We start from the raw sequence: 72089 nt of genomic DNA, 5'->3' as shown, positions 1-72089 counted from the left end.
TCATTGCCTTTTCGTTGTCTCCCTGTCCTCTTACATCTCTGAACAGTGATTCTGATGGGACCTGGATTTATTTGAGCTTTTGATAAAACGCATACCACTACCCTTTCCCCAACCCAGGACCCAAGGAGTTTTGAGAAATATCTATAAATTTTCCTAATTGCCAGACAGTTTTTCCACTTCTGGGCAACTGGCTTCCCTTAGCCATAATGTCAGGCTCTGACCTATGACATCAGGGGCTCCTATTTGATGGCTACCAAATGCTAAAGGGGGCTTTGGTTTTACTAACTTTTCTTCATCTAACTCCCAGCCTTGGAGCTGGTTGGCATTTTAGTCCTGGTCCAAGTATGCAGAAACCTGCCAATTGAGAAGGGAACCTGGGGAGATGATAAGAGTGTGCACCTGCTGTGTACCAGGCAGTGTGCTTAGTTTTGCCTCACTTTATGGTCACAAACACTTGCAAGGTCAATTTTGTCTGTCTTGTTTAGACAAATAAGGAAGTCAGAGAAATTAAATAGGTTGATCATCTTAAGCCAGTAAGTGGAAAAGCTGGCAAACCAAACCAAATCTGCCTGCCTCTGAAGCTTTACTTACCTACACAGCCTTGATAAGTGCAAGATCTCTCCTCATTCTTACTCCCCCTAGAAACTTCTCAAAAGATACTTTGATGCTTGCTCTTCAGAACTTTTTATCACTTATATTAGCCCTAGTAACAGAGAATTCCCACACAGAGAATTGCATATGGCAGTAAGAACTTTGCAGAGGTCATTTTTAATATGCCGCAGCTCAAAATTAATTTCCACTTTCAAACCCAGGTGATATCTCAGAGGGAGACTGTCAGGTGAGAAGATGAGGGATGCCATATAATGTAAGTGATCTGAGTTATTCTACCAGTTCCCACACATCCCACAGCGACCAAGTTGTTCACGTGGCTGTAAATGTATACTCCTTTTAAATAAGTAAGAATTTGGATCCTGACAGTTTATGGGAAATTGTCAGAAGCAGAGCTGAGTGTGAGGGACCAATCAATGGGCAGCAAGACAATCAATGCAATCTGAAAACATAAGACCAGGCAATTAGAGGAATGAAGGGCTTCTTGGGCAACCCACCTACTCTCTATCTCCATTCCCCCAGCAAACCTTTGCTTGATTTCAGACTTTCCAGCTCCTGTTGCACATTTTTATTCCAGACATCTCATTGTGTGTGTTTATACAAAAGGACAGGGCAGTAACATGCAAAGGTCATGGGCTGTGGAATTAGAAAACCTGTTTTCAAATTACTGTACCACACTGAAATACTGTGTGATCTTGGGCTAATTACCTAACCTCTCTGGGCCCTTCTCTGAAAAACCAATTGCTCTGAATCTTATTGAGATAAAGTAAATAACACAGTTCCTGGCTTATAGTAGGTATCTAAAAAAATACTTTTTCTCTTCTCTCTTCTCCTTATTTGCTTTTTTCAGGAATGCCTTGATCCTAAGGAGCTTCCCTCTTTTTTTGCAAATCTCAGATATTCTTAATTTGATGGTGGTGTTGAAGACTGAAATATTCTATTCCACTTGGGATCGGTATAAACAAGACCTAGATTTTGGGTTCAGATAACTGGCAGAGATCTCTCAAACTCAGGGAAGATCCAGGCCCAGTGGACAAATTCTGACTGAAGACAGCAATAAAAATCCCATTCTCCTTCACCAATGAGTGCTTCTAGGATGAGCATAAATAATCTACACTTCTGCCCAAAGAAGTGGAAAGGGAATTCTTAAGTTAGGGCCTCAAGAGGAAAGAGGCATTTGTCTCTTGTTTCTCACTTGGGCTGCTGCTGGTGGATGTGACACCTCGAGAACAGGCAGCCATCTTGAATTCATGAGGTGTCAGTCACAAGGATGAAACCAATGTGCTAAAGATGGTGGGAGGAATGGCTGGAAAGAGCTTGAAGGGCCCTTGGTAACATTGTGGAGTTGCTGAATGAGTCCTTGGCTGTCCATCTTCATATTTGTTGTCATATGAGATAATTAATGTATAAGCTATTTAAGTCAAATATTTTCTTACCTGCAACTAAAAGTGTTACTGATTCTCTGATGTCTCCTTCTCAGAACTGCTCTGAGGATTATGAACAACATATGTAAAACATCTAGAAAGTGCCTGTCATTTAGTAGACACCTGGCAATCATACAGCTTACATTTGTTATAGTTGTTAATATACACGTTCTCTAGGGGAGCAGTGGAGTCCTCATCGAATGGAAGCTTCCTTTAAGCATGTGTTGATGTTGTTACAGAGAAAATTCATACATTCCATCAAAGCTACTTGGGACCTTCAAATCCCATCATATTGAGATTCCATGAGATTTTATCAATAGGCACAAATAAAATTTAAAAATTAACTGATTGTGAAGATGTTGCAACTCATATAAGAAACAGTATTAAACAGTTCTCATTACTAAGGATTTGGTGATCTTACTTAACCATAAGTAGAACTCTTCTTGCGAGCTCTTCTTTTCTCCTCCCTTGGCTGTGAGCTCTTTTGACTTATCTTTTTGGCCTGAGTGGAATTTCAAATCTGTCAGTGTCGTTGACTGTTTGGATAAATAGCTTGCTAGGGAAAGCCGGTTGGAACTGAGTCTAAACTGCCATTTGTTGATGGTTTGAGGATTATAAGTTGTCTAGAAAGTTTAAAAAAAAAAGAGATTGAAAATAATAACTGTGGGCAAAAGTAGTTCATTCACAGATTCAATCAACATTTATGAAGGTCCTGTGCTTGGTGTTGGGAAAACAAGGCCAAACAGGTCAGGGGCCTGTCATTATGGGCCTTAGAGACAATCTAATAGAGAAAGACATGTGAACAAGTGTATGAAAAAAATCTATTGAAATTACCAAAATAGCAGTGATACAATGATGATGAAACCAGGACAACTACTGGGACCACTGCTCTGCATGGCTACCAGTGACTGAGCACTTCCCACGCACCAGGCTTGTCTTAAGTTCTTTATCTTGCACTGCTTCTCATGATCTGCAATGCAGTTTTTTCTGATCATTCTGGTTGTGTCCATTTTAGAGAGGAGCACACTGAGACCCAAATGCATACAACTAGTTAGTGGAGGAGCTAGAATTCACATCCAGGACTTCCTAAGCACAAAGCTCACAGACCTCACTAAGCCATGGTAGAGGTCTGAACGGGGTAAAATGGAGGTTGAAACGGAGGAAGTAGTTAGTTCTGCTGTCAGTGTGTTGGGTCGTGTGCAAGTGGGGGAGGAAGGAAAGATCAGAAAAGGCTTCAAACAGGACATGAACCTCTGTGGACACTTCCTTTGTGGGAAGAGACTTCTCAGAAGAAAATACGTCGTGCATGGTTCTTTAGCATATTTTCTAATGTGAGAAAAAATGAAAAAGGATGGAGGCAGAATGGTATCTGAATTGGCCCAGCGCCCCTGGAAATCTGCAAGCTCCAATGCAATTGTGACTTCAGGGACCTGGGAAAATTATTATAGTTGTTTGTTCTGCTCAAGTACTTGAAATTTCATGAAAAAAAATGTTTTCTATGAATACAAATTACTGTAATTGTCTCCATTAGACCACAGAAACACTACATTCAAAGAGAAGGGGAGATGTACGAACATATTTATTTAGCATGTGAAAGTGGTCTTCATGCCAAAAATAATTCAATATCATAGCAACCTACTTAGGCAGTGTCTACACTAACACAGCAGAAGATGTGACACAAAGATTTGGTGCCGGTAACTCATGCTAACCAAAGCTCCCAACATCCAAATTTGGTTCATAAGACCTTCCTGCTAAAGACACTCCTATAAGCTCCTACCTTGTTCTATGGCTTCAGGCCCAGTGGTATAATTTTCAGCATTCCACTTGTTCTGTAGGGTTTTTCCATACAATTTCAGCAATTAAGTATTTCAACACAGCTAAATTCTGGCCAACATTGTGAAATACCATAGGTAAACTAAGTTAAGATTTTGTTGACTTTTGGAATCAAATATCAAATTTTAATTACTTGAAGAATTTAATTATGTAGTTAAGTTCTGTTTCTAGTAGATGAGGACTTGAACTTAATACTTTTCATCCTTTTTAAATGCATGTACAGTGGTTAATACACCTGCCTTATTTGAGAGTATGATATAATGTACCCCAAATGATATAAAACTAACTCCTCAGAAAATAATTTGATATCATCTATCTCATAGATAAATATTTTTATATTATAAAACAATTTCAGCAAGTTTTAAAACTGATAATCTCTCATGCTGTTTTTATCGTACAAGTATATTAATTGTCTTATAATTTTAATAATGGCAAATTAAAATGATCTTTTTTCAGTGGCAAGAAAAAAAATATTCTCAACCTAGCCACAATGACCTTTCTGTTCCACAAATAAGCCAAGCTCTTTTCATTCTTGAGGTCTCTACACTTATCGTTTCTTTTTTTTCTCTATATTCTTCCCATAAGTGTTTGTTTGTTTCGATCCTTCTTATTTTTCATATCTTAGATCAAATGTCAGATGTTTCCATTTCAGACAATGGGACTACCATTTACCCAGTTATGCAGACCAAAAACCTGGGAGGTTATGTATCTATTTTTCCAGTACCTCCATATGCAATGCATCAGCCTGTCCTGGTGATTCTGCCTCTAAATTTTACCTGGAATTTGACCATGTCCCATCACGTCCACTGCTAATTCTAGTCTAAGCCACCATCCTCTTTCATCTGGGTTAATAGACTGCTTCTTTTTATCACAACTTAGCCTGCCATAACTAATATAGAAACTGATACCTTGAAAGAAGATGTTGCTATGATATGAACTTAATATAGATGATATTGACTTGGTCAAAAGTTAGATGGAGGATATATATAAATAAAACAGGGTGGAAAGATAGACATCCAGCTTACGCAGTAACAGAACATTAAAAATTAGTAAAATTGCTGCCTGCAAAAACTTATAAGGCAGACCACAGGTCTACTGAGTCTGCTGAAAATGAAGTTAGAATGTTATGGTGTGTTACTTGCTGTTACATTTGCTGTTTATATAAGGAGATTACAAGAAGAGATAAGCTGATTAAAGAATTGGCTGATTTCCAATTATCAATTAAAGGCTTTGCAAGGTTGGAGAAGCCTCTTGCTTCTGGACCCAAGAGTAGGAAATAAGTAAGACTAAAATGCCTTCATGTGACAGAGGTTCAGTAAGAATGCTCAGCTATAAGCATGTTACTGCCCATCTAAGCTAAGTCATGTTTCAGAAGGCCTTAAAGTAAATTGAGAAAGGAAGTATGGGGGAGAAGAAGCATAGAGATAAAGCAACTATAAGAATAATGTTCGTGAAAAAACTTCATATGGAAGCAGATAGATTAGAAGCTTTCTAAATGTTTGAGGAAAGTATATGGCCAAAGAAACCATGAGTCCTGTTTAAGCCATAAAACAGTCTTTGCACCCTTAAACTTATACCTGTAGGAAGAAATTGAAAATGTATGTTTTTCAAGGAGAGTATACTCATAACTTTCTATAATTCAGTTGTATCCATGGAAGGGAAATAACCGGGAAGAACTTCTCTAGGAGTCATGGAGTGAAACTGACAGGGAAGTTCCTATCAGAGGGTAAAATTACTGTCAAATTACTATCAGCTGAGAACTATAAAACATTGATAAAGGAAATTGAAGATGATTAAAGAAATGGAAAGATATCTCATGCTCTTGGATTGGAAGAATTAATATTGTTAAAAATGGCAAGTCTACAGATTTAATGAAATCCTTATCAAATTACCCATGACGTTTTTCACGGAACTAGAATAAATCATCCTAAAATTTATATGGAAGCACAAATGACCCGGAATTGCCAAAGCAATCCTGAGGAAAAAGAACAAAGCTGGACGCATAACCCTCCCAGACTTCAGATAATACTACAAAGCTACAGTAATCAAAACAGTGTGGTATTAGCACAAAAACAGACATATGGATCAATGGAACAGGATAGAGAGCCCAGAAATAAGTCCACACACCTATGGTCAATTAATCTTCAACAAAGGAGGCAAGAATATACAACAGAGAAAAGACAGTCTCTTCAGCAAGCGGTGTTGGGAAAGCAGGACCGCTGCATGTAAATCAGTGAAGGTAGAACACACCCTTACACTGTACACTAAAACTAATTCAAAATGGCTTAAAGACTTAACTATAAGACATGACACCATAAGACTCCTAGAAGAGAACATAGGCAAAACATTCTCTGACATAAATCATAGCGATGTTTTCTTAGGTCAATCTCCCAAGGCAAAAGAAATAGAAGCAAAAATAAACAAATAAGACCTAATCAAACTTATAAGCTTTTGCACAGCAAAGGAAACCACAAACAAAATGAAAAGACAACCCACAGAATGGGAGACAATATTTGTAAACGATGCAACCAACAAGGGCTAAATTCCCAAAATAAGCAAACGGCTCATACAGCTCAATATCAAAAAAAAAAAAAAAAAAAACGGAAATAAGTAACCCAATCAAAAAATGGGCAGAAGACCTAAATAGACATTTCTCCAAAGAAGACATCCAGATGACCAACAGGCACATGAAAAGATGCTAACATCGCTAATTATTAGAGAAATGCAAATCAAAACTACAATAAAGTATCACCTCACACCATGGCCATCATCAAAAAACCTACAAATAATAAATGCTGGAGAGGGTGTGGAGAAAAGGGAACCCTCCTACACTGTTGGTAGGAATGTAAATTTGTGCAGCTACTATGAAGAACCATATGAAGGTCCCTTAAAAAACTAAAAATAAAGTTTATTAGCCAGAATCCCATTCCTGGGCATATATCCAGAAGAAAATGAAAACTCTAATTCCAAAAGATACATACACCCCAATGTTCATAGCAGCACTATTTACAATAGCCAGGACATGGAACCAACCTAAGTGCCCATCAACAGATGAATGGATAAGAAGATGTGACACACACACACACACACACACACACACACTGGAATATTACTCAGCCATAAAAAAGAATTAAATTATGCCATTTAGAGCAACATGAATGGACCTAGAGATTATCATATTAAGTGAAGTCAGACAGAGAGAGATATCACTTATATGTGGAATGTGAAAAAATGAAACAAATGAACTTTTTTACAAAGCAGAAATAGACTCACAGACAGAAAACAAACTTATGGTTACCAAAAGGGAAAGTGGGGGAGGAACAAATTAGGAGTTTCAGATTAACAGATACACACTACTATATGTAAAATAGATAAATAATAAGGACCTACTGTATAGCACAGGGAACTATATTCAATACCTTGTAATAACTTATAATGGAAAAGAATCTGAAAAAAGAATGGCTCAATCACTTTGCTGTACACCAGAAACTAACAAAACATTGTAAATAAATTATACTTCAATAAATAAAATAAAAATAAAAATTACAAAATCACTATGAGGACAGGGGATCTGCCTTTGTAACGCCTGCCCAGAAGACCATCATTGCTATGGACCAGTGACAGCTACATTTTTCCCATGCTTTTTCTTTTCTGAGTTTGTATTGTGGTTATCCTATCTCTGCCCCACCACTGCATTTCATGTGAGTGTGATGAGTGGGGGGAGCAAATTCTTTGCCATTTAGTTTATGAACTAGGGAACAAAGACTGGATCTGACTGAAAGAATTGCACATCAACTGTTGTTTCACTTACACAAATCAGCAAGATCTAATTTATGGCAAGAAATATTCCGTTGAAATGTTGTGCTGTAACGTGGGAAAATATAAATCTTTTTCATGGTTTCTATCGACGTGAAATAAAATTTAATTCTGACTTTTCTGTGGAAAAAAAAAAGAATTGCACATCACCTAGAGATCACGGACGTTAAGTTGCATGCAATGAATGGATGGGGCATTTGGATATTTCCATTGAAGTGCAGGTGAGTTTGTTCTTTGTCTGGGAAGCAAGAATCATATGGATTTTTGTTGGTCAGAGAGGCTGACTGGCAGAGATCACTAGCTGTCCCTCTACTTTAGCAAGCTCTTCCAGTCCCAGGGTTGACCTGGATGATCTTTCTGAGATCTCGGCATGGCTGCCCTTTTCTTGTATTATCAACATTTTCTTGCACTTTTCTTGCGTTTTAAACATTTCCATGTAAATGTTGTCTCTTCAGTGATGACTTTCATCACCACCAGAGTTAAGTGACTCTCACCCCAGGCATTTCCAACCCATTACTGTTTTGTTTTCTTAGTAGCACTTACTGTTATCTGAAATTATTTTATTTATTCTTTGCTTTTCTTATTTATTTCATGTTTCTTTTGACTAGAATATAAGCTCTGTGAAGACTAGACTTTGTCTGAATTCAAGGTATGTATGTTCACTGCTGAATTCCCAGAATTTAGCATTGTGACCTGCATAAAGATGGCATTCCTTTGTTGAATGAATGAATGAGGCCAAACTTTGAAGCCAAAGAATTCAGATCCTTTTGCTAACACTTGTAAGGAAGTTTTCCTAACCAAATATCCAAGACCATGAAATTCTTTTAGTCATATCTGATTCTGTTTTATTTGCATAAACCCTGACTTGGATGGTGCTCATAATTTTCTATGAAGGAATTATCAGAAGTTTTTTTGGTTGGCCCAGGTTTTGGGGCATCCGGTAGACATAGAATTGAGAGGCTATTTTTAATTCTTCCTGTAATTTTAAGGTTTCCCCAAATTGCCAACTCATTAACTCACTCATTAGCTGATGGTTCCCTGGTAGTCCACTTCCGTAGGCAATTTGGTAGCTTAAGAGAACAAAAACAAAATATCTCTGTCTAAAACATTTTGGTCCATTTCTTCATTTATAAATGTTAATTTATAAATCATTTTGTCTTAGGTGCCTCTTTTATAAAAACAAACAAACAGACTTCAGAAGTTGAGCTACTCTGATAATGTTTTTGTTTGTTCTTTTTTTATGGGAGTATTTAAGCCATTTACATTTATTTTCCTAAGAAATATCTGTTGTGTTATATCAATCTTTTTGTTCTTGTTTTCTGTTTTATGTGTTTTGCTAAATTTCCTTTTTTTAACCTCATGTATTTATTCTATTAACAATTAACTTTTACCTAAAAATATACTATAATATTTTCATGTTTAAATCTGTGAAGAACATTTGTTTTCAATTTTTGAGGCGTATATACTGAAGAGTGGAATTGCTGCAACATATGGTAATTTTATGTTTAACTTTTTGAGGAACCACCAAATTTTTCCACAGTAGTTGAATCATTTTACATTTCCAGCCACAATGTGTGAAGTTTTCAGTTTCTCCACAACTTGACAATGTTTATTTCCGTTTAAAAAATTTCTGTCCATCGTAGTGGATGTGAAGTGGTACTTCATTATGGCTTTGATTTACATTTCCTTAATGATGAAAAAAGTTGAACATTTTTCATGTGTTTGTTGGCCCTTTGTATATCTTTTTTTGGAGAAATGTGTGTTCAAGTCCTTTGCCCATTTAAAAAATGGGGTTGTTTGTTATTTTGTTGTTGAATTCTAAGAGTTCTTTATACACTTTGTACGCAAGTCCCCTGTACCCAGATTTGTAAATATTTTCTCCCATTCTGTGAATTATCTTTTCAGTTACTTGATGTTATCATTTGCAGCACAAAAAGTTTTCATTGTAATTAAATCCAATTTAAATCTATTTTTTCTTTTGTTGCTTGTGCTTTTGTTGCCATATCTTAGAATCCACTGCTAAATCTGAAATCATGAAGATATACCACTATGTTTTTTACTAAGAGTTTGAAAATGGGTATATATATACATGCATGTTCATAGCAGCACTATTCACAATAGCCAAAGGGTAGAAATAGCTCAAATGTTCATCAATGAATGAATGGATGGATAAACAAAATGTGGTATACACATGCAATGAAATATTATTCAGTCATAAAAAAGAATGACATCCTGATACATGCTACAACAAGGGTAAACCTTAAAAACATTATGCTAAGTGAAAGAAGTCAGACACAAAAGGTATGGTATTGTTCCATTTATGTGAAATATCCAGAATAGGTAACTCCATAGAGAGAGGATACAGTTAATGGTTCAGGGCCTTGGATAAAGGGGAATGGGAGCAAATGATTAATGGCTGTGAGGTTTCCTTTTAAGGTGATGAAGATGTTTTGGAACTAGGTAGAAGTGGTCACTGCACAACATTGTGAATGTACTAAACACCACTGAATTGTTTGCTTTAAAACGGATAATTTCATATTATGTAAATTTCATCTTAAAAAAGTATAAAGAGAAAAATAATAAAAAATAAGAGCTCTTTGGAAGCTAATACATTTGATATGCTTTTCTTTCCTCCCTAAACTTCTTCCTAATTTTTACTGATATTATTTAGGATTTTGGATAAAGATCATTGATCTTTTACATTATATTGTCTTCTATTTCAAGCCTTGTTGACATTTGCATTATGCTTCATATCTACATTAACTATAATTATCAAGACTAAATTGTGAATTTTCTGATTTTACTGTTCATTAGTATTTGAAGAAAATACTAGCTCTTCCCCATCTTGAATATATTGCAGTGTTTCTTTGAGCAATTTTTAAAGGAAAGGTATATGTATGAAACTTTTTATGAAGCCTTTTACTCCTGAGGATGATTTTCAGTTGCTTTCACTTAATGAATGATTGTTTGGTTAGGTATAAAACTTTTTTTAGGACATCCAGTAAGATGGAATAGATATGTATTTTCCTATTACTCATGTAAGACAGAAAAAAACAATACAAAACCACTCAATATTTTAAAAACTCAAAATTAATACAAAAATTCATGATTCATAAAATATCAAAATTTTAAATAAAGACAGGATCTATCAAGGGCAAGTTTAGGAAGGTGAGTCATACAAGTGCAACATTGGATCCCTCCAATTTGAAATTTTGATATTTTGTGCATCATGGATTATAATTCTTTATCTTTCATTATTTCACACTAAAACATTGTTTCTCTTAATTACTGATTTTTTTGGTGTTCCCTTAAATTTTGCTCTTAAGAGTGTCATTTGTCTCATCTGTTCCTAGGTCTGCTTGAACACATTTTTATCCTCAAAATTCCCTAAGTTTTGTTCTGATGTAACAGTTCTCAAATCTGGCTTCAGATTAGAATCTAATGTTATTAGATAAAATCTAATAGCCAGGCCTTACCCTCAGACCAATTAAGTTAAACTCTTTATGAGTGAAGCTTCAACATCAGGATTTTAAAAAGCTATCTAAGAGATTCCAGTGTGCCACTGAAGCTGAGACCTACTACCTTATTTTCTAATGCCTATAGATGCAGAGATTAGGAGTATTGACCATCTCATCAGAATGTATGACTTCAGCTATTGGTTTTGAATCCTTTGGCAAGTTATTTATCACTTCTGATACTCAGATTCCTATCTCATGGTGTTTTCCTCAAGATTCAGTGAAAAGGCACATGCAAACCCTAAGCACAGTGCCTAGATCTTAGCAAACCTTAAATGTTGGCCATTAAGATATTGCAGGTACTAAAGATGGGAAAAGGAAAAAACACTGCTGTAATTTATTATTGCTGTGGAGAATGTTGCCAGCTTAATATTCTCTCTGAAATGTGAATATTTCCCTAGGATTTTTCTTGGTGCCTGTCCCTTTTTTGTTTATTTTGCCTTATATTTAGTGAGCCCATTTGCTCTAATAATACAAATACTCCTTCAGTTAAATAAACTTTTCTTCTATCATACCTTTGATTCTTTTCTCTCCCTCTGATTTGTTTTTTCCTTCTGGCAATATCTATAGCTCTCTTTTCCTTCTAATTTCTGGGAGAATGATTTAATTTATATTTTCTTTTTAATATAAAATTCATATACATAGTTTTATGAGTCAAAAGTTACAAGCTTTGAAAAATATATGACAGTATCCCATACATTACCAGTACTTATTCTCTCCAGAGCCATGTTAAAGTCTCATCTTTTCTTCTGATGTTACCCTAATATTTCTTAATACCATGTTTATAGAATTTTCACTGTTTTTATATATTTTTGAATGTGTAACATATTCACTTTGTTCAAAAGTTAAATACATATAGATTTCTCTTATAGATTCTTAGGCAGAAGTTCCTCTCCCTTTCCAATCCCATCCACCCTTTGCCACTACCACCACACACAATATTTAATTATTTTTATTGTGTTTTATGTAACTTTTCAAAGTTATTTTCATGCAAATACAAACAAAGATAATGTATTTTTTTAGATGATTTTCTTGAAGTGGGTTTGTGGTCACTGATTCTCTTTGCTGTAATATACTCTCAGCTTCTCACTGCCATCTTTGGGGTTTTAAATTACATAAATATTTTTTTTACCTTCCTGCAGTCTTTTCTTAACTCAAGTTGCATTTTTCCCTCTTCTAACTGCCTATTCTGTATTTAATAATTTCCTAAATCCTATCAAAAATATGAATTTCTGACTTTCTTAAGCTCATTTCCTGACATATTACACATAGTAATTCTGTTTCTTGAGAGGATATTGTTCTTGATACCTTAGAACTGCTAAATAACATTTTTAAGTTCTGTGCATTTAATAAATGTGGCCCTAGAAGAGAACATAGAACACTCTTTGACATAAATTGTAGCAATATTTATTTGGAACTGTCTCCTAAAGCAAAAGAAATAGAAGCAAAAATTTAAAAAAATGGAACCTTAATTAAACGTAAAAACTTCTGCAGAGCAAAGGAAAACATCTACAAGACAAAAAGACAACCTACTGAATGGGAGAAAATGTTTGCTAATAATATGACCGATAAAGGGTTAGTATTTAAAATATATAAATGGTTCATACACCTCAATATAAAAAAAAAAAAAAAACCCAAAGAACCTAATTTAAATATAGGCAGAAGATCTAAAGAGACATTTTTCCAAAGAAGATATACAGATGGCCAACAGGTACATGAAAAGATGATCAACATTGTTAATCATCAGAGAAAATCACAGTGAGATAGCACCTCACACCTCTCAAAATGGCTATCATCAAAAAGTCTGCAAGTAACAAATGTTGGCAAAGATGTGGAGAAAAGGAAACCCTAGTACATTGTTGGTGGGACTGTAAATTGGTGTAGCCACTATAGAAAACAGTATGAAGGTTCCTCAAAAACTAAAAAGAGAACTACCATAATGTCCCAGCAATACCACTGCTGGGTATATAGCTGAAGAAAATGAAAACACTAATTCGAAAAGATACATGCACCCCAGTGTTCATAGCAGCTTTATTTACAATAGCCAAGATATGAAGCAATCTGAGTACCCATCAACAGATAGGTGGATAAAGAAGATGTGGAAGATCTCCTTCCACAATAGAATGTTACTTGACCATAAAAAAGAATGAACTTCTGTCATTTGCAACAATGTGGATGGACCTAGAGGGTATTATGCTTAGTGAAATAAGTCAGACTGAAAAAGATAAATACCTTACGTTTTCACTTACATGTGGAATCTAAAAAATAAAACAAATGAATGTATGTAACAAAACAGAAACAAACTTACAGATATAGAGAGCAAACTAGTGGTTACTAGTAGGATGAGGGAAGGGGGGAAGGAGGAAATAAGGGTATGGAATTAAGAGACACAAACTACTATGTATAGAGTAAATAAGCAACAAGGATATATTGTACAGCACAGGGAAATATAATCATTATTTTGTAACAGCTTTAAATGGAGTATAATTTCTAAAAGTATTGAATCACTATGTTGTACACCTGAAACTAATATAATATTGTAAATCAACTATACTTCAATTAAAAAATTTGGTAATTTATTTCCATTTGCTCATCCCTGCAGAGGAAATTTATAATTTACCTTTTTGGAAAACTAAGGAAGATTTTCTTAGGCATTGAGTGGCTTAGCTAAAGAAAGGAAAAGATTAGATTTTCTCTAACTTTATTTTGCTAATACAGAGTTTCAGAAAATAGGAAGAAATAAGAAAGGAGTTGGAACAAGAGATATAAGAAAGGAGTTGGAACAAGAGATATAAAGTGTTCCTTTTCCCTGTTTGTCCCTGGTTCCTCAGCTCTGACTGAGGCTCCCACAGGCTTGGTCTCAGGTATCAAGAAGGCTTTGGGGATTGAGGATTCCTGGAAATAAGGGAAGACAAGGAGGATGGGAGTGTACATGTCTCAAGTATCTATAATTACTTTATTTATGCAATCTCATTTTACACTAATGATGATGGTGATAGCAATGATTTTTATATTTAAATGTTTATTATTTGTCAGATTCTGTGCCAAGTTTAACACACATTAACTTATTTAATCCCCATGATCACCTTATGAAATATTCACTGTAAACATTGCAATTGTATAAGGAAAGGAAGTGAAGCATGGGGATGTTAAGTAACTTGTTCAAAGTGACATAGCTGAGTTTGCTGGGGCTGGGGTTCAGACCTGATTCTAGAAAGGCTACAACGATAAGCACCTTTTTAGAAGTGTAAGAATTGAGGCCCAGAAAGAATAAATAATTTGCCTAAGATAAATAGTAAAATTGGTACTTTAACCTTTGTCTGACTTCGACTATACTACATGAAGCTACCTCTAGATGCTCAGAATCAGACAACCTTAAACTTAAGAACCAGAAACAGTCTCAGAGATTATACCATTTCAAAGCATAGTCCCTCATTTTACAGATAATCTGTAATCACTAAAATCTCTCACCTGAACCAATCATATGTCAGTTCTATGCAGCAAGACAACTTTATATATCAAAGGAGAGTTAATGTTTGAAATATTATTTCTATTTTAAAGAAATCATGATGAGGGATCCAATTCTTCGATGGCAACACATCTCTTCATAGAAAATTCAAATACCTCATTGTTTCTCTGCAACAAGAAAACTTGGGAAAGGATTTTATAGACACTGAGCCCATTGTAGGGAGCTGTGGGACCCAGAGATTTTCATGAGAGTGAGCATGCCCTTCGAGATCAAAGCAGATTGTCTTCTGAGAGGCGTCCAGTGGGCCATCCTCTGAAAAGTGACCCACTGTTCAGCACAACTCTTTCCAGGACACTGAATTGGAGCCAGCTGGTGCCTGGAACGTACCTTGTGTGTCACCTTCTGATCTCTGTTTGAAGGCCAACTGTATGTGATTAAGCGTAACAGACACAGAGCTTGTGTTAAGCCCAGGATGTAACTTGTTGAGTGAATAGCAATTGACTTGAAAATTGGACAAACGGATTGAGTTTCTTCTCTCAGTCTCTCTCTTTCTCTTTTCTTTCGAATACAGCAAGATTAAATCCTCTGAGCCTAGCCAAATCAGTGCTTGCTGTTTCTGAGAAGGACATTCGTGAGATGTAGTACTTCAGGGATACTAATTGGGATTTGAGTAGGATGAAATTTTTACCCAGACTTGTGCATCACCTAACCAGGATGGCAAGAAATAGCACCAAGTGAAAGCATGTTTTGGTCTTTTGGTATTTCCCTATAGTGACCAAATAATGCAAAGTTTTTTGTTTTTGTTTTTTAAGCTCTTGCTGTTTCTCAGAATTGCTTGCACGTTGGAATTGCCTTGAAAATTAAAAAGAAAAAAATACTGATGCCACTGATTCTACCCAACAGATTTGAATCTAATTGGTATGAAGTGTGGCCTGAGAACAGGGATTTTTTAAACCCCTGAAGCAATTCTAATGTACAGCAAAGTTTGAGAACCACTAGGAACCACTTTTAATCTCAATCACTCTGATGAGGCACCAGCTGCAAGCACATTTTATACCAACATGTTTGCAGAGTATAAACATTGCAGTGCAAACTCTTGCACCCAAGAACCCTGGGCTGCTTGTGGACAATCTTTGGAAAAGTTTGAATTTGTAAACTGATAATACATATAATTCCACAGGCTCCATATGGTTCCTGTTATGTTGAGGGAACTATACACATTTGCCTTGCCCCAGGATGAAAAGATAAATAACAGATGTGGATAATTTTTATCATACTTGTAGTGAACAATAATAGCAAAATAAGAAATGAAGGGGGCAGTGAGAGAAGTAAAACACATGAAAATAAAACTCAAATCAATTATGCTAGGGTATATGTTTGTATTTTAAAAATCCAATTATTTAGTAGATAAGAAATAACTGTGTCATACAATTCCCTATATCTAAGGGAGGCAGTCTCTACAATGACAAGAAACAATAATAAAATTTTGGGTGTAATGGAATAATCTCAACTTGTTTATGATAATGATAACTAAAATGTATAAATTGTTTACCATGTGCTAAGCACTGTTCTAAGCATTTTATACATATTAAGCAATTTAATCCTCACTACAACCCTGAGATAAATACTTTTTTGTTCCGATTTTACAGATGAAGAAACTAAAACCAGAGAATTTAAGTAATTTGTCCAAGGTGACACAGCTACTATGTGATGAAGGCACAAACAGCCTAAACAGTCCAGTTTCAGATACCATTCAAAGGTATTCTAAAGGTGTTAGTGACAACCTGGTGACAGCCCCTTCACAGAGGGAAGACTAGTCCCATCTACAGAGGTGAAGCAGAGTGTGAAGCTGGAAGAATTTTATGGGAGAATGGCTACAAAGATTTAGGATGGCTGGGAATAATAATAATACCAGACACTGATATATACTATGTGCCAGGCACTGGATGAAGTTTGGGTGTGATTCACATCTTCTCTACCTTTTAGCAGTGGGATCTTTCACTCCTGATGGTCTGCTTAAGAAGTCAGTATGTGGTTGGCTAGGGTCTCTTAGGGAAGTTTTTAAAACACATATATCTAGATTATTTTTTTAAGTTTTTTTATTATGAAATACAGCATGCATAAATAGTGAATATATATAAATGTATAAATGTGCATGTGTGCCTATACTCTAATAAAATCCTTGAGCAAACATAAACTCATTGTTAATACATTGGATCAGGAGCACAGGTTAAATCCAGCCTGCTGTCTGTTTCTGTAAATAAAGTTTTATTGGAACACATCCATGATCATTTGTTTACATATTGTCTATGCTGATTTCTTTTTACAACTGCAGATTTGAGTAGTAGCATCAGAGACCATATGGCTCACAAAGCCAAAATATTTACTTTCTGGCTTTTTATAGAAAACATTTGCTGACTCCTCCCTTAGATACCTCTTCCTAATAAATTGCCCTCTTCCACCTCCAGAAAGTAACCTAAATTGCTTTCTAAATTCCTAAATTCTGTATGAATTTTTTTTTAAGAAAATTAATTGGTTGGTTTTGCCATTTTTGAATCTAACATAAATAAAATCATGGGCATGAAGTCTTTGGCAATGTGTTCCTTTCTCTTAATCATATGATTGTGAGATTCATCCATATTGATGTGTATGGCTGAGGTTCCCTAACTTTCATTGACTTATGATAGTCTATTGTATGAGCATATCTCAACATATCTATCCAATCTATTGCTGCTGGGCATTTGCGTTGTTTCTAATTTTTGCTCTTTTGAATAAAGCTACCATGAACTTTCTTAGTATGACTCCTGATACACATGTACAAGACATTCTCTGGTATATATACTTGCTGGAATTGCTAAGTTACATAGGTACATGTGTACTCCTCATATACAGATATATATGTGAAATAATCACATACACATACCCTATGTGAAAACCCTATTTGAACAATTTTGAAAGTGGTTGAACCAAATTATATTCTTACCCACGCTCTACGAGAGTCCCTGTTGCTCCATGTCCTTGTAAACAATTATTTTTTTTTTTTTTTTTTTTTTTTTTTTTTTTTTTTTAAAGGCAAGAACCCACTTGGGATCCTTTCATTTTTTTTTTTTTTTTTTTTTTTTTTTTTTTTTTAATGAGGATCTTGAATCAGATGCGTATGTTTGATTGATTGATTGATTGATTTTGGCTGTGTTGGGTCTTCGTTTCTGTGCGAGGGCTTTCTCCAGTTGTGGCAAGCGGGGGCCACTCTTCATCGCGATGCGCGGGCCTCTCTCGTTGCGGAGCACAGGCTCCAGACGCGCAGGCTCAGCAGTTGTGGCTCACGGGCCCAGCCGCTCTGCGGCATGTGGGATCTTCCCAGGCCAGGGCTCGAACCCGTGTCCCCTGCATTAGCAGGCAGATTCTCAACCACTGCGCCACCAGGGAAGCCCAGTAAACAATTATTATTGCCTGACTTTTTAAATGTTTGCCAATATGGGGTGTGATAACATATCTCATTAGATTTTAATGTTTATTTCCCTTAGTAATGAGGTCAGACACTTTTATTTATGGAGCATTTATGTTTCCTCTTTTGTGAAATGCCTATTTATGTCTTTTCTCATTTTTCTATTTCTGCCCCTTATTGATTCATATAAATTCATTATATATTCTGTATATTAGATCTTCGTCAAGAGTATGTGTAATGTATGTCTCCTCCCAGTTTTTTACTTCTCTTACCATTTTCTTATGGCTACTTTTTCATTAACAGATATTTTAAAATATATTTTAATATATCAATATTTTTCTGTATGGCTTGCGAAATTTGCATCTTGTTTGAGAAATAATTTATTCTTATCTTCTAACGTTATCATAGTTTTCCCTTTCAAAATTAGGCTTTAAAACACCTGGAATTGAGTTTTGTGTGTGTTTTGAGGTAGAGAACAATTTAATTTTTTCCAATTGTATTAATATTATTTATTTAAAACCCATCATTTCCCTCACTGAACAGTAATGTTTATTCTGTCATAAATCAAAATTTTATATATGCATGTTTTTTTCCTCCAGTGATACCCACTGTCTTATTCGATAATTTCATAGTAATTCTTGGTATCAGATTATGCAAATACCTCACAGTTTTCCTTTTCATTCAGGAGAGTTTTGGAGATTCTTGCACATTTGTGTTTTTCATGTTTTTTGAAATTAATATGTTATGTGTCAAAAAAGAAGACTAAAATTTTATTGATATATAGATCCGTTTCCAATCCATGAATATGATATACTTTTTCATTAATTTGTGGCTTCTTTCAACAAAATTTCATGATTGTCTCCATAGAGTTCTTACTATTTCTAAGAGCTATGTTTATAGCCACTTTTGGATTTTCTATACAATATTATTGTAAGCAAATAGTGAGAGTTTTATTTCTTCCTTCACAATCTTTACAGGTTTTACTTCTTTTATGCCTTGATGTACTCCTTTAAGATCTTCAATATTTGGACTAATCTGGCCTTTGATTTTTTAATCTTTTTCAGCCTTTCATAATTGTGTATGTTCTTCTTAATTGTTTTGTAGATATCTTTTATGAGGTTAAGAAATCTGCTTTTATTTCTAGTTTATTAAGAAATTTTAAAAAATAAATGAATGTTAAACTTTGTCAGTTTGACTCCATTACATCTCTTTTGAGATAATCTGGGTTTTTTTTTCTTTCAATTTGTTAAAAAGATTTATCATTTTGGTTGGTATTTTAAAATCAGGTTTATTGAGGTACAATTTATATACAATAAAACTCACCATTTTAAAGTATACCATTCAATGGACTTTGGTAAATGTATGCAAACAATGCAACAAAAAGGTTTATAACTTCTGCATCACTACCAACAGCTCCCTCATGGCCCTTTGTAGTCAGTAACCATCCTCACCCAGCTTTAGTATACCACTGATCTGCTTTCTGTTGCTATAGTTTTTCCTTTAATTTGACTAGTGTTTGAGTGTTAAGCCAGTCTTGTTTCTTGGATTGATTTGGTCATATCTTTTATAAAATGTTAATAGGTTTAATATGATTGGTACATAACTTTACTGTCTTGTACTACTCTTTACCTACTTGGTGTCAAGATCTTACAATGTGCACAAATGAGTTGGGGAAAGTATCTTCTTCCTACAGGCTGGAATAATTTATATATTATTAGAACACCTGTTCCTTGAATACTTAGCTAATTTTACCATGAAACCATTTAATCCTAGAGATTTTTGAAGGAAGATTTAAAAATATTGATTCCATTCTTTAACCAGTTATTCTGTTTATGTTAAGTCTAGTTTATTTTTCCAGAAATTCTTTTCATTTAAATTTTCAAATCTACTGGTTTAAAGTTGATCTAATAACTCCTTATTACTTGTTTAAAGACTTGTTTTTCTTTTAGAGCAGTGCACAGAAAAATTGAGAGGAAGTTTCCCATATACCCCCCACCTCCACACATGCACAGCCTCCTCCATTATCACCATCCTGCACCAGAGTGGTACATTTGCTATAAATGATGAACCTACATTGACACATCACCATTACCCGAAGTCCATCATTTACATTAGGGTTCACTCTAGGTGCTGTATATTCTGTGAGTTGGACAAATGTATAATTACATATATCCACTATTATAGTATCATACAGAGTATTTATACTGCCCTAAAAATCTTCTGTGCTCCACCTATTCATTCATCTTTCCCCTTGCCCCTGCTAACCACTGATCATTTTACTGTCTCCATAGTTTTACTTCTTCCAAAATGCCATATAGATGAGATCATAAAGTATGTAGCCTTTCAGACTGGTTTCTTTCACTGAATAATATGCATTTAATGTTCCTCTGTGTCTTATCGTGGGTTGACAGCTCATTTCTTTTTAGCTCTGAGTAATATTCCATTGTCTAGATACATCAGTTTATTTATTCATTCATCTACAGAAGAACATCTTGGTTGCTTCCAAGTTTTGGCAATCATGAATAAAGCTACTATAAACATATGTTTGTAGGTTTTTGTGTGGACATAAATTTTCAGCTCCTTTGGGTATGTACCAAGGAGATGATTGTTGGATTTATAGAAAGTTTCATTTTGTAAGAAGCCAGCTGTCTTCCAAAGTGGCTGCATTATTTTACATTCCCACCAGCAATGAATGAGTTACTGTGTTCTACACGCTTGTCCGCATTTGGTGTTGTCAGTGTTCTGGGTTTTTGTTATTCTAATAAGTGTGCATTGGTACCTCATGGTTGTTTTAATTTGCATTTCTTTGTTGACATATGATGTGGAACATCTTTTTATATACTTATTTGCCATCTGTATATCTTCTTTGGTAAGGTGTCTCTTAAGGTCTTTGGCTCATTTTTTAATTGGGTTGTTTGTTTTCTTATTGTTGTGTTTTAAAAGTTCTTTGTATGTTTTGGATAGTCCTTTGTTAGATATATCTTTTGCAAATATATTTTCCCAGTTTGTGGTTTGTCTTTTTATTCTCTTGACAGTGTTTTTCTTCACAGAGCAGAAATTTTTAAATATATTAATCCTTTCTTTCATTGATCATGCTTTATTACCTTTTAAATTCAATGAGAATGAAGTTACGTTCTTCTTTTTATCCTTCCCCTCCCCACCAAGATATTTTTCTGTTCTTTATTTTTATTATAATTCCATTGTGGTCAGAGATAATATTTTGTGTGACTTGCATCCTTTTATGTATGTTACAACTTGTTTTATGGCTCACAATATGTTCTATTTGGTAATTGTTCCCTGAACACTTAAAAAGAATGTGTTTTCTGCTATCATTGAGTGTAGTGTTCTGTAAATGTCAATTAGGGCCAGTTGGTTAATAGTGTTTTTCAATTCTTTTATATCATTACTGGTTTTCTGTCTATTAGCTATAATCCATTAGTGAAAGAGAGATACTGATATCTCCAATTATAACTGCGAATTTGTCTGTTTCTACTTGTAGTTTTGGTTAGTGTTAGCATAATAGGTCTTTTTTCCATCTATTTTCCTGATGTATCTTTATATTTACATATATAAGATATACATATTTCCTCACTTTTTGCTTTCTTTTGTATCTTTTATTCCATTTTATCTTCTTTGTTGACTTACTCATAACTCTTTGTTTGATATTTTAGTGCTTGCTTTAGGGATTATAGTATGCATTTTTAACTCATCACAGGCCACCTTCTAGTGATGTTATATTTACTTTACTTATAAGAACTCTGTCCACTTTTCCCCTCCCAATAATTGTGCTATTGTTGCCATACATTTTATTTCTACATATGCTGTAAACCTTACATGACTTTGGAATTATTTTTGTTTAAACAATGAAGTCCTGTTTACTTCTATTTTTTGTTTTACATTTTTTTCCTGTTTTATTGAGGTATAATTGACATACAGCACTGTTTAAGTTTAAAGTGTACAGCATAATGACTTGATTTACATATATTTTGAAACAATTACCACAGTGAGTTTAAGTAACATCCATCATCTCACATAGATACAAAAAAAAAAAAAGAAAAAAAAATGTTTTTTCCTTGCTATGAGAACTTTTAGAATTCAATGTATTCTAATGAGATTTAAATAATAAGAAAAATTATATACTTATCTACATAGGTGTAATTTTTTAATTTTGAATTTTTTTCACAAAAAGAACATCCCAGACTTAGAACAGGTGTTGACTTATTAACAGTAAAGCACTCTATAAAGAAGCCCACTCCCCTCTTAGTAAATAAGAATATAGTGTAAATAGATGTGAAAGGAGGAAAACACGTTAGGATTAAATGTAAACCTGAAAGTTGTATAAAACATTCATATATGGCTTACAGTCTCATAGCAATATTATTTTCATAATGATGTATATGACATTGATACTTATTGGTAAGATGCTTTTGACTCAAAAGTTAAACAAAAATTCAGAAGAGCTAGTTTAGCCACTGCAAGGTGAGAAAAAGTCTCTGCCATGCTTTGGTTTTTTCCTCAAAAATTTACAACCATTTCTTTTTATTCTAATTTTCTTCTGGATCAGCCAGGAAGATAACAATGCTTTAGGAAGAAGCCAATTCAAAACCCTCTAAGAACTGATTCCCCCCAAGTGGACAATGATGTTTAAGAAACAACTGCTCTGAAAGTTACCTGGGAAGTGTCCACTATATAGTTCTTCATTCCCTTGTGTAGACCTCTATTTCCATCTGTTATCATTTTCCTTCTGAGTGAAGGTGCTGGTGATAATTTTTTCAGCTTTTATGTATTTGAAAAATCCTTTATTTTCTTCATTTAAAAATGCTTTTGTTACATATAAAATTCTAGGTTGACAGGTTTTTTTCTTTCAGTGTTTTAAAGATGTTGCTTCACTGCCTTCTTGTTAGCATTATTTCCAACAAAAAATCTTTTAAGGCTTTTTGTTTTCACAGATTTTGAGTGGTTTTATTATGCTACACCTGTTGTGGTTTTTATTGTTTCTTCTGCTTGGGGTTCACTGAGATTCTTGGATCTGTGGGTTTATAGTTTTTCATCCATTTAGAAAATTTTAGCCATGATTTTATAAAAAGTTGTTTACCCCTCCCTTTGGAGACTTCAATTTTGTGCATATTAGCCCACTTGATGTGGTCTCACACCTCAATGAAGCTCTGCTTCTTGTTTTTGTTTTGAGAATTTTTTTCCTCTGTTTTACTTTAGATAGTGACTCTTCCTATGTTCTCAAGTTAACTGATCTTTTCTTTTGCAATGTATAAACTTTTGATTGATTTTTCTCCTCATTATGGTTTGAACTTTCCTGCTTCTTTGCATGCCTGGTAATTTTTGATTGGGTGCCAGACATGATGGGTATTTTTGCATTCTTTTAAATATTCTTTATCTTTTCTCTGGGATGTTGTTGTGTTACTTGGAGACAGTTTGATTTTAATATTTGTTAGTTGGGACCAGAGCAGTGTTTAGTCTAGTGCTAATTATCCCAACTTCTAAATATTCTACTCAATGCTAGATGAATTATGTTGTTTTCCTGTCTTGTGGTAGGAATAGACACTGCTGCCAATCTTGTGTGCATGCCAGGCACTGTTGTATCTGAGTCTTTTGGGAAGATCTTTCCCTAACCTTGAGTAGTCTCCTCACAGACATGCACTGCTCACTACTCTATTGACTGCATAAAGGAAAACCTCTACAGATCTCTGGAGTTCTCTGTCTATGCAGCTACCCTCTTTGTATGCTGCCCAGTAAACTCCAGCCACCTTAGCCTATCCAGATGTTTAGCTTCAGCCGTTCAACTTGGGTGCCCTCCTGTGCTCTTCATCCTCATGCTGTGGCCTGGAATCTCTTGCAGTGCACAAATATAGAAAAATCCTAGGCCTTATCTTATTTTCCTGTGTCTCTCAGGGATCACTGTCCTTTGTTGCTGATGTCCAAAGTATTGAAAACCATTGTTTCATATATTTTTTCTGTTGTGTTTGTTTGTTGTTTCAGGTGGTTTTGTAGATCCTGTTCCTCATACTCCATCTTGACTGAGAGTGGAAATTCAGTCTTCTATTTTTTTTTAAATAACACTTTTGTTTAATCTTACCAGAGGTTCATCTATTTTATTAGTATTTTCAAATAACCCCCATTTGTCTTTCTCAAGTCTCCTTATGGTATATTTGTTTATTCATAAATATGTTATTTTTATATTTGTTTTCTATGTTACTAATTTCCACTGAATTTAGTTATCCTTTCTGATTGGCCAGTAGATTTACACAGATATAAAGCATAAACTGGAGAGACTCCCACCCAGATTAACCCCTGGGCTGAATATTCACTTGCCAGACAGTAACTCAGCTCAAGTAACTCAGATGGCTCTTGTTTGGCATACAGCATAAGTAAGCTCATCTACATTCCTGAGGGAATTTCTTACAGTGCAATAAAGTACAATTTGATAATGCTAGTCAAACATTATCACTCCTGAAGAAGTGAAGAAACATGAAAACCCCACATACAAGTGCTCTAAGCTGCAAAGAACCTACTGTAAATGAAGTACTCACTTGACAAGGATTGTGTGATGGCAGGGTGCTCATGTCTATTGGGCCATAGTCAATCACAGGGAAATAGAGTTCAGAGTTGGACCCAGCTTAGAATCGAGATTGGGAGCTGGTGAATTTTCACAGAAAACAGTGAACTCTATACAGTGTCCTGAGCCAGGAGATGCACACAAACAACCATGGCTCCAGGAATCTAGAAGGTAGAGAATTGGGTCATCAGAGGCCAGGGTGATCAAGAAAGTCTTCATCATGTGAATGAGAATAGCTTGAAACTATCCCCATGTACTGAATGGAACATTTATTAACTGAATATTTTAATTTATTTTGGAATTCTTCTCAAGAAAACAGCACCTATTATCACCGGCATAAGTGTCTATGCTTTATTTTCTCAAAAGGTCTGGATTATTTCTCACAGATTTCTATAAGATAACACACCCAGGCCCTGTGGCACTAACACTGTTCCCTAACACAAATATTGAGTAGCTACTATTTGTGTTCTCAGAACTAACATACTTTCTTACAGAAAGACTGCGTATATCTTCCCTTTCTTACACAGATTAAAGAATTTGGGCTTGATTTTTTGGTTAGAGAGAGTCATTGAATATTTGTAATCAGGCAAAGGGCACATAATTCTGTGCCTTTAAGTCAAACTGATTGAGTCACATGTCATATAACCTGCACTCTACAATAGGAAGCTGTGTTTGTTTCTTCCTTATTCATGGCAACAGTCCTAGATAAGCCAAATGTGCTGCCATGTCCTGTGGGAGGTGCTGTGATAAGTATGGCCATCTTCAAAAAGATCACAGTCCTGTGGAAAAGACTTAAAAACCAAAATATCTAGCACTGACCAGTTTTTGTTGCATTAACATGAATGCCTTTTATGGTTACGGGGACCTATCTGTGGTGATTCATCAGAGGCACTATGGATAATAAGATCCTCAAAATACTATTTCCATTGATGTTAAATCTGTTTTGATGAGCTATAACAACTAAGAATGGCCACCCTCATTGGCCTTTACAAATTCCCCTGCACTTAAATGAACAGGACTTGAATTATGGCAGATCTGGAAGGAAAATCAATACTACAAGTAGAACAGGAAGTGTTGGCCTACTGTTTTCTCTATGATATTCTAATAATTTAATTATTATACAGATTAGTGAAATACAGTAAAATATTTCTAAGGAAACCAATTCTATTGTCTAAGTTATATGCTATATCTATTTATTTCCCTGTGTATATAATAATCTATGACACTTATTGAATGCTCACTTTGTACCAAAGAATGTACCAAAGAATGTTTTGCATATACTGTCTCACTGAAGACTTGTAACAACCCCATGACACTGGTATAGTCACCATCCTTATTTTTTAGATGAAAAAATTAATGCTTTAAGTAACTTCAGGATCAGGCATGGTGAATGGGGTAGAGCCAGGATTTGAACAAGGAAAGTTAGACTCCATTATGGCTGGTTGTACTGAGCTCACCATGCAGCTGCCATGTATGAACCACAGATGTAGAGGTTGTCAGCCAGAGAAGGTGCCAGTGTTTCCAGCCATATTATTTGAAAGTAAAGCAGATCACCTTTGTAGTAGTGTTGCTGAAAGAAAAAATACATAAATTAACAGAAAGCTAATAGTTTCCTTTACAGCATATAGCCATAGACATTGAAAAATTATGTCTATTCTCTCAATAAAAAAGATAGAAACCTGTAAGGGGGTGGAGTAGAAAGACCTTGAGCTCACCTCCTCCTATGGGTGCACTAAAATTACAACTATTTACAGAGTAACTATTGTAGAATGATCTGAACACTAGCAGAAAAGATTTTCCGCAATTAAAAATATAAAGAAAGAGTCACAACTGGATGGGTAGAAGGGGTGGAAATGCATATAGCCAAGAGTCATCCACCCAAGGAGGTGACCCACAAATGGAAGGAAAATCACAATTACAGAGGTTCTCTCCAAAGAGTGAGGGGTCCTAGCCCCACATCAGGCTACCTAGTCTAGAGGTCCTGCACCAGGAACATGATCCCCCAGAATGGTTGGCTTTGGAGGCAGTAGGGATTGTGTATAGGAGAGCCAGAGGTCTGTAGAAAACAGAGCCTCCGCTTTTAAAGGGATCACACAAAATCTCACATGCTCAAAGACCCAGCACAGAAGCAGTAATTTGAAAGGAAACTGAATCAGACCCACTTAATTATTTTGGAGAGCCTCCTGGAAAGGCAAGAGGCAACTGGAACTCCCCTGAAGACATAAACACTGGTGGCAACTATTTAGAGGAGTTCATTCTACCATGAGACCGCTGGTGCAGGTAAGCACAATTTTGAAGTCATCCCTCTACCCTATTAGCACTGTGGGCTTATCCACCCACCAGTCAGTGGGCATCAGACCTAGGACCACCCAGGCCAAGCAGCCAGCCACCCTGGGACTTGGCCATGCCCACCAGTGGGCCAGCAACCTCTGCATGAGGCAGGGACTGGCAGCCAACTGGGCCAGGAGGCAACCCCACATACAAGAGCAGCCACAGTAGTCCCACCACAATAGAAGTTTCCACACAGCCCACATAGGGGGTACCTCTAGAGCACGTAGCTCTAGCAACCAGAGGGGAGTGTGTTGCTGGGCCAGATAAGATATCTACATAAGGCCACTTCTCCAAGATCAAGAAACATAACTGAGCTGCCTTATCAGAAATACAACAGAGAATTAAGCAAAACGAGGTGACAGAGGAATATATTCCAAACAGAGGAACAAGATAAAACCCCAGAGGAAGAACTAGGCAAAGTGGACATAAGCAATCTACTGAATAAAGAGTTCAAGCAAAGATCATAAAGATGCTCAGTGAACTCAGGATAAGAATGGATGAATACAGTAAGAATTTTAACAAAGAGTTAGAAAGTATAAAGAAGAACCAAACAGAGCTGAAGAATACAATAACTGAAATAAAAAAAAAATACACTAGAAGGAAACAATAGTATATTAGATGGTACAGAGGGACAGATCAGTGAACTGGAAGATGGAGTAGTGCAAATCACCCAAGCTGAACAGAAAAAAGAAAAAAAAGAAATTAAAAAAATGAAGATAGTTTAAAGATCTTTGGAATAGCATCAAGCATTACTAACATTCACATTATAAGGGTCACTGAAGGAGAAGAGAGAGAGAAAGGGGCAGAGAGTTTATCTGAAGAAATAATAGCTAAAAATGTCCCTAACCTGGGAAAGAAAACAGACATCCAGGTCCAGGAAGCACAGATAGTCCCAAACAAGATGAATCCAAAGAGATCCATACCAAGACATATTGTAATTAAAATGGCAAAAATTAAAGATAAAGAGAGAATCTTAAAAGCAACAAAAGAAAAGCAACTAGTTACATACAAGGAAACTCCCATAAGACTGTCAGATGACTTTTCAGCAGAAACTTTGCAGACCAGAAGGGAGTGGCATGATATATTTAAAGTGATGAAAAGAAAAAAACCTACAACCAAGAATATTCTTCAAGGCTATCATTCAGATTTGAAGGAGAGATAAAGAATTTCACAGACAAGCAAAAGCTAAGAGTTCAGCCCCACTAAACCAGCTTTACAAGAAATGTTAAAGTGACTTCTCTAAGTAAAATCAACCACAATAAGTAGTTAAGGGATACACAAAACAAAAAGATGAAAAATATAATGTTAAAAACAGTAAACGTGGAGTGGGTGTTAGTTAAAATGCAGGTTGTTAGAATTTGTTTGAACTTAAAGAGATTGGCAACTTAAAATAATCATATATACGTAAGTCTCATGGTAACCACAAACAAAAAATCTATAATAGAAACACAAAAAAAAGAGAAAGAAATTCAAACATAACACTAAATGTAGTCATCAAATCACAAGGGAAGAGAGCAAAGAACAAAAGAAAGGAACAAAAATGAACTACAAAAATAAACCCTAAACAATTAACAAAATGGCAATAAGCACATAACTATCAATAATTATGTAATAAAAATGTAAATGGGCTAGACCCTCCTAGAGTGGCTGATACAAAAACATGATCTATGTATATGCTGTCTACAAGACTTACTTTAGAGCTAAAGACACACACAGACTGAAAGTGAGGAGATGGAAAAAGACATTCCATGCAAATGGAAATGAAAAGAAAGCTGGTGAAGCAATACTTGTATCAGACAAAACAAACTTTAAAACAAAGACTGTAACAAGAGACAAAGAAGAACATTACATGATGATCAAGGGATCAATCCAATAAGAAGTTATAATAATTCTAAATAGATACACACCCAACATAGTAGAACCTAAATACATAAATCAAATATTAACAAACTTAAAGGGAGAAACTTAAAGGCAGTAACATAATAATAGTATGAGACTCCACTTACATCAATGGATAGATCATCCAGAGAGAAAATCAACAAGGAAACACTGGCCTTAAATGACACAGACCAGAGGGATTTATATATATATATATATATATATATATATATATATATATATATATATATATATATATATATATATATATATATATATATATATATAAAACATTCATCCCAAAGCAGCAAAATACACATTCTTTTCAACTGCACATGAAGCATTCTGCAGAATAGATCACATGCTAGGCCACAAAACAAACTCAATAAACATAAGAAGATGGAAACATAACAAGTATCTCTTCCAACCACAACAATCTAAGGTTAGAAATCAACACCAAGAAAAAACTGTAAAAAGCACAAACACATGGAATCTAAATAATATGCTACTAGACAACAGATGGGTCACTAAGAAATCAAAGAGAAAATTAAAAAATATCTGGAGACAAAGAAAATGGAAACACAAAGATCAAAAACCCATGCAATGCAACAAAAGCATTTCTAAAAGAGAAGCTTATAGCAATACAAGCCTACCTCAGGAAACAAGATAAATATCAAATAACCTAACCTTACACCTAAAGGAACTAGAAAGAAGAAAAGACAAAACCCAAAATTAGTTGAAGGAAAGAAATCATAAAGATCAGAGCAGAAATTAATGAAATAGAGTCTAAAGTAACAATAGAAAAAAATCGGTGAAACTAAGAGCTGATTCTTTGAAAAGATAAACAAAATTGATAAACCTTTAGCCAGACTCATCAAGAAAAATAAAGAGAGGGCCCAAATAAATAAAATCAGAAATAAAAAGGAGAAGTTACAACCAGCATCACAGAAATACAAAAAGATTACTACAACTATACACCAATAAAACAGACAATGTGGAAGAAATGGATAAATTCATAGAAACATAAAATTTCTCAACTGAATCAGGAAGAAACAGAAATTTTGAACAGACTAATTATCAATAATAAAATTGAATCTGTAGTAAAAAATTTATCAGCAAACAAAAGTCCAGGATGAGACAGCTTCACAGGTGAATTCAACCTATAGAGAAGTGTTAAGACTTTTCCTTCTCAAATTGTTCCAAAAAATCAAAAAGGAAGGAACACTTCTGAACTCATTCTGTGAGGCCAGTATCACCCTGATATCAAAACCAAAGACACCACAAAAAAAGAAAACTATAGGAATATTACAGATGAACATAGATGTATAAATTCTCAACAAAATATTAGCAAACCAAATTCAACAAAATAATCAAAATAATCATATATCATGATCGAGTGGAATTTATTCCAGAGATGCAAGCTGGTTCAAAATCTGTAACAGTGTGGGTACAGATGGAATGCACCACAGCATAATAAAGGCCATATATGACAAGCCTACAGCCAACATCATACTTAATGGTGAAAAGCTGAAATCTTTTCCTCTAATATCAGGAACAAGACAAGAATGCCCACTTGCACCACTTTTATTCAACACAATTTTGGAAGTCCTAGCCAGAGCAGCTAGGCAAGATAAAGTAATAAAAGGAATCCCAATTGGATAGGAAGAAGTGAAACTGTCACTATTTGCAGATGACATGAGATTAGATATAGAAAATCCTAAAGACTCCACAAAAAAACTGTTAGAATAAACAAATTCAGTAATATTGCAAAAATCTATTGCACTTCTATACACTAATGATGAACTATCAGAAGGAGAAAATAATAAATCAATCCTATTTACAATTGTATCACAAAGAATAAAATACCTGGAATAAACTTAACCAAGGAGGTAAAAGACTTGTATACTGAAACCTATAAGACATTAAAGAAAGAAAGTGAAGAATGAAGAAATAAATGGAAAGATATACTGTGCTCATGTATTGGAAGAATTAATATTGTTAAAATGACCATGTTCCCCAATGCAGTCTACAGATTCAGTGCAAACCCTATTAAAATAACAATGGCATTTTCCACAAAACTAGAACAAATAATTCTAAAATTTGTATGGAAACACAAAAGATCCCAAATAGCTGCAACAATCTTGAGAAAGCAAAATAAAGCTAGAGCTACCATGCTCCCTGATTTCAAACTATACTGTAAAGAAAAACTACAGTAATCAAAACAGTATGATACTGGCACAAACACACACACATAGATCAATGGAACAGAATAGACAGCCCAGAAATAAACCCACACACTTATGGTCAATTAATCTTTGACAAAGAAGGCAAGAATATACAATGGGAAAAAGACAGCATCTTCAATAAACAGTGTTGGGGAAACTAGGGGAGCTACATGCAAAATAATCAAACTGGACTACTTTCTCACAGCATACACAGAAATAAAAAATGGATTAAAGACTTAAATGTAAAACCTGAAGCCATAAAAATCTCAGAAGAAAACATAGGCAGTACACTCTTTGACATTGGTCTTAGCATATTTTTCTTTGTGTATGTCTCCTCAGGCAAGGGGAAAAAAGCAAAAATAAACAAATAGGACTACATCAAACTAAAAAGCTTTTGCACAGTGAAGGAACCTATCAACAAAATAAAAAGACCGCCTACTGAATGGGAGAAGATATTTGCGAATCACATATCTGATGAGATTAATATCCAAAACATACAAAGAACTCATATAATTCAACATCAAAAAAACAAACAGGGGCTTCTCTGGTGGCGCAGTGGTTGAGAATCTGCCTGCCAATGCAGGGCACAAGGGTTCGAGCCCTGGTCTGGGAGGATTCCACATGCCGCGGAGCAACTAGGCCCATGAGCCACAATTACTGAGCCTGCGCGTCTGGAGCCTGTGCTCCGCAACAAGAGAGGCCGCAATGGTGAAAGGCCTGCGCACCGCGATGAGGAGTGGCCCCCGCTTGCCACAACTGGGGAGGGCCCTCGCGCGGAAACGAAGACCCAACACAGCCATAAATAAATAAATAAATAAATAAAAATTGTATAACTTAAAAAAAAATTATTTAAAAAAAACACAAACAAACAAACAAACAACCTGATTAAAAAATGGGCACAGGACCTGAATGACATTCTTCCAAAGAAAACATACAAATGGCCAACAGGCACGTGAAAAGATGCTCAGCACCACTAATCATCAGGGAAATACAAAGCAAAACCACAATGAGATATTACCTCACACCTGTCAGAATGGCTATCATCAAAAAGAAAACAAATAACAAGTGATGGCAAGGATGTGGAGAGAAGGATGTGCACTTTTGGTGGGAATATTAACTGGTGCAGCCACTATGGAAAACAGTATGGAGATTCCTCAAAAAATTAAAAATTGAACCACCATGTGATCCAGCAATTCCACTTCTGGGTATTTTTTTTAAAGAAAACAAAGACATCAATTCAAAAAGATATGCATCCCTACGTTCATTGCAGCATTATTTACAGTAGCCAAGATACGGCAGTGACCAAAGCATCCATTAATAGGTGAATGGATACAGAAATTATGGTATATGTATACAATGGAATACTACTCAGCCATAAAAAAGAATGAAATCTTGTTATTTGTGACAACATGGATTGACCTAGAGGGTGTTATGATAAGTAAAATAAGTCAGACAGAGAAAGACAAACACCATATGATTTCCCTTATATGTGGAATCCAAAAAACAAAATAAATGAACAAACAAAACAAAACAAAACAAAAACTAATAGATACAGAGAACAGTCTGCCAGAGTGGAGGTGGTGGGGTGGGGTGGGGGGGGTGTGTTGAGTGAAACAGGTGAGGAAAATTAAGAGGTACAAACTTCAAGTTAAAAAATAAATGGGTCAGGGCTTCCCTGGTGGCGCAGTGGTTGAGAGTCTGCCTGCCAATGCAGGGGACACGGGTTCGAGCCCTGATCTGGGAAGATCCCACATGCCGCGGAGCGACTAGGCCTGTGAGCCACAATTACTGAGCCTGTGCATCTGGAGCCTGTGCTCCGCAACAAGAGAGGTCATGATAGTGAGAGGCCCGCGCACCGCGATGAAGAGTGGCCCCCACTTGCCGCAACTAGAGGAAGCCCTCGCACAGAAACGAAGACCCAACACAGCCATAAATAAATAAATAAAATTAAATAAATAAATAAATAAATGGGTCACAGAGTGGAAATGTACCACATGAGGAATATAGTCAATAATATTTTAATAACTTTGTATGGTGACAGCTGGTAACTAGACTTACCATGGGGATCGTTTTGTGATGTAAAGAAATATTGCATCACTATATTGTGCACCTGGAACTAACATAGTGTTGTAGGTCAATTATTCTTGAATAAAACGTTTAATTTAGATATCTAAAAAGATAGAAACCTAACCAATAATGGCATATATATGCTTATATATATATATATATATATTTGTGTAAACTTATAGTGTATATATGTATATATGTACAGTTAATTTAGAGTATAGAAAAATAGTTAAGGCAATATATACATCATCATAAATTATCAACTATTTTCTTCTCCTAAGTTTATCACAATGCCCCAACAATTTATGAGATACAATTTTAAAGTTAATGTTAAAAACACCCAACAGTTTCTCTGTGTGTGTGTATATATATACACATGCACACATATAAACACATATGTACATATACATATATATGTTCCAATCTACTGGGAAGGAAAGTGTATTCAATTTCGTGCTGTTCCATGTCAGGACGTGTACGCAGCTGCTATTTATGGGAAGAGTTTCAGTTCAGATGAGGCCCCTCCACAAACCTTTGTTTCCCACCTCCCAGAACAAAACAAATTCCCTTTCTGGGCACATTGCTTGCATCGCTAAAACAGAACTTCTTTCACGCTGGCTCACATGAAAGCTCACTGTGCACACGTTTCTCTCCCTTTCTGGACTTAAGTAAGGTTGGGAGACCTTTGTCTGGAGTTCCTGTTGCTGCTTGACCATGGGGGCTGCTCAGCAGTCATGTCAACATGTGCTTGAATACTTCTTTCTTTCCAGATGAACCCTCATCTGTTCAATAAGAACAAATTTTTGCTCACTACTGATTTCCCTTTGAGATGGAGTCCTTGTTAACATATCTTGATTTTTAGAGAATGAGGGGTAAGTGTGAAAATGGGTACATTCACTTTCTATCTTTATTTACTTAAAGTTTTAATTTATTTTCAGGCAAGTGGATTCAATATATGACTTTCCCCAGGGTGAGAGGCTAACGGAGTGGGAAGAATGTCATTTTTCAGTCGACAGAAATAGAGGTAAATCAATCTGGTGCCCACATGCTCTGTGAATGCTGGCGGCCAGCCAGAGTTCAGGTCTCAATTAAGCAGATTAGGCCAAAGAAAGCACAAATGCAAACTCAGGCAAATTACCAAAAATTGCTGTTATTCCAACATTCCAACACACTGGATTTCTGAATATAAACTGTCCCCCCAAAATATTGTGGGTTAAGACTGAGGATGGCAAATCCTCTGGCTGACTCCAAATCTATCTGCTTGAATTTCAGATACACAGGCCTCCATCTGAGGCTACATACCAGGCGGAGGGCCTCTGGGACTCTGTGTGTGTGTGTGTGTGTGTGTGTGTGTGTGTGTACACACACACACATGCACACTGCAGATTCATCATGTCAAAAGCAGTACTTGCTCTGCAGTCCTCATTAGAATAACCACATCATACAATGGTTTCTTTCTAAATAAACAGACAAGGAGAGCTGGCCGATAAGGTCCTTATAGGATACACCAGGCCAAACTCAATCAGCGGCCCCTGAATGCAGACAAGTGGTCTTCTATGCTGGCTGGCTTGGGGGACGATATCATCCATCCTGTGCACAGGCCCCCATAATTGCATCTCATTCCTGACTCCTGCAAAATAATGACTCCCTCTTCCCATGGTTTGCAAAACACATGGAAAGGAAATAGCAGATCTGAGCTAACTGGCTCAAGAATTCTAACCAGATGATGGAAAAATGTTTTGTCAAAGTAAGAGTTCTTTGAATTTTTAAGAGCCCTGTATAATCTAATAAACAGTCTTTTCAAGATAAAGTCCAATATGGGGCCAGCAGGACTATCCACCATTATTTCAATATCATTTTACCAATTCTTTCCTTTTGGATTATCCAGAGAAGAATCCAAAGTACAGCATTCCTTTTTAGTCCTCCCCCTACATTTCTTTTTGGCAAGAGTAGAAAAGAGTTTTCCCCTTAAGCAACACAATAAATGACACAATTGAAGAAAAAAAAAAATGTCTTGTAAAACTTCATTGTACGTTCAACTTTGTTAAATACACCTACCCAAAAAAGTGATTTTAAGAAGTCTATTAACCTACCATTGGTTTCGTGGGGGGACTGGCTAGTATCTAGCTCCCCGAGTCAGTGGCCCCTTTTATTTGTTTTTATTTTTTTTGTTTTCAGCTTTTTGTTAACAAAAGTCACTTCAAACCAGGAAGCACTCTTCAGAGGTTTATGCTTTTGGCCAAGACTATGGATGGAGATGATACAAGGCTGTACCCTGAGCACTTCCTTTGGGACCTCAGAAGCAACATGGTGACTGGCTTTCCTGCTTTCTGGAGATTACGGCCTACAGGAGCGAAGGCACAGTTTACCCATTTTGGCAAATCCTTCCTTCCGACCTCCTGACCATCATTTACCCAGATGTCCATATTCTCTGCCAGGCCAAGCCTGCTGAGGACAAAGCTCTGTACTTCATGATAATCTTTTCTTCATTTTGAAAAATGTTCTTCCCTTTATTGCAAGTAGTTGAAAGCAGGAGAGTAATTTTATAATAAGACTAATTCACATCAAGGTAAGAATGATTGATGCCATTTTGAGGAATACCACTTCAAGTAATTTGTTCATACTTACAGAATAGGGACATACATTTCTTTGAGCATTTCATCTGTTTGAACATAATCTGTTCTGTCCCTGTGTGTCATACCCTAGGTAGGTCCCAGTTTTAGATTTGGAATATATTATCATGATAATGTTAACCCAAAAGGATAAATATTTATTGATATCATTCTAAGGACTGTGATAGATAAAGAAGACATCTCCAAACCCCCAGATTATACCATACTGGAAACTGATTACCCAGATCACTCTGTAATATTTTTATATCTAAACCATGTCCAAGGGCTGAAAGCCCTCCTAAGGTGTCTTTGAAAGATGCTTCCTTTGCATGGGTGATGGAGCAGAGCGGTTAAATATCAGAAGGCATGTTCTACAGAGTAAAATAAATGAGTGCATAATTAATTCCCATATAATCCATTCTCTTCTCTGTTTGGTCACAACTTTCTACCATTTGATCCTCTATCTGCGAAGTGAATACAGAAGAGGTACAATGAGGCAGCTAGTAGTATAGGAAGGGGCTTTCAGAAGATTTGTAGCTCATGTGGATACAGAACTGCAGAAGACAACAGTCAAGGTGTTGTAAAATGAGCTGGCGAAAAACTAAAGGCAATGGACTAGATAGCTTGAATTAGGGGTTAAACCCTCAGAGATTCAAATGGCTTTCCTGGTGGAAAATTCATTTATCTTGACCTAAGACAGGAAGTGAGGAGCAGAGAGCAGCTACCAAGCAGAAGAAAACCTAAACATTTGAAGAGAGAAAGTCAATGTGCTCCAGGTGCCTATAGTGTAAACATTTCAGGAAAAGTTCCAGAAGTTTGATGGAGCTCATGTGTATCAGTGGAACTGTGCCCTTCCTCCATCTTTCTCTAGAGGGCCAGTAAAAGCCAATGCAGGTCACCATGCTGGTTGGACTTCGATGGGGAGGAAAAGGGAACAGATAGAAACAGAGAGAAGGAGTGATACCTCCAGGAGAAATTTTCATGAACATTTTATGATAATAGGATGGACATCTTCAGTGGGGACAAAAGATGGGGAGCAAGAAACACTGAGAAGAAAGATTCATAAATTTAGAGTAGAAAAATTTGACTTGGAATTCCCAACGTTGCTCCCAACTATTTCAAAAGGCCCCTCTTAATGTTGTCTGTCACTATTGTGAAAATTTAAGTTTTCTGCAAAGTTATGTGCTGTTTAACTCCCAAGGTAATTATTTCCCTCAAAGGAAGGAAGTCACTGATGGAAATACTCTTAAGTTTATTGGACAGCAAATTTGCATTTATCCCTTCTGGGAGAATTGGTCTGAAGCAGTATTACTTGAAGGAACTCTATAAAGAGTAAATATAGATTGAAACTTGACCTTTTTTCTCAATAATCTAGAAAGAAGATGGGCTGTAAATGTCCTGCAAATGTCTTTTTTCTTCCTAGGACCTAAGAAACCACTCTCCCGGTCGTAGGCCATCTGGTGTTTGCATTACAATTTCATGTGGTTTTTCACTCACAAGACCAGGTCATCACCCACACTCTCTCATGCCAGGAATTTTATCCCAGCAATGCTTTGTCCAGCACTTCCACTCCTTCCTTCACATGTTTCTTGAAGCACCATGATTTCTCTGAATAAGAAAAGTTTTTTCTCCCTATCTTTTTTCTTCTATAGAAACTCCAGGTATGAAATCAAAGATTGTACATAAACTGTGTACATATTTTATTTGTTTATTTATTCATGGGTATTGGTTGCTTGTTTGCATGCATGGTTTAGATGTTCTCTGTAGAATTAGTCTCTTCTATTTGTGTCAATAATACCCATGTTAAGTTGTAACCTATTTAATGGTAGAAAGTATACTCTTTAGCAAGTAATTTTCAAAATCAGAATATATATATATATATGCAGAAAGAAAATATTGGAGCTTGTATATTCATACGCATATACATTAAATGTATATGAATATATATGTGTATATACACTTACATATGTTTATTTTAATGCATCCTTTTAAAAAATTTCGTATATATTTCCAAACATTCAAGTTTTTTGTTCGGTGGTTTTTGTAAGCATAATTTCCTGATGATTAAAATGTTTTTTCTGCTTGGAGTGCATGATCTCACAGTGGAGACGCTATTTACACCATCATGAATAAGCCATAGCTAAGTGCCATTTGATAACGAACCAATTGTGCTGACAATGATGTTCACTCATTGCCTGCATTTTGTTACTTTTAAAAACTGCCTTCAATTATAATGTGATCTTTGATACTATTTTTTAATAAGTGAAAAACAATTTGTAGTAACTGGTTTTCAGCAATCTGGGGTGAATCATTTCAGATAAAAGTAAAGATGGAGAACAGAAGAGATGGGTTGACTTTACAGTTTACTGAAAACTAGGAGTCAGTGATATTTACAAGGCAAATGGGAAAGGCATCCTTTTTTATTTCTGGTGTTATAACATCTCACTGTGTGGTCAGATTTTTAGGGACGCGGTGGGGCAACCTCTCCGATATTCCCACTGCAGAGCTCCACTGATACGCTGCTTGTGTTTATATTGGATGGTTGGGGTTGAACCCAGTAGCAGAGCTTTGATTGTGGAAGGGAAAGGCTGGTTTGAGGCACAGTGTGTGGCTGATATTAGCCCCTTCCTGACCCAAATACCTCTGCACATGGATGTGCCTCAACAGAAACCCAGTGTACCTCATGGTGGGGGGGTGGGTCAATAGAAAGTGTGACATGACTTTAGGGAGGCCAGTCTACAGTTGCAAGGCCTGAGCAACACCACCAAAGGAGGCTTCCTTTGCTTCTGAGCTTTCCTCCAGAGAAGCTTCTACCAGAATGGCAGTGACCACGATAGCGAGACTCAAGTTTTCTGTGGCGGTAGATGTTCTAGACTGGCAGATCCTCTTAACCTGACTGAGGTCCCCACCTCCCTCCCTGCAATGTCTCCTGCATTGCACTACCTAAATTTGGCTGCAACAAAGGCAACAGTTCCCAAGAAGTAGCCCTTTAATCATGGTAAAAAGTCCTGGTGTTCTCTCAATAAAGGGCTGATAAAAGGGGCCTGATCTCTTGGTAATGTCAAGAAGGTTCAGAGGTCCCTGAGAAGAGAAGAGAGACAACCTCTTAATAATTTGATTGGAGAGCTGGAGTCACTATACAAGCACTGAAAAAACACTGAAAAGAAATAAGGTCAACAAATGTAAAATAGATAGCTAGGGGGAAGCAGCCACATAGCACAGGGAGATCAGCTTGGTGCTTTGTGACCACCTAGAGGGGTGGGATAGGGAGGGTGGGAGGGAGGGAGGTGCAAGAGGGAAGAGATATGGGGATATATGCATATGTATAGCTGATTCACTTTGCTATAAAGCAGAAACTAACACACCATTGTAAAGCAATTATACTCCAATAAAGATGTTAATAAATAAATAAATAAATGTATTCATTTGATTATTAAAAAAAAAGAAAGAAGGTCAAAAAGTTAACTGCATGGTGAGATTTTAGGTGATTTCATTTTTCTCTTTGTAGAGAAAAATTCTCTACAATAAGCATGTATTTTTTAAACAAGAAAAAAATATACAATGTTGAAATATGCACCCCAAACCTGAACACAGTAAAATATTTTAAAATAAGTATGCACTCATGTACAAAAACCCTAAACAAATCAAGGTTGTCAGAAATCACAAAAGATAATTTTATTCAACTTAAAGATGTGAGCAATTACTATCTCATTTTCAGATATTCACAGAATAAAATAGCAGGACTGAATTGTGTTTGTGGATGAGAGACGATAGCTTTGTTTTCTCTGTGTCAATTGTTTCTCTCTCTCTAACCAAGATTACATTTACAGAATATCTGCTTCTCCCTTTCTCCTGCCTTTTATTTTTCCATGGTTGCAATCTCCTGTAATTACGGGAAAAATCTTTCCTGGAGCAGCGGCTCTGAGATTAGCCAGTTTGGAGCCAACCTGAGTATTCCCAATTGGGGCTAATAATCTTCTTTGTAGGAACACAGTTTTCGAGACAGAGTCAACTCTGCTCTGAGACTTAAAACAGCTGGAAAATGCATGACTTGACATGCATTAGATCTGACAGCATGTGAATCCACTGTTCAAAAGTACTTAATACCTATTTAATTTTCTTTTTTTGCATTTTATTTTCTTGTACTTAAATAATCACCACAGTAATCAAAAGCATTTATGAATTACTGAAGTGGAATTCAAAATACTTTAGCCAATTGACTTCTTGGATAAACAAATGCCAAAGTTCAGGAGAAGGTCAGAAAGTTGGGTGTTGTCTTTTATTTTGAAGAGCTCCATCTTTAAATTGCACACATGTGTCCTTGAACTGTCTGCATTCAACCTGAAAGGGCAAAATGATCCCCAAAATAAGTCCTCTTGCACCTTGGTGATATACATTTATTTAAGAAAACATGAGATCGCCCTTTTGTTAATTTTGTTAACACTAATCTATGCTTCAACATTTAACAAACACAGTCTTTGTTACTGACCAATTTAATTCATTCATTCATTCATTCATTCATTCTAACCTCTCTGGATTACATCAAGGAATAAAACAAACAAAAATGTCCATGTGGAGCTTAAATTCTAGTCGGTGAAGAATAAACATAATAAATAAGTAAAATATGTAGTATGTTAGGTGCTATGGGAAAAACAGAGCGGAACAGGGGAGATCAGGAGAAAGCAGACTGCAGCTTTAGATAGGGGAGGGAGGGTGGGAATCTGGGTCAGTTTCATTGAGAAGGTGACTTTTAGGTAAAGACTTGCAAAAGGGGAGTGGGTTAGTCAAGAGAAGGGAGTGACCCAGGCAGGCAGAATAAATGGTGCAAGAGTCCTGAGGAGGGAGGGCGAAAGGGAGAGGGGGCTGGTCAAGGGACAGCCGTGCAGCTGGAGAGAGTGGGGGAGGGGTGCTGCTGTGGAAGATGATGTCAGAGAGAGCAAGGGTAGGGGGTGGGTACAGATTATGTAGGGCTCCTAGGCCACGGTGGAGATCTTGACTTTCCCTTTGAAATGAGAGCCATAGCAGGATTTTAAAAGGAGGACTGGCTTGACCTGACTTCCAGAGATCACCCTGGCTGTAATGTGGAGACTAGATCGAAGCAGGCAAGCGTAGGAGCAGGGAGACCAGGTAAGAAGTAATCGCAGTGCTTCTGATGCAGGTGCTTAGACCAGGTTGGCGGCAGAGCAAGTGAATGGGAAACGGTCAGACTGAGCCTATCCTTGAGGTGGAGCTAACAGGGCTTGCTGCTGGATGGGAGTCGGGTGTGAGGGGAAGAGAGAAGAAAAAGATGAGGTCATCCAAGTACTCATGGGCTGAGCAATGGAAAGGGTGGAGCAGCCATCCACTGAGTTTGTGTTTCTCTATTTCAGGGACTCAGTGGTAAACTTCCAGAAGACAGGGGTCAGTGTCCTGTGTGTTCTGTAAACCTCATTGAAACATGATAAAAATTATGTTAAACATAAAATAAAGTTTAAAGATTCCCTCATTTGGCCATTGCTGGCCCACAGGGAGGTCTCAGCTTTTACCTTGCGGCCAGCCAGCCACGGATAGCTCTCCTCCCCATGCTGTTTGTCACCTACTTGCTCCCCAGGACAGTCCTAGTGGTGACCTTTGGATGGCTATGGGAGTGGGTTTCTTCCTCTCTACTCGGGTATTATTTTACCCTCTGGGCTCCACATGGGTCCAGGTACTTTTCCAAACAGGTGCAAGTCCACAGAGAGGGATGGGGGAAGAGGGGGGAAATCAGCTCACACCCCTGCTCTATCAAGTTCTCTTGCTGCAAGCTTACAACAATGTGGACTTAATCCAGAGGACATGGGACAAGCATTTTTGAAGCTTTTTACAGGGCCATTACAGGAATAGAAATGCCTGACACTGGCCAGGTGTAAACAATAGGGAGTAATTTGTGCCGATGCAGCAAACCAGAGTCCCAGGCAATCGCTGCTGCGTGGAAATGTAGGTGCAATAAACTAGATATGTGTGTGAGCTGATTGTAGCCCAGGACCCCACCCCAGCCCCTGGCCCGGGCATCAGAGAAGTCCCATTAGGACCTTCCCTTGGTCATTTGAAGGCTCCTCCTTCTGCTAACTTTCCTGTTCTTCCCACAGTCCTCTCTTGGACCCATTCATTGTTGGTGCTTTTTACTCAATATCCTACGTAATTTCCAGACTCAGGAAAAGTAACCAGGTCCTAGATGCTTTCAACCCTCTGTGTCTTGCAAGCTGTCACTGTAAATGCTGTAGGGGTTTGTCTATTGATATAAAGTAATTCACATGTTTTACATTTCAGTATTTGCTGATAAAAATTTACCAATGTACTCGCCCTGAAGCAGGCTGCAAGGGAATCTCTAGCATGCCAATACTAGAAGTTAACAACCTTTTCCATTTTTGACAGGTTGGCAGAAACAGTATCACATTTTCTTTTCATCTGCACTTTCCTGACTACTCGTGAGATTGAATACCTTTTCAAGTGTTCATTGGCCATTTGTATTTCCTTATGTGGATTAACTACTTGTACCCTTTGACCCTTTTTCTACTGGATGATTTGTCTGCCTTTCCTTTAACAGTTGTATGTTTTGCAAATCTTTTCTCCCAAGTTGGTTTTTAAAATTTATTTGTTTGTTTTTTATGTTGTTAATGGTATCTTTCATAGTGCAGGAAACTTTCCTCTTAAAGTCATCAAATTCAATTTTATTTTCCCTTCTGGGTCCTGGGTTTTTTTAATCTTCCTTAGCAAAACTTCTCCATATCAAGACTGTAAAGAGATTCTTCTTTACTTTCTTCTAATAAATTTATAATTTTGGTTTTCGCATTTGGCCCTTTGCAATATTCATTTGAAAATTATTTTTTATATACTGTGAGGTATGAAAGTAACTTTATGTTCTTCAAACGAACAGCTAACATTATTTTCTGAAAAGAATCCATTGTTTCCCACTAAATATCACGTGGCCTTCATATTATATTAAATTCTAGCTGCTTAATTCAACAGCAAACATTTATTGAGCTCTGTTACATACAGAATTCTGCTAAGCTCAGAGTGGTGAAAAAGGCAGATGGGTTCCTGGGCTCCAACAATATTTGGCTTGGTTGAATATCATTAGTTAAACCTTATCTTATTCAAATGTAATGGATCTTTAGCTCTCTAAGAATATTTAATATCTATTAAATGTAGTTCCAACTATACAAATGATTTTATATCTCAATATATATTTTATATATTTTATCATACAACAAGAACCAAAAAAAGAGATAATCTACAGATTCCCAGCTTCACCATGTCCTCATTAGAATCCAGTCCTCTTTACTCCTGGAAAAGCACTCATCCTTATTATGTCAGTGGTACGTGCAAGAACAGTCAGGAGCCACCTTTTGTGCCTGCAAAGGAAACATAGTCCCCCATCTCCCTCCTTGCTCCCAACCTGTTCAGGTGGAATTAGAGGAAAGGAACAGGGGGAGAGAGAGCGTTGCCATGTGGCTACCTGTGTCCACAAACAAGGACACTTCCTGCTTCCCTTGCTTCTCCCCCTCCCACCTTTTCCCTGGAGGCATCCAAGTGAAAAGGGCTGGTATTATGTTAGACCCAGGAGAAGTGAGAAGGAATGTTTCGCTGACTTAAGAAAAATATCTGACGAAAATATGACTATTCTTTTAATACACAGGAAGCTATCAAATGTAACTAGGTAAAGACATCTTACAATTTTGATTTGAACTTGAACTTCAACAGTGTATGACCTTTTTGTTAGGCAAGTATAAGGGGAACCAGGCAGGTTTTGTATTTCAACAGTGCTTTTTCTTTTTTTTTTTTTAAGTATTTTTTTTTAAATATTGTATTTATTTATTTATTTATTTTTAGCTGTGTTGGGTCTTCGTTTCTGTGCGAGGGCTTTCTCTAGTTGCAGAGAGCGGGGGCCACTCTTCATCGCGGTGTGCGGGCCTTTCACTATTGCGGCCTCTCTTGTTGCGGAGCACAGGCTCCAGACGCGCAGGCTCAGTAATCATGGCTCACGGGCCCAGCTGCTCCGCGGCACATGGGATCTTCCCAGACCAGGGCTCGAACCCGTGTCCCCTGCATTGGCAGGCAGATTCTCAACCACTGCGCCACCAGGGAAGCCCAACAGTGCTTTTTCTTTAGGAGCATTTCTTGTAAGCTATGGACACCTCTAAGGGTCCAAACTAAGTGTCCTAAATTGAGTTATTCATATAAAAACTTTCACAGTTCCATGGGAAAGCAAATCTTTATTCCAAGTAAAGATTTTTTTCTCCTCCGTTATCCCTTCATGAAATTTGCTTCCTGCTTCAGCCAAGGTAATACAATGAAGGCTTTTGGATAGAACTGAACATGAGGAAGGAGACACAGTGTTACTGAACTCAGGTTCAGCTACTCACCTCTCAAAAGCCAATAATTTGAGAGGCAAGTGTCAATAGAAAGGAAAGGTGCTTCAATTTGTATGGAAACACAAAAGACCCCAAATAGCCAAAACAATCTTGAGAAAGAAAAACAGAGCTGGAGGAATCAGGCTCCCTGATTTCAGACTATACTACAAAGCTACAGTAATCAAGACAGTATGGTACTGGCACAAAAACAGAAATATAGATCAATGGAACAGGATAGAAAGCCCAGAGATAAACCCACGCACATATGGTCACCTTATTTTTGATAAAAGAGGTAAGAATATACAACAGAGAAAAGGCAGCCTCTTCAATAAGTGGTGTTGGGGAAAATGGACAGCTACATGTAAAAGAATGAAATTAGAACACTCCCTAACACCATACACAAAAATAAACTCAAAATGGATTAAAGACCTAAATGTAAGGCCAGAAACTATAAAACTCTTACAGGAAAACATAGGCAGAGCACTCTATGACATAAATCACAGCAAGATCCTTTTTGACCCACCTCCTAGAGAAATGGAAATAAAAACAAAAATAAACAAATGGGACCTAATGAAGCTTAAAAGCTTTTGGACAGCAAAGGAAACCGTAAACAAGACGAAAAGACAACCCTCAGAATGGGAGAAAATATTTGCAAATGAAGCAACTGACAAAGGATTAATCTCCAAAATTTACAAGCATCTCATGCAGCTCAATATCAAAAAACCAATAACCCAATCCAAAAATGGGCAGAAGCACTAAATAGACATTTCTCCTAAGAAGATATACAGATTGCCAACAAACACATGAAAGAATGCTCAACATCATTAATCATTAGAGAAATGCAAATTGAAACTACAATGAGATATCATCTCACACCAGTCAGAACGGCCATCATCAAAAAATCTACAAACAACAAATTCTGGAGAGGGTGTGGAGAAAAGGGAACCCTCTTGCACTGTTGTTGGGAATGTAAATTGATACAGCCACTATGGAGAACAGTATGGAGGTTCCTTAAAATACTAAAAATAGAACTACCATACGACCCAGCAATCCCACTACTGGGCATATACCCTGAGAAAACCATAATTCAAAAAGAGTCATGTACCACAATGTTCACTGAAGCTCTATTTACAATAGCCAGGACATGGAAGCAACTTAAGTGTCCATCAACAGATGAATGGATAAAGAAGATGTGGCACATATATACAATGGAATATTACTCAGCCATAAAAAGAAACGAAATTGAGTTATTTGTAGTGAGGTGGATGGACCTAGAGTCTGTCATACAGAGTGAAGTAAGTCAGAAAGAGAAAAACAAATACTGTATATTAACACATATATATGGAATCTAAAAAAAAAAAAAAAAAGGTCATGAAGAACCTAGGGGCAGGATGGGAATAAAGATGCAGACCTACTAGAGAATGGACTTGAGGACATGGGGAGGGGGAAGGGTAAGCTGGGACAAAGTGAGAGAGTGGCATGGACATATATACACTACCAAATGTAAAACCGATAGCTAGTGGGAAGGAGCTGTATAGTACAGGGAGATCAGCTCAGTGCTTTGTGACCACCTAGAGGGATGGAATAGGGAGGGTGGGAGGGAGGGAGACACAAGAGGGAAGAGATATGAGGATATATGTATATGTATAGCTGATTCACTTTGTTATAAAGCAGAAACTAACACAACATTGTAAAGCAATTATACTCCAATAAAGATGTTAATAAATAAATAAATAAATAAAAGCTCTGTACAAGTTAAGAAAAAAAAAAAAAGATCAATTCCAGTGGCTGCCTACAAACCACCCACCTGTGGTGGGATCTCTGTATTGCTTCCACCACTGTAGGTAATACTTGTCATTTGTTGTCAAGTTTGGAAATTGGTTTTTATTTAATAAAGATGCTGTTGTTTTAAAAAAAAAAAAAAAGAAAGAAAAGAAAGATGCTTTAATCAGAAAAGCCTGGAATCTGGGGAGGAAGTGGACTCGTCCTGAGACCAACTCCGAAGATTCTGCTCAGCCATGACAATTTTAAAGGGGAAAAATGAGGAAGAATCTCAGTGAATCATCGAGGCAGGAGGTTCTGTGTCATTCTCCACTGAGTGCAGACTGGCTGACTCTTTCTTCAGATGTTATCTTGCCTGCATGATCTGCCTTCAGGATTGCAAAGGGGGCTGTTGGGGGTAGAAAGCTAGTCATTCTTTAACTACTTAATTCTTGATTCTTACTTCTTTTTATCTAGGAAAAGAATCAACAGGTTAGGCAAGACATGCTGTGCCTTCAGGATAGCATAAGTCAGGAGTTAGGTTAAATTACCTAGTGATCTCATTCCTATAATTAGGTTCTTTTAAGGTTAGAGGGGAACAGAAATGGGTAAACAGGAAAGGGGCAAAAGAGCTGCTTTCAACACTACTTGGAGTGAGATCTTACAATGTTTGTAACCTTGAGAGGCTCAGTCTTTGATTTCTGCAGGATCTTGTTGACTTTGGAGACTCCATCTGGTGACTACTCTGCAGAATGCCTCTGCTTCTCACCTCCTTCACCTTCCATATTCCCACATTCATCAGTGGAATCCAACTAAACAGAAATCGACTGAAAAAATCTACTGTGGAGGCCAGACACAAAGAGGCTGGACCTTTGAGGGGATGAAGCCTAGGGGAATAAAGAATAAGGTTCAAGGATTAGGACAGACACTGCCAACTGCAGAACTGGGGATAGTGAGGGCCAAGACTAAGGCCCTTCGCCCCACAGTTCATATTAAAAATTTTAACCAGCTGGTCCTGATTATCAGAAAGTATGCCAACCATAACAGTGTCACCCTACTTGTCAAACCTTAGGGAGGATCTGGGGCCACCAGGTTTGTGTGTCAGGGGAAGCACTCAGTGGGGTTCAGGGAAATGACCATTATTTATCAACCATTATGTCAGTATTTCAATATTTAACAAACAGCATGGCCTTCTTAATGTGTGCCAATTGACTGCCAGTCCTGCCACATTCATGGCAAGAATCAGAGGAAGGAGCTGAATGGATTAGAGAAAGATGCCCAGACTTTCTCCCTTGTGGACTTTGTATGGTGAGAAAAGATCACATGAACCTGAAATAAAGGCCCAACTGCACGTTCTCTGGAGATCTGTGTGTCAGCTTCATCACGGAAGAGGGAGATTGTATCTGTTGGAACCACACTTTGCATCCATGGTAAAAGCTGGAGTTACTCAATGACTGTCAAAAAGAAGTGTCTGGAGCCCTGATCTAACTTGCAAATTTTGCTCATTTCTACAATTGAGCTCTGACATACCCCCCTCACTTGCCTCCCACAAATAACTCTGATAACAACTCCTGTTTAGAAGGCACTTTAACATCTGTGAGGTGCCTTCAATGGACATTTTTTATTTGGGTTCTAACATCAATAAGGTGATGTAATGCGTATTATCCCCAGGTTGTAGATAAGCAAGGTGCTACTACCATGGTGACTTGCCCAGTGAAACTGTGATTTAAAACTAAATCCACCCCCACTCCCACCATCCTGTGCTCCTTTAACATGATGTCAAATGAATCACACGTTTTTAGTCAGAAATCATCTAGGATTTAAAAATTTAAAAACATTTTTCAAAGTTATTTAAAGAGTGAGGGGCAACTCTAATCAATTACAGAAAGAACTTTCTTCCTTTAGACCAAGGATCCTTTCCTATTCCCTACTCCTGCCAGCACAGGAAGCCCATATGACTGGAAAAGGAAAGGGGCTAATGAGGAAGTCAGTTTAAATCCTGGAGTCTCTTAAGAAGCTCTAAGATTAGGAAAATCTTAACAAGTGGTCCCAAAAATAAACCTCAGAAAATGAAGCCTGAATATGTTTTTTAAAAATCACCAAAATTTACTGATAATCTGTACTTTGAACTTAGCACTTTTAAAGTGTATTCAACAAATTAATATTCTTCGGGAACACGTTTGCCCTTGTCAGTTGTTGTACAAGCATACCTCGGAGATATTGTGGGTTCTGTTCTATATCACAGCAGTAAAGCAAATATCATGAAGAAGCACATCACGTGAAGTTTTTTGTTTCCCAGTACATATAAAAGTAATGTTTACACTAAACTGTGGTCTATTAAATGTACAACTAAGTTATGTCTTAAAAAACAATGTATATACTTTAATTAAAAAATACTTCATTGCTAAAAAATGCTAGCCATCATGTGAGCCTTCCCCGGGTGGCAATAGTAACATCAAAGATCACTGATCACAGATCACCATAACAAATATAATAATGATGAAAATGTCTGAAATATTATGAGAATTACTGAAATGTGACACAGAGACACCAAGTGAGCAAATGCTGTTGGAAAATGGTGCCCATAATCTTGCTCGATGCCGCAGGCTTGCCTTAAACCTTCAATTTATAAAACTCAATATCTGCAAAGCATAATAAAATGAGGTATGCCTGCATTTCAACAGTGCTTTCTTTAGGAAAATACTCTCCATTCCTTGTAAATTACTGAAACCTCTAAGGGTTCAAGCTAAAGGTTCTCACTTAGATTATTTACACAAAAATCTTCATAATCCCATAGAAAAACAAATCTTTATTTCAAAATTGATTTTCATGTTTAAAAATCTTTGGGGAAGGAAGTTTAAGTACTAGGAAAGGTATACTAAGAAATAAATTGTGGGAAAATTAAGGGAAGTTGAGGGGAAAAACTAAATTGATGAGCATATTTCAAAACAGCTTTGAGCTACTGATAGCTCATCTCTCCACACCTGTTCCCTTGTCCCTTCCTATGTGAGAACTTCATCCAAGAAGTGGGGCTATTTGTTACCAGCCACGTCCATTTGTTCTTTCTCATTAAAACAAAAGATTTTCGATTCATTTGAGGGATTTAAACTCTAGTAAAATTTTCAGCGTTTCCAAAGCTACTTAATACTCTCCGTTATTCTTCGGAGATCAGTATAATCCCCTAATTTATGTTTATTTTCCTCTGAAGGTATGAGTTTGGTTTTTAAAATGTGAAAAACCATCACAGCAATTTTCTTGGAAAGTTCATGGACACAAATAGTTTTATCTTTTCACCTGTTTTATTGGCTCTGTCTTTTTTTGAAGGTTGCCTTAATTTTATAAATCTAGATATTCTCATTTCACCCATTTTCTGTGCCCTCAACGTGGTCCAAGTGGGAAGGGAATAGGTGAACTTGATTTTTCTTCTGTGAATGTGAGCATAATCCTCTCAGCCTGAGGGCACAAGCTCTGCAGGCCTCTTGCCCTTACAGGCATGGGGGTTTGCACCCTGCAGAGACAAAAAATCATTTCAAGTCCCTGAGGACCAAAAGACCCAGATTAGAGGGCAAAGTAACAGCTGGGAGAGAGAAGAAAAGACAGAGGAAATATCAATATTTGGCAGGTCTCTAAAACTTTAGTTTTAAGCCCAAATAATTTCTTGAAAGTCACCTTTGGGTGAGAGGGCTCATTGATATTTTATTTCTTTAGTTTCTTTTCAAGTCCTACTTCTGTGTCTGCTGCTGGATTGTCAACTCCCCAGCACAAAAGAAGGCACTGAAGTTCCCAAGGCTTTTCAGAGAACAAAAAGGAGCCTGCCTCACACTGATAAATTACTTACGTTAGCACCTGTAAGTCTGTTTCGCATTTCACTCCAACCTTTATTCACTGCTGATAACAGCAACCGAAAATGAATCCTGACAGCCTGTTGCGATTTTACAGTATCAGCAGGAAAGCCCAGCTAATTGTGAGCATATGATTTTTTCAAGCACCAAATTTTATATTTAGTTCACTGCTCTGATAAACCTACTTATTCAGCGGTTGCTAATTATCAAGGCATTCATTTTTTGGTCTCATGATTTGAGCAAGATGGATTTTGTTTTAGAGAAAGCAATTTCTGCTAAGCTGGGAAGTCGTGGTTGTTTCTTCATGGACTGTCCCTGTGGAGGTGTTTTTTACTGAACTGCTCCAAGAAAAAAAAGCTGTTGGAATACCAAACAAAGGCCCCTGTGCTGGAGTCTTTCAGGAAGGCAATTCCAGTGGTGTCTAGTTTCAGGCGAGAATACTAAGGTCATAATTTCAGGCCATCGATGGCTCTCCCAGATGTCTTTGGTCAAGTTAATCACAGTTTGCCTGAAGGTTGAGTTTTCAGGTAATCCATCCTGGTGTGATTGTAAATCAAGAGCTCCTTCTAGCTGAAAGTTGGGAGTTTTTAGCTCAGCCTCGGACTCGGGACAGTTAACACAGGGCCCCTAACCTCTATCTTTCCAGTTTTGCAACTGAAGCTGATTCAGTGACTCTTTCACAAATGTTGAAGAAAGCTCAAGAAGTTACACGTCAAGTGAGCACATGAATATATCGTCATTTGTGTCATCAGGAACACATCAAAATTTCTGAGGGCTCAGTGAGACTCAGCCCTGCAGTGGGCCCTCCACTAGCCAAAGGTTTTCATCCCCAATGGTACAGAGTTGACACCACACTGGGAGTCTTCAGCCAGGCCCCTCTGGGGTGCCGAGCGATCGGCCAAGTGCTCTTGTTGCTAGAGAAGAAAAAGCACATTTTCCTGTTTCTCCCAGCTTTTCTTTCCCACCTCTCACAGCCCCTCTTAAGACAGTGTCGTTTTTCTCCACCCTGAAATTAAACTTTTCTCTGATTCATATTTAATTCCTATTTAGATTAAAAAACCTGATATTGAAGAAATTAACTCTAATCTATGCTAGAGTGTTTCTATCCTTACTGCCCAAAATGTTACTCATGAAATCTGGTAAAATATATACAAAAATTTTATACACACACACACACACACATCTTATTGTGTGTTCATTATACACGTCATTTCATGAGTCAGGTACTATTACTATCCCTTTTTCACAGATGAGGAAATATTAAAGTTAAATAAAACATTGTCCATACAACCTGTGTCCATCAACAGATGAATGGATAAAGAAGATGTAGTACAGATATACAGTAGAATATTACTCAGCTGTAAAAAAGAATGAAATTTTGCCATTTGCAACAGCATGGATGTATTTGGAGGGCATTATGCTAACTGAAATAAGTCAGACAGAGAAAGACAAATACTGTATGATATCACTTATATGTGGAATATAAAAAATACAACAAACTAGTGAATATAACAAAAAAGAAGACTCACAGATATATAGAACAAACTAGTTATTAGCATTAGGGAGGGGCGGGGAGGGGCAGTATAGGGGTGGGTAGTGAGAGGTACAAACTATTGGGTGTACAATAGGCTCAAGGATTTATTGTACAACATGGCAAATACAGCCAATATTTTGTAATAACTGTAAATGGAGAGCAACCTTTAAAATTTGTATAAAAATTAAAAAAAAAAAAAACATTGTCCAGGCCTTTCTAAATTATATGTGCACAGTCAGGATTTAGAACCCTGTCTAGCTGTCTTTAGAGAGCACGTGATTCATTCAAACTTCCATGTGTAGATCCCACGACAGTGAACTGGTATTTTTATTTTTCCCATCACCCATTCTGACCTCCTTCCTTGGCACACAGTGGGAAGCACTGCTTTAGAGCTCATACAACACCTGCTCGTGCAATGAATGGTGTGACTCCAGGAGCTCTGGCCTGTCTTGGCATCATTTGGGAGGTGTTGCTTGGTTTCTGTCCCAACCTGAACTTTCCAACGGTGTCTCTTACACTCAGGGCAAAGTGGGGTGATCAGGGAGGAAAAGAAGACCCTGGCTTTCCTTCTACACCTGTACCAGTTCTAGACCTGTTTAAAAGAGACTCAACACATGTGTTTTTTGAAATCTCAAAACCATGTCATGATCTGCTCAGAAAAACACAGCAGTGGGAGTCACAACATGAAAGGTATCAGAATTGAGGCAGTCATCTCTGTAAGTCTCCCGGGTCATGAAAAGCAAATATTTTTTTTCTGCATTTTATCCAAAAATGTTTGCAACTATGGAACTCCAGCTAAACTTCAAAGTCAATTCTCAATCCCTCTTTGTTACATTCATTTCTTCTTCTTGTTTCTTTTCTTAGTCTACAGCAATTTAAAAATGTAATTCCTGTCTCCCTCCCTTCTCTTCCCTAGACCAGGAAACATTTCTCCTCAGCTTCCCTATCTTGCTTCCTTTGCAACAATTACATCAACCTTTTGAAGACAAGTTTACTACTAATTACCTTGAGGGAAAAATTGAGATAGGACACCACATCTCCTGTGTCTCTGGCCTTGCCAGGCAACCTTAGTTGGTCAGAGCACTCTGTGTCACTGAGCCCTGACACAGCTTCACATGGAGGTCACTAAATTTGGTCAGCCTGTGCAGAGGATGAAAAGAAATATTTCACTGCACACTTAGGATGATGCAAACAATAATAGCATGATAGAGAGTTGTCTTTTTAAAGAAAATATTCTAGTCAGTGCTGTCTCTGGTAAAGTTCCTCATTCTGAATCTCCTTTTTAAATTCCCTTCTTGTGTAGTTGGGACCAGGGGACTACAAAAGGCCGTGCTTATGAGAATTAGTGCATGCTGTGAAGGATGGACTAAGTCACCACTGAGAATTAATGAACCCCAAATTCTCAGTCCCCTCGCTTTCCTTTGCTTAAGTATCTACCATTTCGGGGAAGAAAAGTTGAAAAATGTCCTAGTAAGAGACAATTTGTTACCGTTAAGAAGCAGGAGCTTTCTCTGAACTAAAAAATACTTCCCTGAAATAGTTATTCTTGATTAAGGACCCCTTTGCTGCTCATCAGGTCTGAAGTCAGGAGCACTTTAACTGGATGCTTTCTTGATTAGATGATTTGGATGCAGGTCAATGTGGGTGTGAGGGGATTATCTCCTCATATTCTTTGTACAAAATTAAGGGCAGCCCAGTTGACTCCTGTCTATGATTCAGGGGTTCCCTCCTCAAGAGCCACAACTTGAATGGCGAATAAGGAACTAGCTAAATGAAAGAGCATCTCATATTTGTTGTTTTATAGGGTGTTTCATTCATCTCCTTTTTTTGGCTCTTCAGAAAACAATAGGCATTCTTAATAAAAAGATTCAACAAACTAGGAATAGATGTAAACTTTCTCAGGCTGATAAAGGCCATTTGTGAAAAACCCACAGCGAATGCTCTCTCCCTAAGATCAGAAACAAGATAAAAATGTCTACTCTTGGGACTTCAATTCAATATTTTACTGGAAATTCTATCCAGAGTTGTTAGGTGATAAAAGAAATGGAAATTAAAAGACATCCAGAATGGAATGGAGGAAGTAAAAACTATCTCTATTCTGAGATTACATTATCTTGTATATAGAAAATTTATTAAAAAACTATTAGAACTAAAAAATGAGTTGAGCAAGGTTGCAGGATATAAGATCAGTATACAAAAATCAATTGTAGTCTATACGCTAACAATGAACAACCAAAAATAAAATTAAGAAAACAATTTTATTTACAATAGCATCAAAAAGAATAAGATATCTAGGAATAAGTTTAACCAAGGAGGCAAAAGATTTGTACAATGAAAATTATAAAATATTATTGAAAGAATGAACCCTAAATAAATGTACAGACATTCTCTGTTCATTGATCAGAAGACTTATCATTGTTAAGATGGCAACATTCCCTAAATTGATCCATAGATTCAGTGCAATCCTTATCAAAATTCCAGCTGCCTTTTTTTTTTTTTTTGCAGAAATTGACAACCTGATCCTAAAATTTATATGGATATTAACTGGAGTTAGCCAAACTCAAGGTTAAAGGCACAGTTCTCCAAAAGACTGTTCTCATTTCAGAGACCAGCCACAATTCCAGGGATCCCCAAGACTATCCTCACTTCTAGCCAGCTGGCTACAAATTCAGGGGTTCCCATGATCATCCTCAGTTTTGATAATTCATTAAAACAATTCACAGGACTCAGGAAGTGCTATACTTAGGATCACAGTTACAAATTAGAACCAGCTAAAAGGAGAGACACATCATGTGAAGTCTAGGAGGATTCCAAATGGAAAGCTTCCATTTTCCTCAGGGATGTACCACCCTCTTAGCATCCAAGTGTAACCATGCTGAGAGTATTGTCAACTGGGATAGCTTACCAAGCTTCAGCATTCAGAGTTTTTACTGAGGTTTCATTACAAAGGCATAATTGATTGAATCATTGGCTATGTGGTTAAACTCAGTCTCCAGCTCCCCTCCCCTTCCCAGGGATTGGGCTGATATCATGTGGCTCAAAGCCTCAACACTGTAATCACATGGTTGGTCTCTCTGGAATGACCAACACCCATCTAGGGTCATCTCCTTAGCATAAACTATCTAAGGGACCACCATGAGTCACCTCATTAGCATAAACTATCAGGTGTGGTCCCAGGGACCCAACATGAATAAAAGATACTTCTTTGACTCAGGAAATTCCAAGGATTTAGAGGTTACCTCCCAGGAACTGGGGACAAAGGCAAGCCAAGTTCTTTATTACACAGAAATGGAAAGGACCCAGAATAGCTCAAACAATGTTGAAAAAGAACAAAGTTAGATGACTTAAAATTCTTGACATCAAAACTTACTTCAAAGCTATAGTAATTAAGATGGTGTTGTCCTGGTATGGGACTAGACATATAGTTCAATGGAATAAAATTGAGATCCAGAAATAAACCCTTATTTTTAGGGTCAACTGATCATCTACAGGGTACCAAGACAATTCAACAGGGAAAGAATAGTCTTTTCAAAAAATGGTGCTGGGAAAATTGGATATCCACATGCACAAAAAGGAAGTTGAACTCCTACTTCACACCACGTAAAAAATGAACTCAAATGGCTTGAAAAACCTAAATGTAGGAGTTAAAATTATAAAACTCTTAGAAAAAAATAGGGATAAATCTTCATGACTTTACATTAGACAGTGGTTTCTTAGCACAAGTGATGAAAGAAAAGACTGATAAAATGTACTTAATCAAAATTAAAAACTTTTATGCTGCACATAATAGCATCAAGAAAGTGAAAAGACAATCCACAAGATGATAGAAAATACCTACATCTTATATACCACCCATATATCTCATAAAGCATGTGAATGCAAAATATATAAACTTATACAATCCAACAGTAAAAAGACAAATAACCCAATTTAAAAATAACTAAGATTTTTGAATAGATATTTCTTGAAAGAGTATATGCAGATGGATAACAAGCACATGAAAAGATGTTCAATATCTTTAGTCATTAGGGAAGTGCAAATCAAAACATAACAAGATATAACTTCACAATTTATGAGGATGGCTAAAATAAAAGAGACTGGTAATAACAAATGTTGACAATGATGCAGAGAAATTGGAACCTCCATACTTTGCTAGTGGGGTTGTAAAATGGTGTGGCCACTTTGGAAAACAGTTTGAAAATTTCTCAAGATGTTAAATATAGAGTTACCTTATAATCCAGCAATTCTACTCCTTGGTATATTCCCAAGGGAACTGAAACATATGTCCACACAAAAACTTGTAAATAAGTGTCCACAGCAGCATTGTTCACAGTAGCCAAAAAGTGGAAACAATCTAAACATCCATCAGTTGCTGTGTGGATAAGCAAAATGTGGTATAGCCATAAAAGAGAATATTATTCAGCCAGAAAAAGAAATGTACTCTTACATGCTGTGACATGATTGAACCTTCACAGCATTATGCTCAGTGAAAGAAACCAAACACCAAAGGCCACATGTTATATGTTTACATTTACATGAAATATCCAGAATATGCCAATCCATAGACAGAATGTAGATTAGTGGTTGCTGAGGGTGGATTGTGAGTGACCTCTAAAGGGCACAGGCTTTCCTTTCTGGGTGATAAAGATGTACAATGAGATATTGGTGATGGCTGCACAATTCTGTGAATATTTTAAACACCCCTGAATTGTACACTTAAAAATGGTGAATTTTATTTTATTTATCTATATATAAAGTATATATATGATATATAAATATATCTTAATAAAGCTGACATTAAAGAAACCAATAATTGCTTCCAGAGGCGATCTTATGTCTCGTTTTTTTCAAGAAGAAATGTTTAGGGTGTGTTGCTGGGGAGTGAGCAAGATTATAGTTCTCCTAGAGTTTCAAGGGTTATGGGTTAGAGGGCCTTGCTGCACTGGGTGCCCCAACTGGGAGAGATAATTCAGGAGGAGATGCTGGTTCAGGGAGGAAAAGGATGACTTCAGTTGTGGAATAAAGATATGATAAATTACTGCATTCTATTCCAAATATAAATAAACAAATGCGTCACACACAGGTAGGAGAACAAGGGAAGGCAAATACTTTCTTGTTATTGCATACATATCCTAGAATTATTCTTGGCTTAGTTCTGCTTAGTATTTGTGCTCTACCTCGGCTGATAAGAATGAGTCCTTGTGAGATAAAAGAAAACAAACAAAACACAGTTTTACATCTCATCAGCTGTCAGGGCATCTGGATCATGCTTTGTAAGTTGTCTCATCAAATGTCCTTTCTCCACGAGCCTGCTTCCTCTTCCTGCTTTCCTCTCCCTTTGAGAGTGGACACGCAAGAGACCAGCGTATCTGCCTGAGCGCTTCCTATTCAACCTGCCTCCTGGGGACGGCTTTAGTGCACTTCACAATATCACTCCCTTCCCTGCTGCTGACAGAAGTCACAGCATTTTACAATACAACACATCCATGCTAATGAAAAGTCAGTCATCATATATAAACAAAGATTCAAATAACATAGCAGTTATATTCAGCCACATTGAGTTGATTTGACCATGACAATAAACCGTATTTGAAGTAACTTTCTGAGTAGTATTCTGAGTCTTTAAGAGGAGCAACACGTTCTAGATGTTACAGCTCATTCTGCAGTAAAGTGATAGATGACTCGTTCTGGGGGCAAGTGGTCGTAGTTCACCACCACTGAAAGGCAACTTCTTCTGACGGGGAATAGACACTCCTTCTAACACTCTAGTACAGCTCTTCCAAATATTTACAAGAGAAAGCAATATCCAGTTGCACTTCCTGTCCTACCACAGGAGAAAGTTTAGGGAATTAAATATAATTAAGCAAGCTGATGTTTTAGGATGATGGTTTAATTCAAGCAGGCTGGGAGAGGCCCTTTGATTTATGGTGACAGGTGTGATACAGTGTAAAATTCAGAAGGTAGGGATGGGGAGGAGTCATTCAAACTCTCCGAATCTGCTTCCTTAAAATCCCTGCAGAAGGACAGGGTTATACCAGATGACTCTGGCATCTTGTTTACCCCTGAAGTCCATGGTTAAGTGCTTACTGGGTCACTGTGGTAGAGCCAGGGGGAGAGCACATCTAATTGACCTGTTTATTGGTAGTGAGAACAGGCTTTCTATGAGATGATGCTCATTGCAGTTTCTATTACGACAAGCAGTTACGATGTTTACATGAGCAAATAGAAGTGTGACCTATGTTTTACAATAATCATAACCGAATCTTTTTCAATCAATTTATGCCATTGTTAATTCACAAACTATAATGATTCATGGACCATCATGTGTTCAAAAGTTAAAATGTTTTGCTTCTCTGGGATGTCATGATATGTTTCTACAGAGAGCAGTGGGGAGGCCCAATTGGGGGGGAGGTAAGTGTGACATCTTTAGGGATATTGTTCTCCATCTCCCTCACCCAGTGGTTCCCACTGGGATTATAATACTCTGTAATAACCTACCAACCTCTAGGCTTCAAAACATTGTAAAACTCAACACTCATTTTGAAATGTTTCAGACATACGAGAGTGTAAAGAATAACATAATGATCCTCTTGTACTAACACCATCCACTTGGAGAAATAAAATATTAAAAATACAGGTGAGATGCTCACAGCCCCTCCTCTGCTGCATCTCTCCCTCTCTGAGGGGGTCAGCACCTGGCATGACTTTCTTTCTTCTCTAATTAAACCTTATGCATAACTCATTTATGCAGAACCCTACAGAATAGAATGTTTTCATTAAACAATGAGGATCGTGTGTGTGTGTCTGTGTGTAGATAGATAAACATATATATATATATATATAATATACTATGGCACTTATTTTTAAAGGAAGATACCACAAAGTTGAGGTGCTAGGTCAAAGACTACATGTATTATTCATTTTAATAGATATTGCCAGATAGTTTCCCAAAAGCTATTTAGTTGGAATTGAAGGCTTCTACATCTGAAGCACTGTTTTGGAATCTTGAATTTCCTGGAACATTTTGAGGATCACTGGCCTTGGGGTTTAAGTCATTATGTTTCTGCCATGGTTGCCTATGTGTCCTCAGCTAAATGTGAAACTCCGTAAAGTATCTTGGTTTCCTTGTCTGTGACACAAAATGGAGAAATAAAGAAAAATGCCTGGCTGGATACTAAAGAACTGAGTGTAGGCCTGACTTCCTGTTTTCCTGGACTAATCTTATGGTTTGGAAAAGGGACAAAGGTCCCCAGAAGGGGGTAAAGGAGACTTTCACTTATACTGCATTTCAGAACAAGCATTAAAAAATATTGGGAAGTAATTGAGGAAAGCTCCTCGTTGTTTAATGAAACATTCAGTTCTGTGGGGTTCCGCATCTTATTCAAAAAAGGGACCTTCCAGGAACTCAATATTCCAGCTTCACTTTGTACAAAACTAGATGAAACAAATTACCTTAAAAAAAATCAGAATCAAACATCCTTCTCCAAAGTAGCTTCCCAAAGTCAGTATGAGCAAGACTGGATGAAACAGAACAGTTACTGTGAAATAAAGTTTGGAACACATCCTTTGTGAAAATCTAGTTGCAGCTCATAGGAAAGACTGGGTCTTAATTAACAAAACTCAAAAGCAAATTTGGACCATATCAAAATACACAAGAAATTCATATCTGCTGCCCTGGATTTTGGGGTCTACTTTGAACTCCTGTCCTATATATTCTCATGGATTTTCTTCTTAAGCCCTTAAACTCTCAGGGGGGTAGACTAATGGTCTCTTAAAGAGGCACCTGAATTTCCACTTTGCTGTCACCATAAATAAACAGAGCACATCTCTAACAAATCTCCAGATCAACTCAGAGAAAGTAAATCCTAGAAAAGAAGAGAGGAAGGAAAGGAAGAAGGGAGGGAGGGGAAAAAACCATTACCCAAGCAAACCTTCAAACATTCAAAATTTAGACCTAAGGGCACTGTGGCATTGGACAAAAAAAACCCCAGAAAACAAAAACAAACAAACACACAAACAAACAAAAAAAACCCCTCCATCTTGTGCCAAAATGTGAACTGCTGAGACTTAAAAAAAAGAGAGAGAGAGAGGTAAAAGAAAAAGTTAAAATAAGCAACTAAACAAACAAACAAATCTATGGTATAAAGGCAAACATTGGAACGCATTCAATGAATCCGTTTTAGATCAATTAATGCCGTTGTTTATTTTATCTCTGAATTCCATCACATGTGGCAGGCAGGCCTGCTGCTCTTCTTTTCAACTGAAACAGCACAAAACATAGTCTGGATCCAAGGAAATCTTGCCAAAATCCCTGGCAATGTATCACTTCTTTAAGCCCTGTTTTGCTTTTGTGCTCATGGTAACGTTTGCAGCTGTTGAACGTGGCTTTGGGCTGTCTGACTCCCTTGAGAGAATTTATGTGTTTTTCTACTTCCTTTCCTTATTAGGAGGCAGGAATCTGCAACACCTATTAGAACAAGTATGCATAAAGGATAATGACCGTGCAATTTATTAGTGGTCTGTTCTTCCTCAAATGAGCCCTCGGCCCCCAGCTCCGAGAGGCCGTGCCCATGTTTGAATCACCTCTGCTTTCTCGGCAGCAGGTGGGCCAAGCAGCCCTAATCAAGGGGGTGGGAGAGACACTGGCCTCTAGGAAAGCAGTTTTTTTCTTCCACAGCAAGGCACGGAAGGGCCTGGAATATCACGGTTTGAATTTCATGAAGATGAAGTACTAGCTGACAAAGTGGACAGGATGAAAGTCAGGAGAAAACGTGAGCTACAAACTTGTTCACGACAGCTCTGTAGCAGAAGAAAATGTCTCAGATCCTTTCTCTTTCCTTCTCTCTAAAATGGGAAGCTGTGGGGGTAATTCTTTTTCTTCAAGGCCTGGGCTAGGGGGGTGAGCCTTTCTCAAGAAAGTATGGGAAATCCTTGCTTCCTCTGAGTTTCCAGGGAGGAGGCGGTGGGGAGCCATCATTCAGGGAAAGGATGACTGAGAAGCTAAGTGTGGTCTCATGTGGGCTGACCCCTCCCCAAAATCTGCCAACAGGAGGCAGGAAAGAAGTTATGGTTTCTAAGAAATTCACATCATCAGCCTGAAAATACCAGGCCAAACTTGCCCCTTCCAGGAATCATGGTAAGACTTGGAGTCCAGACAGAAAGTTCAGGAGAACAGAATGCTTGGGGACAAAGCCATTTCTCTTAAAATTACAGGTATATTCAAGAAAACGTAATCCATATGTTTTTGATTCGTTCACATTTAGCTTACCAAAATGTTTTGGGCAGCCATGTACACAAAGCTTGTTAAGTCATTTTTCTTCAAGGCAGGAAACCATTTTTGGCCACAGAACGTGGATCCTAACCGCTGGAAGGTGGGGTTTAAACTAGAGTCTCAAGGTGTGAGTGTGCTCTGCTGAGAAATAGCAGGACGAAGAACATACACACTTTACTTGTGCAGTTTTTAGGTGTGGGTAGTTTTGCAGGGGGAAGGCAGTGAGCCAACGTTCTTTTGAGCGTGATCTGTCTTGTGAAATGAAGAAAATAACGCAAATGTACTCTAACTAGTATGGTAAAAAAGTCAAAATTTCTCCATAATGGATTGCTTTTTTCCCATGAACCCTCAAAGATTCTTCTTTTCTTCTAACATCACCTGTGACCCCCTCCCTCACAGACTCGTTTTCATGTCCCTTTGGCCCAGTACCTGGCATGTTCTACTAGGCCCCGACAAAGCTGACCTGAGCTGAAATGACATGTGTTTTCAATGTACTGATCATACACAGAGCATTATACCTCTGGCTTAGATGAAATGATGGCCAGCAGCCTGTGCTGTTAAAATCGGAGAATATGCATTCTGTGTTGAGAAAGTAAAAGTGATACATAGAAAGAAAACCCACTGGTACAGATAAGCAGGAGGGTAAACAGGTAAACAGGAAACATTGGAAGATGTACTAATTAGCTTCCTCTTCTCCCTAGTGTTCTTGAGCTTTTTTCATTTTGAACATAACACTAGAATAAAAAGAGAAAGAAACCTGCTTTAGGGTTTATCCAGAGCAGAAGGAGAGCATTTCATTGTGGTGCTTCAAGTAACTGACTCAGATCCCCCGACACATTCACCCCAAACTGCATAAATCTCTCCGTGAGCAGCAAATGAGACCCGTGTTTTTGTTTCTGACTAAACTCCTGGCTTATTTTCCTTCTTTGCTCAGTCATTTCAAGTCGACTAGCCAAAGCTGCTAATTAAAGAGGGGATGATTTATTTCATAACGTTCTTTTCCCTTCAGGAAACATAACTCAACTCCAGGCCCAGCAAGTTTGCCTTGCTCTATTCAATATATTACACCCATCTCATTAATATTTCATTAGGAAAATTGAAAACCCCACGACAGAACATCAAGAAAGGAAGGGGTTGACTGGTTCTGACCCAGAAGGCACAGTGGACCTGATCAGATGGGCCTTCGGGCTCCCGGGCCAGGTGGCTGACCCAGTGGGTCAGCTTGTGTGCTTAGGAAGTTCATTCTGTCCTTCACTGCTTTCCTTGGGTGAATCCTTCACTCATTTCTTCTTTGTGAGGTGGAGGATAGGGAAACCTGTCTTTAATCTTCTTACGAATTGTCATAATTTAAAAAATAGACCCACAGACATAGAGAACAAACTTATGGTTACCAAAGGGGAAAGGGAGGGGGAGGGATAAATTAGGAGTTTGGGATTAACATATACACACTCCTATACTGTATATAAAATAGATAACCAACAAGGATCTACTGTATATTGCAGGGAACTATACTCAATAGTTTGTAATAACCTATAAGAGGGAAAATAATCTGAAAAAGAATAAATATATAAGTGTATAACTTAATCACTTTGCTGTACACCTGAAAATAACACAACGTTGTAAATCAACTGTACTTTAATTTAAAAAACCAGCAAAACTAAAACACTATGGACAACAAAATGTAGAGATCAGTAGTCCTTCCTCAACACAAGTTTCTCCATCAATGAACACATCACCGTGGTTTAAGCCCATGATGCTTTTTTTTTTTCTTTTAATAAAGGAGAGAGGCCCCAGAGCTTATGCATGGTTGACTTAGCCTTTCCATATATAAATGTGAACTGGAGGAGAGCCAGACCATGCCAGCTCCCCTGATTCTCTATACATATATGGCAAGTCAGTTCATCAGTGCATTGCAGAAGCAATATACATACAATGAGAAATCTAAAACTAATATCCACTTAAGGTATTTTGGATGTTCCAAGTAGTCCACTAATGTTTGACCTGAGAGTCTTTTATAAAGGTGAGATTGCTGCTTCTCAAACTTCAGTGTTCACACATATCTCCTATGGGTCTTATTCAAAGGCAGATTCTGAAAGGTCTGAGGTGGGACCTAAGAATCTGTATTTCAAACAAGCTCCCAAATGATGTTGATGTTGTTGGTCTGTGGACCAGTCTCTGAGTAGTAACAGGCTGGGAAACATCAGCCACCTTCTGGAGTTGCCTAGTGGATCTGATAATACTGGAGTGAAAAGGTATTAAAAACCAGGTAGCAGTGTGTGTTGTATTCCTCCTCCTATAAAACCATCCTGCAGAGTAGGGTTGGCAAACTTTATAAAGTATCAGTTAGCAACTATTTTAAGCTTTGTAAGCCATCTAGTCACTGTTGCAACTACTTGACTCTACCGTTATAGCACAAAGGCAGCCACTGAAAATATGTAAAGAAATTGATATAGCTATGCCCCAATAAAATTTTATTTATAAAAATAAGTCAAGGGCCAGATTTGGTTCATGGGCTGTAGTTTTCCAACTCCTGTTCTATACCAATGACTTCCAAAAATTTGTGACTGTACACCCAGAACAGTAAGGCTCTGTGATACTAGTACATTTATTTATAAATCTTATACACATCCTACTGCAGTAATGCAAAAATGAAATGCAAAAGAAAGAAAATTGATATAGAAACTCTAATTTTTCTTTGTTCATCCCAATGGAGTATCTTTGCTATCCCCTGCATACGCAAACTCACCTTAGAAACCAGTGACATGGAGAACTTTAAAATGTTTTTTCTCTACAAAAATGATCACATTGATAACAGAAGTATTTGGGGTCTTGATGGTCTTTGGAGTTCTAGGACATGGAACAGCCATAATATATTGAGATCTTTACAGTAAGCAAAGTGAAGGAAAGAACTGAAAAGAATTATTTATGCAAATCAATAAAGTGACATAGTCACTCTGCCCTCTTTGGGGCTGATTTGAGAAGTCCTACGAGCCAGGTGCTGAACTAAGCACTCTGTACATACTATCTCATTTAATGCTCACATCACCCTCTGAGGTAGGGGCGACTATTCTTTCCATTTTACAGAAGAGAAAACTGAGATTCAGAGAGGCTAGTACAAGGGAATACAATTATGTTACTATTTATTTATGGTATGATGACATCACACTGATGGAAACTCCCTCTGGTTGTAGTGAATGGGTTTAGCAGACCCTACCCACAAATCCCTTCATTCTGCCAGAAGTTGCATTTGGAGGAGGTGGTGATAGCAGGCCTTTGTGCTGAGAGAGGACCAGCTAATTTCAACTCGATTGTTGGTTTCTTTAAAGAGCTTGCTTACTGGCTATCAAATGTACTTAGAAGTCTCCCTCACCTCAACAGTCATGTGCTGAAAGCCCATTTATTACCAAAACTCAATCAGAGATGACCAGGTTAGCCAAATGCTTATGACTATTTTGATTGATATGTAAGGAGGAGTTGATTTGTGAGGTTAATAGTTTACTTGCTTTGCAGTTTATTCCTAAAGATCTGAATCAGTAACACAGAGAGCCTATCCATATACTTCACTCAAAAGTGAGTGAAAGGGGGCTTCCCTGGTGGCTCAGTGGTTGAGAACCTGCCTGCCAATGCAGGGGACACAGGTTCGAGCCCTGGTCTGGGAAGGTCCCACATGCCATGGAGCAACTGGGCCCATGAGCCACAACTACTGAGCCTGTGTGTCTGGAGCCTGTGCTCCGCAACAAGAGAGGCCGCGACAATGAGAGGCCCGCGCACCGCGATGAAGAGTGGCCCCCGCTTGCCGCAACTAGAGAGAGCCCTCGCACAGAAACGAGGACCCAACGCAGCCATAAATAAATAAATATTTTTTAAAAAACTATTAAAAAAAAAAAGTGAGTGAAGGAAGGTACACAGGAAGGTTTTAGAATTATAAAACATGGCTCTGCATTTTAAGAGAGAAGATTATTGGCATATTGAAAAACTTTCATTTCAAAATAAATAATGATGCATTAAGGTAAATGTGTAGCAATTATATCTGGTAGCACCAATATTCAGACTGAAGGTCCAATCAATATGCTTTGGCCAGATGATCATCAACTGTAAATCAAAAACAAGGGAAGTGTTTCAATGAGAAGGACATTGGGACTAAGAGTGCAGACAAATCTAAAAACAATGAGACCAGAAACTAGGATGATGAGATCCATGTTTTGAATTAAAAAATCAAGATATATTATCTGAAACATGGTCTGACACATATTCCTGTTTCAAACATTCTCTTTGTTAGATTATCCTGAGAAACCTAGGACATATAATCTCTGTAGCTTTAGTCATTCATAAAGCTACTTAAAATGTGGTACATTTCAGCATTTTTCTAGAAATATAAATTGTATTTCCAGCCTGACATTCTCCATGTTGTTTAGTATTACTTTCAAATGTAAAATTCAGAGTCTGTATGGCCCTCCTTATTTATATAATTATCTTACCTCAATTAAAATATTTACAAATTTACTTTAAAATGTTTTAGTATAGTCTGTAAACTCAAAAAGGCTATCAAAGATATAAAAGCAGGCTACAAAAACTGAAATAGTTATATCAAAAGTAGTATACCCTTAATTATTAAACACATAATCAATGTTTTTGCATAAATTTTGCATTTTAAATAAATCAATTTCATAAAATTCTTGAGCGTTAAAAAGTAGGCAACTTCCTTGTAAGTTCTGTGAAAAAAATTACTTGTTAATAATACTGAAACACTCACCTGACATGATTATATGATATATTTTGCCTAATAAATGAAAATATAAGTACATATATATAGACAAAACCTCCAGCCTTGAGATCTTTATTCTACACTGTTTTGAGTTCAGTTCCTTGGCACAAAATGTGGGCTTTTCCTTTATCATACTTTTAAGCTTTCCATAAAATTGTCTACATTCTTTTCACAATTTATAAATTCCCTTAATATTAATAGATAAGGCATTATTATTCCTTTAATAATAATTTTGTCTCTGAGATCTATTATTATAATTCAGATAAAAAAATACTTCTTGGGCTTCCCTGGTGGCGCAGTGGTTGAGAATCTGCCTGCCAATGCAGGGGACACGGGTTCGAGCCCTGGTCTGGGAAGATCCCACATGCCGCGGAGCGGCTGGGCCCGTGAGCCACAATTGCTGAGCCTGCGTGCGTCTGGAGCCTGTGCTCCGCAACAAGAGAGGCCGCGATAGTGAGAGGCCCGTGCACCACGATGAAGAGTGGCCCCCGCTTGCCGCAACTAGAGAAAGCCCGTGCACAGAAATGAAGACCCAACACAGCCATAAATAAACAAACAAACAAACAAACAAACAAACAAACTTCTCTAACTTTCAAAATGCTTAATTTCCATCAGTGACATAACTAAAAAATACTGTGATTGGTTCAGAAATGAAAGTTCAATAGAGGTATAATGTCTATTATACCTGTGCCTTAGTAGAAAAATAATTTTTTATTGTCCAGCAGTCAAAACCTCCTTTTTCTTTTCAGGGAAAATCCCTTATTGTATGTAGTATTGTGGTGATTCCATGCTCCATACCTTAGTCTGAATTTTCTTAGAGGCAAACTGAGGGACAAGTTCAATTGCAAGGAGTTTATTTTGAAAAGGACTCCAAGAGACAATGGCAAAAGGGTCGGTAGGTGGGACAGCAAAGGGAATGAAACCAACAAACGCTGCCTTATCAAGCGAGTCATCCCTGTGGGCAATGGGAGCTTACTCCCTACATGGAACTCTGGGAAACGGTACAACACAACTCTCAGAGTTTTCACACCAGCAGGAGGGAGTGGGGAACTTAAACATGAATGCTGTGATGGTTCATTTCACGTGTCAACGTGGCTGGGCTAGAGTGCCAAGATGTTGGGTCATAAACCAGTCTAAATGTCTCTATGAACGTATTTTTTTGTTTTTAGATATGATTAACATTTAAATCAGTAGACTTTCAGATTACCCCTCAAAATGTGGGTGGGCCTCATTCAATCAGTTGAAGGCCTTAAGAGAAACAGACTGCTAGCAGACTGCCTTTGGACTCAAACTGCAACATTATATCTTCCCTGGATCTCCAACCTGCTGACCTGCCCTGCAGATTTCAGACTTGGCAACACCACAATCATGTGAGCCAATTTCTTAAAATCTCTCTCTTTGCTTTACACACACACACACACACACACACACACACACACACATACACGCATACAGCCTATTGGTTCTGTTTCTCTGGAGAACCCTGTCTAACACAAATACTCTTCAGTATTGGTATTTGGTTGAGGACTCCTTCAGGTAAAGAGGTACAGGTACTGGCATTAAGAAGTTGTGCAGGTTTGCAGTGAAATGAGGTGAGGGGATGATGGTAGGTTGCCAGCAGTGGCTGCTGTATACTCTGCCTCTCATTACTAAAGCCCATATAATCAGTGTCTATGGGCAGTGGCTTCCAGGGGGTGAGGGGTGGAGTCTATATGGTACCACATAGAAATGTGGATCAAAACAACAAAAAAAGAAGGGTGCTGAAAATGATTTGAAAATTAGGGCAAATATAAAAGATACTTTTTTGTTTTTTTTTTTTTTTTTTTTTTAAAGGATTTTCTTATTTATTTATTTATTTATTTATTTATTTTTGGCTGTGTTGGGTCTTCGGTTCGTGCGAGGGCTTTCTCCAGTTGCGGCAAGCGGGGGCCACTCTTCATCGCGGTGCGGGGACCGCTCTTCATCGCGGTGCGCGGGCCTTTCTCTATCGCGGCCCCTCCCGTCACGGGGCACAGGCTCCAGACGCGCAGGCTCAGCAATTGTTGCTCACGGGCCCAGCTGCTCCGTGGCATGTGGCATCTTCCCAGACCAGGGCTCGAACCCGTGTCCCCTGCATTAGCAGGCAGATTCTCAACCACTGCGCCACCAGGGAAGCCTACTTTTTTGTTTTTAACTTCTGTATAATTGATTGTCTGAAGCAAAAACAGTACCAATGCATTTTGGTATTTAGAACATCTGTAGGAATACAATGTATGACAAGAATTGCATAGAGGATAGGAAGTTAGAACTGGAAGTATACAGTTATGGGTTTCCTATACTGCACTTGAAGTATTATAATATTTTTGAAGATAGACAGTACTACATTAAAGACGTAAATTGTAAACCTCAGAGCAATCATTAAAAAAGTAAAATAAGAGGTACAACTTACAGTGCAATGGTAGATAAAATAGAAGCATAAAAATAATATTCAATGAATCCAGAAGAAGATAAGAAAAGAGTTTTGGGGGAAAAAAAGAACACATGGGACAGATAAAAGTAATATGAAACTCCAGTAAAGATGTTTAAAAAAAAAACTAATATGGAAATGGTATATTATAGTCAATATGATGGCTATAATCAAAACAATAGACAATAACAAGTGTTGACAAGTACATGTAAAAATTGAAACCCTTATACATTGCTGGTGGGAATGTAAAATTACATAGTCATTTTGCAAAACATTTTGGAAGTTCCTCAAAATATTTGAGTGAACATGACCCACAAATTCTACTCCTAAGTGTATACACAAGAAAATGAAAACATAGGCCCACATAAACGTTGTACACAAATGTTCATAGAGACATTATTCATGATATCCTCCAAATGAAAACAATCCAAATGTCCATCAACTGATAAATGGATAACAAAATATGATATATTCATACAGTGAAATATTATTCAGCAATTAAAATGAATGAGGTACTGATACATGCAATGACATAGATAAATCTTGAAAACATGTTGCTAAGTGAAAGAAGCCAGTCACAAAAGGCTACATATTGTATGATCCCATTTATATAAAACCTCCAGAATAAGTGAATATAAAGACAGAAAGTTGATTAGTGACTGCATAGGGCTGCTTTAGGAGGTAGAACGGGGAGTGAATGCTTCTAAGTATAGGATTTTGGGGGGTGGGGATTAAAATGTTCTAAAATTGGACTGTGGTGATGGTTGCAAAACTCCCATAAATATAATAAAACCCACTGACTTGTGTACTTTAAGTGGATAAATTATATGGTGTGTGAATTATATCTCAGTAAGTCAGTTTCTTAAAACAAAAAAGACAGATTGTCAGATTGGTTAAAAAAGCAAGAACCAACTTCATGTTTTTAAATTATAAGAAAGCATTTAAAATATAATAAAGTCAAGTGGGGAGCAATGAGGCTGCAGGGATAAGCAAGGACAAGATAATGCACAACCTATACACGGCACTGAGAGCTTGAGTTTTACACTGAGGGACATAGAGATTTCACAGAAAGGTTTGTTTTTTTTTTTTTTTTTTTAATTGAAGTGTAGTTGATTTACAATGTAGAGTTAGTTTCATGTGTACAGCAAAAGTGATTGTTATGTATACATAAATATATATGTATATATAAATATATACATATATATTTATAAATTCTTTTTTAGATTCTTTTCTCTTATAGGTTATTACAAAGTATGGAGTATAATTCCCTATGCTATACAGTAGGTCCTTGTTAGTTATCTATTTTATATATAGTAATGTGTATCGGTACCAAACTCCTTTATCTCTCCCCACCTCCTTCCCCTTTGGTAACCATAAGTTTGTTTTCTATGTCTGTGGGTCTATTTCTGTTTTGTATATAAGTTCATTTGTATCACCCTTTTTAGCTTCCACATATAAGCGATATCATATGATATTTGTCTTTGTCTGGCTTACTTCACTTTGTATGGTAATCTCTAGGTCCATCCATGTTGCTGCAAATGGCATTATTTCATTCTTTTTTATGACTGAATAATATTCCATTGTATATATGTATCACATCTTCCTTATCCATTCATCTGACAATGGACTTTTAGGTTGCTTCCATGTCTTGGCTATTGTAAATAGTGCTGCAATGAACATTGGGGTGCATGTATCTTTTCGAATTATGGTTTTCTCTGGATATATGCCCAGGAGTAGGATTGCAGGATCACATAGTAGCTCTATTTTCAGATTTCACAGAACGGTTTTAAGCAGAGCAATAATGCAACAATCAGGGCCAGGATGCAGGGCTTAAGAACAGTTAAGGTGAAACCCACTCTCTGGGCCATGCACAGCATGCAGCCCCCTATTCTGAGTTGGAACTGGAAGCGTCCAGTTGTGGGTTCTTATAGGCTTGAAGTGCTATAATATTTTGGAAGATACACGGTAATACATTAAAGATACAAGTTGTAAACCTTAAAGCAGTCACTAAAAAAATAAAATTAGAGACGCAAATTATAAGGCAATGATTGTGCCTCCTTAGAGATTATATCCTGAGTGCTGGCCTACCTCACCTTTGTCCTGGCAAACAGCAACATGCTTTTGAAAATGCACCCTCCATCCTCTACAACTGGAATGGATTTAAGAGAAAAAAATCAGAAGCAGAGAGATCAGTGAGAGGTTTATTCATTTGTTCTACACATTTGCTTTGTGATGAAGAGAGAGCCACACTTTCATGCAGCCAAGATTCTGGTTCTGGCAGGGGAAGGCAGATAATAGACACTTACACTAATAAATAAATTAGATAGTGCCAAGTGTGTGGTCAGTGCTAAAAAGAAAGCAAAGCAGGGTAATGCGGTACCAGTGACTGGATGAGTTGAAGATTACTTTAGGTAACACTATGGTGATCACTGTAATTTATTGTACAAACCGAGACAGTTTTGAGAGTGAAATGGAGAGCTAATTGTAATTTAATTGTATAATTTGGGAAATATTTATTTTTCTAATAATTTTTAACAAATGCTATTTTGAAAAATTAAAATAGCACATATCAATATAGATTAAGTCAAAATTGAGAAATCTTTTCACTCAGTGTCTGAAATTAAAAAAACAATTATTCTTAGAAATATGCTGATTTACTTTAATCTTAGAGATATGTCTCTATTTGTGTCACTACTATTTTTCTAAAGATTTTTAAAGCATTCTTAGTATTTTTCTTCACACAAGTGCCAGAAATCTTTTTCAAATTTGCATTTGATGGTTAATTAATTTCAAGTTGTTGCAGTCTTCAAATATCCCTTATCTATAGATGATATGATCATATTTTTAATTGAGAAACTCCTGTTAAATGGAGGATGTTTTAAATTCTATTTTTTTTTTTTTAGTTATAGAAAGGTGTAATTATTTTAGCCTGACTCCACAGTTGGCTGCCTTAGCAGAACTGAACAAAGAGGTAAATGGAGTTATCAGATACTTCAGATGGAAAATCAGCTGCATTAATCCTAACAATAGAGTTCTTCTGACTCATACAAGCAAAGTAAAACTTTTTAAAAGTTTATTTTGTTTAAGGTGAAACATCTACCATTGTTGTAAAAACTGTTGAATTAATTTAACTTTTGAAATTTAATGTTAAAAGTATTGAAATTAATTTTAATTTAATTTTAAATTAATTTTAAAACTTCCACATTAAAGATAAGAATATTTGTTTTTGCAGTGATCACATGAATACAGATTTTGGGTGGAGTGCAAATTAATTTCCTATTGTTGCTGTAACAAATTACCCTAAATTTAGTGCCTTAAAACAACCTAAGTTTATTATCTTACAGTTCTATAGGTCAGAAGTCTCACTGGGCTAAGATTAAAGTGTCCCCATGGCTATTATTCCTTCTGGAGTTTCTAAGGGAAAATCCATTCCCTTGCCTTTTCCAGCTTCTAGAGGCCACCTGTATTCCTTGACTTGTGGCCCCTTCCTGCATCTTCAAAGACAGTAAAGGAGCACCTTCAAATCTCTCTCTGACTCTTACTCCTAATTCCATCATCAAAACTCCTTCTCTGACTCTTACCCTCTTGCCTCCCTCCTATAAGAACCCTTGTGATGACATTGGACCCACACTGATGCTACAGGATAACCTCCCCATCTCAAGGCCTATAACCTCAATCACATCTGCAAAGTCTTATTCCCTAGGTAAGGTAGCATATTCATAGGCTTCAGGGATTAGGATGTGGACATCTTTGGGGAGGGCAGGCATCATTCTGCCTACCATAAAGTGTCATGGTAAAAATACTCTTTTCACTAAGTTCAGCTACCAGTGGGGCTGAAATGTACCTGGAAAATGTTGGGTGTACACATCATTCATAATTTCACAGTCTTTTTAAAAGAATTAGTGATATCTGAAGTCTTCTGGTGTTCACATGGTCACTGGTATCCCTTTGACCCCTGTGGTGGATGGTAAATGTTGACATTTTGTGTAAATTGCATATCCATCATGAACTTTTTTGAGAAATGGAAATGTCATTTTTTGAACTTGTCTTTTGAGCTTATTGCTGCTGAAAGGGCTTACTGAAAAATAAAAATGAGTTGCCAAACAGTATAGTGCACACATAGTTGAAGACTGACATCATACGGTAAACGATACAACTGAGTGTTCTGTCTTTCTCTACACGTTCTGTGGTAGGACTGCTCAGCTTCTATTGCTTACACATCTTCAGGTACCCTTCCTGTATTAGAATTTCCCACATTTTGCTTATTCTGCTGACTAGTGGCCTGGTGGCCTTGTGCATCTTG

Source organism: Balaenoptera acutorostrata, chromosome 6 (assembly GCF_949987535.1).
Source record: "Balaenoptera acutorostrata chromosome 6, mBalAcu1.1, whole genome shotgun sequence".
NCBI lineage: Eukaryota > Metazoa > Chordata > Mammalia > Artiodactyla > Balaenopteridae > Balaenoptera > Balaenoptera acutorostrata.
This window is presented reverse-complemented; position numbering follows the sequence as displayed.